This window comes from Cinclus cinclus, chromosome 3 (genome assembly GCF_963662255.1).
Source record: "Cinclus cinclus chromosome 3, bCinCin1.1, whole genome shotgun sequence".
Taxonomy (NCBI): Eukaryota; Metazoa; Chordata; class Aves; order Passeriformes; family Cinclidae; genus Cinclus; species Cinclus cinclus.
The window spans coordinates 83,921,438-83,993,526 of NC_085048.1; positions in this window are offsets into that span (position 1 = coordinate 83,921,438).

The window sequence follows — 72,089 nt, forward strand, 5'->3', positions numbered from 1 at the left end:
ACTACAAGGATACAACAGACAAGAAGAATTACATAAGTGACAACTTATCTGAACCTAAACCTCTAGGCTGAAGTGATGTCTGGTTTGGGAAAGGCAAAATTTATCTTGCATTGTCTTCAGCCAGAAGAAAGAAAAATAAAGAAGCAGATGCAAATACAGAAGAACTGTGAGAAGGGAGAAATAGTGGAAGTTGCAGTAATTTGATCTAACTGTTTTAACAAAGTGCTGGAAAAATTAGCTGGAAAACATCCCTTGTTCAAATACTGTAAGGAACAGTGGTCCTGTATTCTCCTGCAGTAGTGGGCAGAGTGAAGGCCAGAACCATTTTCTCTGCAAAATCCATATTGAAGATGTTTTCTCTGTGCTATGTGGCACCTCACTATTTATTTCAGGTTGCTGATGCCAACCATGTGTGCTGGTCTCAACGGAGTGGTGTAGGCTAAGAATCCCTCTGAGTGATGATCCTGTTTTTTTCTGGTGACTAAATCCATGACAAACCATCTGCATGCCATAGGGCTCTTTTTCCCCACCTGTGAAAAATTAGAAAACTCTTTCATTTGTCAAATTGTCAGTGTGAAAATCAGTCAACAGGAGACAGAGCAGAAAACCTTAGTCCCAAAACGAATAGTTTTTCACCTAGCTAATCTGTCCAATTTCTCTGGAATTAGATGTTCAATTATTAACTAAGACTGTAATATTTACACATTATTTTGGAAGACATCTTAATGACACCGTCTCGTAAGACTCAACACTGATTTTTTTTTTTCCTAAGTATGACTTTTATGAACCAGAAGACAGATAATAGTTAATCATGATCCTATAAGGGATTTTGCATCCCTATTCAAAAGAAAATGTGAAGATGGAAGAGAGTGCTGCCATTTGAGGTTTTGCCTGACAAGGTTTGAAAATAGAGTTCAATTCTGAGATGACAGTCTGGTACACTGTATGTTGTCTTAGAACCCAAATATTGCAGAGAAGACAAAACGTTAAAAGTATTTACAGAATTAAAATAGAAGCAGTCATAATAACTAGAAATACTGAAACACAAGCAAACTTGATCATCTAGAAATTCTGGTCCTTTGATATCTTTAAAGATTAATCTGAAATGTCTTTTTACAAGTTACCTCAAACCTGATTTTCCATCATTTAAAAAAGAGACAAAGCACTAACTGCTGAGATAACTTCTACAGTTCTTTTTTCGCTTGACTGTGAGTGCCATAAATGGCTGAGGTAGCAATTCAATTAGGAATCCAGAAGGCATTGTTTCATTACTATAATTGCTCTTATTGTGGCTCAACTTAAAATCTCCCAGGAAGATCAAGATGTCAGTGCTAGGGTCCATCCAAATATCTAATACACACCTCAACAGATGCTTCTAATCTAAGTAGGCAAAATACTCGTAGGAAAACAGAAATATTAACCCCCATTTTGAATGTGAAGAGAATGAAGCATGAAGGGGTAACAACATGCCAAGACTACTCAAGAACTCAGTGACTGAGTTGGGGATCAGATTTTGAGTCTCTGAGAGCATATTCAATGTGAAAACACTCTTGGCCTCTGGAGAGTTATGACATGAAGAAGTTATTCTGTGTGATCAGAAAGGGAAAACAGAGACTGTCTGTATGCTACTCCAGATCCAGGATTAGTTTCTTACAGTAATGAGATGGCTAAGTAATTCCACAGGATTTCACCAAGGTAATCAAGTCCAGACACTGCATCTTACAGCCTTAAGACAGTGATGGAGCCAAAGCCTTTGCTGTTATCAATGCACATAGACAAATAGCAAGAAAGTAATTTGAAAAGTACCTTCTGCTTAGAGCTGCCACAATTTTTTTCCTGAAGCATGCCCTGGCCTGAAGCATTTCAGCCAGCAGGGGTATTAAAATCTTTCCTGGTAGGAAGTTGCCAATGATGCTGGTGTGTATATGCCCTTGGAGTGCCCAAGCTGTCAGCTGCACCAGCTGCTGCTTCATTCATTATACATGAGGAGTCACAGGCAGCGTGAAGCACTGAAATTAATCCTGACAGAGTCATGAATAAAATGTAAATATATCTTGAGAAGGAAACATTTACAAGGGAATTTAAAAAAAAATGAAAAAAGGAAGAAAAGAGAAAGAAAGAGAGAGAGAAAAGAAAGAAGAACAAAAGAACAAAATAAAAAGAAAAGAAAAAAAAAGAAAAGGAAAAAGAAGAAGGGAAAAAGGGAAATGATCAATTGTAGGAATGTAGAAGAATGAAGCAATACAGTCTGCAGGGTGAACACCTGGGTCTTGCCTCATTTCATGCCAAGAGGAAGCCGGCTCCAGGACTGCTAACACGCACCACAATGTGGCAGCTGCCTGGGAATATAAACATAGCAGCTCAAAACCCAAACCAATCCAAACCAAACCAAACCAAACCACAACCAAAAAAGCCTCCAAACCAAACAGTGTCCACCCTCCCCAACCCACTTGCTGCCCCCTCCCCCCCCACCCCCCCTGTGACCAAATAAAACAAAACAAACCGGCTGTGACTAGGGAGTTTTAAACCCAAATGATTTGTAGAATTTCCTTGAGGGCCACAGAATTATGCTTGCTCTGTGTGTGGATTTGGCAGAAGAGGGAAAAGCTGGTATCCACTTGGCTTTTAGCCATGCCTTCTTATTGTCTCAGTGCCTAGCTAAAAAGTGTTGCCAGCTTGGTTTGGTGTCTTAAGACAAGCTATCCCCTGTCTGTCTCTGGCTGCTACCTCCTTCAACAGGCAGTGACTGCATGAGCTCCCCTAGGTTGTTGGCCCAGTAAAACAGACCAATTAAATCACCTTTGGTAGAACCATGTAGTCCATGTGAGAGGCTGCTAGCTTCCTGAAAAGCCCAGGCTACACTGCAAGCATTCACATGACTGTTCACACTGCCTGGTAGGCATCAAGTTTCTTCATCCCACCTGGTCCCAGATTATCTGGTCTCCCAACCCATCAAATTACATTAATCTGCTGCATTGGGGAATGAAGAAGAATTATATTATTCTGGATACTTGACCAAAATATTATTCTCTAGATGCAAAGTCTGACTATAGCACTGATTTTTAACAGGGTCTTTTATCCCCTGTGGTTTGAAAACCACAGGTCAGATACTGCTGTCATCTACACCCAGGCAATTCCAACCAACTTCAGTCACAGGCAGAACAAAAGTCTGCATATGCAGGGCTCATTCTAACATCATCACAATTTGTATATGTATGTACACGGAGGGCACGGGGGTGGCACACAACAGCCACTTGCTGGCAGCAATAGTACCTACCCAGCAGGGTGCAGGAGGGAGAAATGAAGGATCATTTTCCCAGTGGAGACAACAGTGATAATTTTAAGCAGGGAGAATGTAATTACCTGGAATGAAATCATACATTATACCCATCACACCATTCCACATGAAAATTTAAAGCATGATTTGCAACTGAAGAAGCTGAGGTGAATTTCTGAGTTTTATTAATTTGGTTCCTCCTTTTTAGCTCAGTGCTGCTGATGAGAGGCAGATTCACCTTCTGTGTGTTCTTACCTGGAGGAAGAAACTGGGAGTCGTGTTGTGCCTTTTTCTGAAAGGACCTCAGCTACAGATCTTCCATCATAGTCTTTGTACTGCTTTCACCCCACACAGCTATTTTATCTATACCTTAATGGATGCATATATGTAACTAAACTACAGTCCCTAGCTCCACGTGGTGCTGGATACCGCAAAATCCCTAAGGCTCTTATCCTTTCAATTAATCCCTCCTGAGACATAGTGACAAGTTTAAAGCCAAGATCTGAGGTTCAGAAAAATCTCAGAGTAGGATTCATCTCATCTAACTTGAGAAATCTGAAATGCAGGTGTGTTGTAATGCACCTGTGTGTGCACCTAAGCAAGGAAACAAAGTTGTGCTGTAAGAGACATCAGACAAAAAAGAGGCTGAACTGCTCTCAGTGTCTGGGTTTAGGTGGGAATTGATCATTCCCTGGAAATGCCTTCTTGCTTTCTTTGTCTATAAAGGAAGATTAGATAAAAGCCCTGTTATTTATATCTATACAGTCTAAAAAGAAATTGATAGTGGAACAGGGAATTGAAAGAACATCTCCTAACTCATACACAGATTTCTTGAGTGGAGAACCAAGACTGTATTCCTGAAACAACGATAACAAAATTTTCAGAAATATAGTCTTGCAAGTAAAATTGCCTTCAGATCTTTGCAGATGTTGTCTCCCATGAGTGAATGGATAATTCTGTGGCATCTCCCACCACATTTTCAAAGAAACAGTGAGATTTACAGTGTGCTACTGAGGCAGAGGAACATTGCCTCCCAGGCTTCAGCCAACAAAGTTTGCATATGAAAAAGATAAGACTGAATCACAGAGAACTTCCATCTGATTAAACATGGGAACTGAGCTAGATTGATGAATGCCTAAGGACTTCTGGTTCACTCTGGCAGTGCTTAACCTCATATGGCAGAGGGTTAATAACCTCATATGTTATTGTGTTGGTTTATTTCATAATTAGATATGCATTACAAATAAAATAATTTGTAATGCATATCTAATTATGAACAAACCGACACAATAACATAACAATAGCCAAAACCTTGGCATTATTTGACTGGGGCACCAATAGCTAATGGCCTACACACATCTTCACTATTGTCCTGGTTTGAGACAATTTAAAGAAGAATACTCAGCAATATTTTGGGAAACAAACATGGAGAAGGAAAACTTACGGGGACGTAACCTAATACATACAACAAAGTAACTGAGAAGACCACACCAAGCTCTTTATTGAGGAGTAGGTTGAGACAACAAAAAAAGAAGTTTGCCATAAATAAATCAGGAGAGGCTCAAGTCGGATACAAGAGAAAAGTTTTTTGCAATGAGGACAGTCAAGCATTGAAGCTGTGTCTGTCTGCGGAATTTTTCAAGACCCGACTAGATAAAGCACTGCTTAAGCTAATGCAACCTCACAGCTGACTCCATTTTTAGCAGGAGGTTGTTCTAAAGACCTCCTGAATTCCAGCTTCCCTTCCAAAGCATACTATTCTGTGATAAAATACTGTTCATGGACTGCTTCCCATCCACTAAGAAAGCATGCAATGAGCAAATAAATGTAGTTCTTTTGAAACTTCATGTGGAGTAGAGTGGCCTGCTCAGTTCTCTGTGTAATGTGTGAAAGGACAATGGAGAGTAGAAAATCAAATTATGTTTAACAGTTTCTAGATCCTGAAGCAGTCCAAAAGTTTGTTCAGCCAGTGTAATGAAAATTAGTTTGAGAAATCTAGGCAGCACATGAGAGAACAAAGAGGTGACTGCTGTGATGATGAGGGTAGAGGCTGTGACATTTTGTCCCCAGTGACCCAAGCTGCAGACAGTACAGTTTTTAACAGAGGGATCTTGTCCTAACTTTCCATACAGTAAACTAGCAGTGTACTATGAAATAGCTTAGTCACCCTTACAAAGTGTTTTCAATAAAAGCACTGTACTTTCCCTCTATGGAGCAATGCCTTATATTGTAGTAAATCCTAAAAAAGCCACTAAAATAAAACAGTAATTAATTCCCTGAACATCCAGAATTTTAATTATTTTGCACCTACACTAATATTGTGTGCTCTAAAAGTCACCCAAAGTTTCCTTTTGGTGACTTGGACACAGTCACCTGAAGGAAAGGAAGTAATCTTTAATTTTTCTCTTATGTGAATCACTTCACTGTCATGGGAAATTACAGGAATCATTTGGCTGAAAAAGTGAAACAAGCTATGTCAGCATTTGAAAAGGAGTTGGATTCCTCAACCACAGCATTGCTGAGCCTGAGTCCATGGGGTTTTTCACTCATGCCAAGCCAAACAAGCCCTACATTGTACCTGCAAAACGAAAAACAAAAGCTACTACAAACCTTTAAATCCTTTGCTCTTTAGAGATGTCTTTGCATTCCTACTCCTTCCAGTTTCATTAAGCCTTTTACATTAAGGCTTTAATCACTTGACAGGCCACCAGGACTTATGCAGGAAGTACAGAAGGCCCACTCACATATCTTAGGGCTTTTATTTTTACCTGCTGTAATTGGGGAAAAAAAAAACAAAACAAAAAAAACCAAAACAAACTATGTTGCACTCTTACTCAAGTTGTAACTCTCTGCTTTTGAAAGGAGGAAAATTCTTCTAGCAGAAAAAATTCGGCAAATCTGAAGGACAAGTCATAAAGCCATTGAAATGGAAAATTAGAAAGCAGTATAAACAGCCTGTTTGGAAGAAAATAGGTCTTCCCTGCTATACTGAGCATGAATAAACAATAAATGATCATGTCAATAAGGAAAACACTGGCTAGAGAAGGTCTTCCCTTTCCAATTGCAAAACTTCCATTCAGAGGCAGTGTTGCACAGGCAGAGAATTAACCTTGCTAGGTTCTTTGGATGTGTCAATCTCCTATGAGCTATATTGCTACCTTCTTTCCATCCCTAAAATTATGGTTAAGGTATCTTGTCTAATGATAAATATTTTATCCTGACAGGTACAGTAGTGGGAAAAGGTGATTTACTTTTTCAAGACCACATAAAAGAGACTTGGAAGAGCAGGAACTCTGTCTTGACACCTTCTTAAGATGCAGGGTGTCAACCAAGTTTGAAAACATGTCATCTCTTCAAACCACATTTCTTAGGAGCACCTGAAATTCTTAAATTACTAAACTTTGGGTAAGTGATCTGCCCATCTTAGAAGAGGTTTGAGAGTTCATATTCAGGCAATGCCCAAATGAACCAGATCAGCAGAAAAAAGAAATAGGTTTAGCCTCTGTCACACTTCTTCATATTCCGAAATAGGAGTGCCCTAAACCAGGACAAATACAAACTGGCAGAATTACTCTGGCGTTATGCTTGTTACACTTGAAATTACTCCAACTTTCAGCTTTTGAGAAGAAAACTTAAATTTTAATATTTTTCTTCCTTTATTTTTTATATCAATAATGAAGAATGTTTTTAGAAAAAAAAATGCACAGGAAATAAATCACTTTATTGCCTAAAAGGATTGCATTTTGAATATCCTTTTTATGACAAAAAAAAAGAGGGAAAATTGAAACATTTGAAAACTCAGTGAATACTATCAATACAAGGGAATATTGTGAACAAATATCTCCAACATAAAACTAGGACTAAATTTCATAAAAAGAACCAAGCTGCGACATGAAGAACCTGGAAACTTATGAGGAGAGACTGGGAAGAAAAGAATGAAGAAATAAGATTCAAGAAAGCCTATGGATGGTGATGAGGTGAGCCAATAATATAACACCATATAAAATCTTAATTATTTGTTTTAGAAACTCTTGAAACCCAGCCAAATGTACAGCAGCATCCTCATCAATGTGGGCCACACATACACAGGAAAACAAACAAACAAGAACCCCACATCCTGGGAAACATCAGCCCAAAAATAAGACTCTGGACTATGACTGATAAGCAACTCAAGATTTGATCTTCTAAAATGATGCATGCTGTTGAAGAATTGTGGGTAGTGCTGTTTGACCCCCATTTGTTAAAGGAAAATGAGGGAATTTAGAAATTTTTAAAAAGTAGATGTTTTTCTCCTCATTCAGGCTCATTTCAGACTGTATTTCTGGACAATTAGATATTCTTGATCTCTTTACCGGGATATGGCATTATGTCATTAATTTTTTAGCTACATCAATGAGTTGCATTTTTCAAAATGGCCCTGCTTTTAGTGAAGTCTAATGCTATACACAGGAATGATTCTATTTAACTTTGTGAAAAAGTATAAATACTTTTTGGCACTTTTCCCCCTCAGCTTCTACCACCTCAGTAAAACACCGAGAGAATTAGATACAATGCCCTTGCCAAGATTTGAGCTTAATGCTAAACAATTGTTGCTGATTAATACAAGATTGACATTCTCTCTTTATGGCATCTGCAATCTATGCTAGGATAGACTCCTACTTTCTTTATAGATTCATAGAATCTCTTTTCTATTCTATTCTATTCTATTCTATTCTATTCTATTCTATTCTATTCTATTCTATTCTATTCTATTCTATTCTATTCTATTCCATTCCATTCCATTCCATTCCATTCCAATCCAATCCAATCCAATCCAATCCAATCCATTCCATTCCATTCCATTCCATTCCATTTTGGGGTTCATGTATCTGACAATTCCACTTGAGCAATGATAGATACAACTTACTCAGTCTGAAATATCATCAGCTGAGGGTGAAAAGTGTTAATTAACCATACTTTCTGGGAAATAAACCCTTTTGGATTCTTTGGAAGACTTGAGTGGATAGCCACAGGTTAGCTCCCATAAAACAGAGTTCCTCATCACCGTCATCACCATCATTGTCTGAATTTCTTCAAAAGGAAAAATAAATACATGGAATATAAGATATTTCTGAGGATAATAATGAAAAATACACTTGTGAGACAGAGCATGAGGTCAGGCTTAAGGCTGTAATGAAAAGAGGCAATTTTCTCTACTCATTACATGTCTTTCATAAAAAGGGGCTTTAATCTCCATTCCCATTTCTCTATTTATTTTTTCTCTCCACTTAGAATGATTCTTAGTATGGAAAGTGAAAATGCAAAACTTGATAATCCACAGGATTTTTTGGATCAGTGCTATGACCTTTGCCACTGAAATTTTTTAGGGCTGAAATAGCCTGACTAGTCGCCTAGCTATTAACTCCCTCCCCACCCATAGAGGTTTGCTGGGACCTCAGATCTCCACTCATCTCCTTCTACTCTGTTCTTAGAAAGAAAACTTTCCTCAGAGAACTTAACTATTTTACTGCAATGCCTCATCTGTCTTCTAACATTTCAGGAGACCAGCTCAGTAATCAGAAAAAATTAAGTACCATGCAATTAAATAAGGCTGTAACTACTCTATAGCTCAAAGAGATATGGCTGTTTTAATGCCATTATATAAACTGGGTTTAATTGAGCCAGACTGATTTATAGTGTCAGAAAGAATGGGAAAAGGGTGTCCAGTTTACTTTCCACCCCACGATCACTGTCTGGAGTAGCTGGGACACTTGTCTGACTGAAAAAAGAAGGATATGAGCTTTTATGTGGTTGTAGGTCTGACAAAGCTTATGTACACCACTAAATTCTGGACTAACACTGACTGTATACTCAGGTTGATCAGGAAAGTCATCATAACAGATGTACAGCTCCTAAAGTCTAAAAGAAATCTCATACTTGGATGATTTCTGTCATTATAGCACCCTCATGCATTTTGAAGAAATGAATAATTGATGAGCTGGACATTGTTTTCAGCCACGAAAAATGAGTCTTACTGCTATGATGAGTGACCTACATCCTACCCTAGGATGTAGGTTTACTCATCGTGGCAGTAAGAAGATAATTATTTGGGGTAAACTTTTGAATTTAAGCACTTATTCTTCTACTCTATTCGGGATCAGATGTAAGAGCTTGTTACACTTGAAGTATTAACTTGGGTAACATACACCCATTCCTAAACACAGCAGCTTGGATCATAAACAACATTATAAACTTGACATGGACAGCGAAATATTGCACTTTTCTGCTTTGCAGAAGATGGTGGGAATTTGAAGGCAGAAGAATTACTTTAGTGGTTACATATCATTCCTTAATTTCTCTGTGTAAGGAGAGAGAACTGCTTGTTAAATCTGTATATTTATTTATTAATAAAGCAACTTACACTAGCTTGAAATTGCTTCAGAGAAGTAGAGCTTAACGGATACATTATTTTCTTTGATGTAATCAGAATTTTGCTTTACATATTTATCAGAGACACTTCACTGGAGCTGAAGTTCAATATCTTTTGCTTCCTTCACTGCAACCCAGTATGTGACACAACAACCCCAACTATAACTGAGACACATCTAGGGCAGCATCTTTCCTGCACTAAAACATACTTATTACTAAATATTCAAAGATAAGGGACAGAAATGATGGGTTGGGAGTGTTTTCTCTCATTAAGTGGGTTAGTTGCCTCAGCCTCCACACAATCTGTCCCCTTGAAGGGCCAAGCACATGAACTTGTCTTCTTGCCTTTGTGAGGGCTTGGACATAACTGTCAGGGGGAGAGCTGTGCAGTATCAAGGATGCCTGTCTCATGCTCCAAGGCTTCCAAGTGGGAGTGATAATTAAGGGAGATTCAGAGCTCAAAGTCCTTCCCCTGCATGGAGTTTGTGGGGAGTGGAGCTGTGAGAGAGGGGAGTGTGAGTGTGGAGGTAAAACACAGATCCTTGACCCAGCCTGGGCTGTTCTTAGCAAGACAGCTGTCAGCAGGCCCATGTCTCTGGTACAAGGTGGGTTACTGGCCTGAGGTACTGCTGAGGGCTACTGCTCCTTGCTATTAGTGCATATAACCCTGTCAGGTCAACCCCCAGGGGGAGGCTGTGTGGATTTTCAGCTGAATCAAGAACTGTGCTCAAACGCGCAGCATGTGGGGTAGTGATAGGCTGGTCCCTCAAGACAGAAAGCCATTGGGCTCTGCTGATCAGCTTCACATTATTCACAAGGGAAGCATAAAAAGCAGGGTTTAAAAGTCCCTAAATAATTTGGCTTGTTGCAAGACATGGTATTCTCATTACCACAGATGCTTTGAAACCCTCCTTTCAAAGTTTAGAATAGCTCCTGCCTTAAGTCCAGCAGAGCTGGATGAAGGCATCCATAGTACTGATTTCATGATGTACCTTAACTTGAAGGAAATGGGAGAAAAACTGGAAATAAATCCTAATCTACATTGTTTCTCCCTGGTTTCAGGTTTTATAGAACACTTGCTTGTTGCCGCCTCTCAGTATGTGGATCCATGCGCATTTACTCAGAGAGCACAGAAACTCTGCCTGTTTTGAGTACTAATCTTTAACTAATAGTTTATCATTAAGGAGTTCTCTGTGCAATGAGAGCACAGATGAGATGTTGCTGGCAGTTACACTGCTGTCACATTTATACACCAATTAATGTATATCTGTAACTTAGCTCAGGATGTAGCTCATTGTATTCAAAGACACAAATAGAGATGTGCATGCACAAATTAGTAAGTGATCCAGGCATTCCTTGGGGAATTTAATCTAAGTCTTACACATCATATAACTGAGATGTGAAGCAGATGCCTAATAATATATCTGTATTCTAATACCATCTGCTCAGACCAAATCCCCATAACAAACTGTGTATGTCCGCATGTCATGAATTTCTGCAGTTTCAGCCTTTCCGAGGCTCCTTCTCCAGGTTGAAAGAATAAATCCCTGTCATGTACACCCAAATCAAAGCATTAGGCCATTGGACATCTGTTGTTTATTTGTGAGGTTATCATTTCTGCTGAGCCTCAGCATTCTGGCAGACAGTGTAAACTCAACCACATACCACTTCTCTCTCTCTCCTCATAGCAAGACGTTAAAGACATCCTGTTAAATCATTTCGGCTAAAATATCTAAACAATGAAGGGAAATCTCAATAGCGCTCTTACAATACCAAGTCAACAAGACATTTTATTTTACTCAGACTAAAACAATTGATTATTTAAAAAATATCCTTACTGAGGTATGACTGTGAAAGGAGATATCCCCTCAGTCCTTAAAACAGCAGACAGGTTCTTTTATATCCTGCACAAACAGTTCTGCAAACTGTTTAGATATGTGTTTTCCTTTCTCCTGCTAATAAGAAGGTTTGATGACAGAGGGTTTGATCACCTTGCCTATTTGGGAAAGGGTAAGCAGCTGTACAGATCAAGGGGTTGTGGGGGTCTGTAGGTATTCATAACGTACACTGGAGAGTAAATACTCTTGAGAACTGGCTCTGAACAGCACATTGTACCTGCCTCCCACAACTGGTCAGCTAAGCTCAACCATTAACACCATCCTCTGTACAGTGATAAAGTTGATGGCTGCACCTTTGGATTAGAAAATGATGCACCACAGGCATTCAAGCTGGTCCATCTGTTAGCTGGAGCAGGTAGGATGCTCCTTGGTTTCTATGGAATCATTTGATGGCAAGAATCCCAAAAAGCCCTAGTTTAGTTTGCTGATCAGCAACTAGGAAGCAACTGAGGTTAATAGGTATCAGGATTTAGAAGATCGTCTTCTACATGATCACTGCAGGGGTTAAAAATGTTTATACTAGAAGCAATTTTTTTTCTTTTAATGCCCACAGATCAAAACACCTCTCTTGTTTCTTTCTACTTCTCATGCACCTAAATAAGCAGTACCACTGTAACCACTATTAATAAAGCACTAGAAAATTTTCAGTGACAAGAACTCAAAGTGGATGCTAAGGCCTGGCCCTCACATTATTTCTCCTGAGCGTTTATTTGCTGACACTGCTGTTTGTGGAAGGGACTCCTCTGTGCTGTACACAGACCAGTCAACCCCATAGAAATCAGTACCGTAGGGCTGATTTAAAGCACTGCAGACTTAGAGCATCTCCATTTCCTCTGCTTTCCTCTTTTCCCCTGCCCCCATGTTAGTACATTTGAAGTATGTGGATGTGGAGGGTGCAAGCATGAGGGCAGCTGTGCTGAGCAGCACTACTACAGCCCCAGGGTAAGCAGCTAATGACAGAAACTCCTGCTTTGAGTACCCAAGCAAAATCATCACTGCTTAAAAGAGTTTTCCCCACCAAATGGCTTCTGCTGCTACAAAATGCCAACCACCCATCAGGAAATCACTTCAACTGCTCTCCACAGCCCTCCGTGCAAGGTCTAACTTGTCAGGCATAGAACTGCTCTCTGCCAAGATTGCATATCTGTATCCAGTCTTTCCATGCCAACCCTTCAAGGGATGCATCCCTTTCTTGGGCCCACTGCAAAACGATCCACATCCCTCTCTTTGAATCCACTGGCTAAAATGAAAGGCACCATTTTCAAACACTTTTGACTCCAGATTTACTTACACTTTACATGTGTCTGACTATCTAGAGTGAAGGTTTCATTGATGATTGGCAGATAATTCACAGACATATCTGTGGCCTCTGGCTGTTACTCTTAACTTAGGTGAGATTGTTTTGCAGTGCTAACCTGGTAAACTAATACTAGCCTCATGTTAGCAGAAGAATGGAGCTGCCTTATCAGGAGAAAAGTCTGTATGTTTAGTCAAAAAAAAAGAAAAGCAGAAGTGAAGTCTGGGAACAGGAAAGGAGCTCACATCCATTCTTTACCTGGAGCCTTTAATGGGTTCTAAAGCTAGCAGCTCCCTTAGCAATATGTGGCTATGAAATGGAAGTCCATGGTTAACCCACAAATAATTCATGGCACTCTCCATAACCCTGGAGCTTGGTTCTTGCTGCTCAGAAGCTCAGTGGATTGCTCCCCCTTCCTCTGTTAGTTGCAGAGCTGTCATTCCCAGATACTGAATGTGGATTTTGACCATATTATCAATATCCAGTAACTACTACCCAAAAAGTAAATTGTTCATCATGAAAGTTAAGCCCTAGAAAGAGTACTGCTTTGGGCATCGTAAATAAGAGTCGAAAATCGTCCATTGACACAAGAAATTTTTCTCAAAAACCTGCAGAAAATCTATCTCACCCTCTTGCCTTTTACCACCTGTCTTCTAATGGTGTTAGATAATGAGAACTGAAGGTTTGTGTAACTTTTGCAGCAGGGAAGAAGGCAAGTCAGGAGCAGTTCTGACATGTTGCCATGAGTGGCTGCATGGCATAATCTTTGCTTGGGAGCACCACATTTGCATCTTGTGATGTGATACCAGTGTCACAATGCTGTGACACTGCAAATTGCGCTGCTCTCCTCACACACATTTTTATTATAGAGATGCTTTCACCTTTGCTGCCTGGTAAAAGTGGATAGGAATCACTCAAGTTGCTGAGAAAATGAAGGAAAAGAAGGAAAAAGTGCTTCACTGAAGTTGGAGAAACTACATAGAAATGAATAAGTGCAAGAAACCCTGACATGGGTAAAATGTCACTTCTGTAGAAGACTACTGAGCATTTAGCATAGGGACTGTATAAAGTTGATTACAGGAGTTATATCACAGTAAACATAAAACAATATACTCTAAGTCAAGGCATTATTTTAATTTTCTGTCCAGGTGACAATTTTTTTAACTTATTTGTATTTAGATTTTATCTGATAAAGGTCAATTAAAAAAAAAAACAGCAACAAAAGCATCTGGGAAGATTTGGTAGACAAGCAGCAATAAAGAAAAGTGTATTTTTAAGACCTAATATTATTGTTTTACATCCAGGAACCGAATAGAGTAAATCTGGTTTGTGCTGAAACAAAGCAGAAACAAAAGCTATGAAAAGAGAAATCATCTCTAACTGAATGCATCTCATTTCAGCTCTTTGTCTGTGTAAAGCACAAAACTTTTCTCATTCACAAATATCATAGCAATTTTATTTTGCAACTGCACTGAATTTATTTTTTTTTTTAAGAAAACCATCTGACTTCTAAGGATGATATTAGATTCAATAATACAACAGGAATATACCTACTTTCTTTGAAAATTTACTAAAATACCTTTTTGTTGGGATAATGCCATTTCCTCTCTGTTTTTCTTTTTCTCTGGCAGGAGCAAACCACTTATATAATAAATACAAAGAAGATCATTTTGGAGCACACTGAATACCCATGCCCTAATTCTGAGTGTGTGCTATACTTCTCACCCATATTGTCTCCTTAGTTATCTGTATGCATACTAGACTTTTAGAGTTTTTCTATTTTTACAGGATTGGGGTAGGTATGAAGAATTATAGTAGTACTTGCCTAAATTTGAGACTGGAGCTTTGGTGTTAAAATGCTGGTTAAAATGTTTTGAAAAATTCAACATAATTAAATCACACTGATGTGAAATGCTAGCTGGATTTGCAGGATTAAATTCTCAGTGAACTTCAGAAACAGGTTAGCAATACTTTATATTAAGATGCCAGAACATTCTCCTAGCAGTTAGCACATCGATGTGAGATTTGTGGCATGTTAACTGAGCTTCTACAATGGGTTATCACATGAGTTAAAAATTAAGGCAACTGTCCATTACTATTCTGACTGTAGATGAAAAAGACAAGATAGGTGATCTGGTAAGAAAACATTTTAGAATGGAAGGAACTTGGGAAAGCAAAAACAGGTGTAAAACTTCAGTCAAGATGCATGGTCACTTTGTGTAACAGACTGCCATTCTCTTTTAAAACCTTCAAAGAGCTGTCAATCACCTGTACCACAAACATTTTTAGAAGAATTTGTGAGTGCAGTTGAAACATCCTGCCATTCATCAAATAAAACACTGCTGACCATAAACTGTCATTTGAGTTAATAATAATGCTAATAAGACTGAACAGCTTCTTTCAATTTCCAGCCTTTTGATCTTATCAAATGCATGAACCTTGTAAACTGCTTCAGCCTCCTGGGAGTAAATGAATGAAAAGCCATTTTCTGCTGTAAACTGTACCACAGATGCAGCCCCAGGTCTTCAGTAACAAAGCCAAGAGGCTGGAGCTAAGTGAACCATTCTGCCACCACTCTGTTCAACACAACCTCCGGTAATTGTTACAGCACACAGCTACTAGGGAGAGTATCTTGGCACAAATTACTGGTAAATGGAAGTTTTATCGAAACAGATGTCGAGTGTATTTACAAGGCACGGGTCCCTGCGTGTGCTACTCATCCTTTGAAAGGATATCTGAGTAAACGTGCAGGAAGACAATCCCAGTTCATTCAGAGAGACTGCCTACCTTGGATAACTTTGAAGCAGGTATGGGGAAAACAGGAAATTTCCTCAGTGCACACACAGCCATATAAGCCTCAAAACCAGCACTTCATGCTTTTGGGGATTGATTTCTTTTCCTCTAATTGCAAGGAGTTGTTTGTGGGTTTTTTCCCTAAAATTCAAATATTGTCTTAAATAATATTTTTCTTGGGCTCCCTGTCATTCAAAATGTATAAAAATAAATAAAAGACACCTCCAAAAATTTTACACTATGGAATATGCCGCCAAAAAAAAAAAAATTAATTGGACAAAAAAAAAAATCTTGTAATTATGTTGTTATGTAATAATCTTGCCAGTAACACAACCATCCACATAGCATAATACCCGTTGTCAACTGAATAAACCAGAAAGCAACAAACAAAAACCTAGATGCACTATTCATTCATCAGTACTGCATGTCAGGTCTGTTGTTTGCAGCAACTTGTTCATTATTCACAGAGTTTTCTCCTTTCTCATGAAAGTTTCCCCAATGTTAACAGCAGCTAAGTATTTGTTAAAGGCTAATCTCTCACTATGTCCCTGTTTCAAGTGATCAAAAGAGGAAATCAGGTGACCATTTGCACAAATAAACCCTTGCAAACACCTAGAAGGACCTTAGATAAAAGAGAAGATGAAAGTTGCTCCTTGACATTTTTTCAAGGAACACTTCTGGGGAGCAGACATCTTAAAAGACTGTCAGGATTTTATGATTAATGTGCCAGTGATGAAGTTTGGGCTGTGAATGAGTACACAGCAAGAGGATACTCTCTCTGCCATGTTAAAACACAAAATTCTGCTGTCCTTATGTAACCCACTTCATTTAGCCCACTTCAGGGGTAAACATAACTAAATTAATTTTAAAAAGCCTATATTTACAGCAAATATGGCTCAGAATATGTATATAAACAAAATGGTGGATGATAATATTATTTTGGGGAAATCTTCCATATCTTACTAACAGATTGTGAATGACTAAAAATCTAGCTTTGCACATCTGTCTTCTACACAGTTCAGCGTTATAACATTGAAAGTGCAGATCTGTGCTGGTCTTTTGCAATCCTATGCAGCAGAGAAGGGTGCTATGCTCTGTATGAGTTATTTATATTGAGCCAATAAAGCTCCCCTTTGATTTCATATTCTGGGCTCAATCAAAATATCCCTTAACAAAATACGGCTGGGACATTCGCATTTTTAATAAGAAAATTTAAAAAGTCAAATCAGTGGTCAGAGTGAAAATAGCACCCTAATTGATTTCCCTCATTGATTTCCCTCTGTTAGTTTGGTACCATATCTCTCAAAAGTCAGATAGAAACCTTCATGGATTTCTTAGTGCCACAAAGAAGCCCATTAGGCATAAACAAAATGTATGTACTTATCTATCCATAATCATGTTAAGAGATGTCTCTTTACGCTTGACAAAATCACTAGTGAAAGAAATGTGATTTGCCTTTAAATCCATACCTGTCTGCTTAACAGAAAGGTGTCATCATCTTTCAGAGCTCAGAATAGAAAATGTTTATTCTAGCAGGAGAAAACAATATGAGCAAGTGGGGAAGGACAGGAAAATAAATTAGTTGAATTAATAATTTTCAAAAGTAGTATTTGATATAGTGAAAAATATATCAGACACAGTCCTGACCAGTGGTTGTTGTATTTGGATTTCTTGGTTTGTTTTTTTTGTTTGTCTTTTTTTTTTTTTACATCAAATAAGACCAACAGGGGTCAAGAGGGCTTTGGAAAAGGGCTTCTTCTACACAATCAAAGCATTAGAAATACAAAACTCCCTCACAGATTCTTGCTCAACACAGTTCCTCCTCCCACCCCATCTTTGCACTCTGTTTGCCTTCCTCAGCCTTTCTTTTGAGCTCTGAGCATGTTTCCCAGCCTGTTTCTGTCAATCACCATTGTCAGAACAGCAGCTGCACGGAAGTGTCCACAGAATTATCTTATGCTGAAAAACCACCACTTAATGTATCCGAAATCTGCAGGAGCATTACTGGCAAGGAAATGTTGCCCAATTGCCTGCCTGCCTGCTGTCCCATCTCCTAAGGCAGGTGGTTAGGTGGGACACTGCTGAGCTTGCTACCTGACTGCTGGTAGAGCGAGAGCCAGCAGACCCAGAAGTCTTCCCCTCAGTTGAAATGAAACTCCTTTTAGTTTGGGTTTATTATTTGGGGTATTTATATTTTGGCATGGCATTTGACCTGCAAGTATGTTCGTTGTCTAGTCTATTTTTCTGGTTAAGGAAATGATGAAGAATGAAGTAATAGTAGGACTAAAAGGAGGGAAAGAGTGCTTTACAGTGTTGGGACACCTGCCAACTGAGCCTGCTCTGTGAGCTCAAGGCACTGCTGGGAGATGCTTTCTCCAAACAACATTCCTGGTCAGGGAAGTTCTCCCTCTGTCTGTGCACCTGTGATCCACCTTATTGTGACTCTCCCTGTGAAACTGGAGTGTCCCATAGGAAACATTATTAGAGAAGGAGAAGGGAACAGGAAACATCCCTTGCTTGGAGAGTTTAACTGCAATCAGAGTCAGGGACTATACTGAGGAGCAGAGCTGATGAAGGGAAGAACTAATGATCACATAAGGCTTTAGTTACAGGTAAAATGGAGCATAATCTTTCCTAAATTATTTTTGGCTGCAGACTCCCGTCAGCAGTACTTTTGCTGGAGCAACTCCTTATATAACTTTTACACTAGAAAAAACCCAAACCCACAAACAGGGAATTGATATCTCAAACTTGACATCTTTAGCCATGTCGTCAAAGCATTCAAAAATTTGTAACAGAAAGTCACAGCTGTCCACCTCAGATCTCCTTTCACCTTTTAGTGACACATTACAGGGATAGAGATTTCCTCCTTCAGTGTTGTGTCATCAGAAAAATGTAAGTGTCCTGGGCAATTTTGAGTCTTCCATCCTAGACAGCTTCAGGGGAAATACCAAGCCTTTCAACAATACTGATGAGGTTGAACACGAGCCCAAAGGTCTAATTCTTGTTTACATACTGAAACAGATCAACTCAAGCCAAAAGTACAATATGAGGTTTGAGAAACAGTGCTCAAGACTGACCATTGGCAAGTAAAAGGTCCAAGTCTGGGAGAAAAAATAATCAGTCTTTGAAAAACAACAGGGATTAATGCTTCCTATTCTGAACTAGAATCAAGTTAACTTAAATAAGCCTTGATTGCTTATAGGATTTTGTTGTTCTTTATATTTTTTTAATATTGACAAAGATCATGAATGGATTTGACTGCTGGACAAGAAATGGGCCATAAGATGCATCTCATTTCTGAGAAAATCTGGTTGACTGGACATTTGGACGCATTTCTTTACTGAGAGGATATTCAAATCCTGGAACAGGCACCCTAGAGAGGTGATTGATGCCCCAAGCCTGTCAATGGTTAAGAGGCATTTGAACCATGTCCTTAACAAAGTTTAGTTTTTGGTCAGCCCTGAATTGGTCAGGGCAGTTGTACCAGAAAATCGTTATAAATCCTTTTCAAATGAAACAGTCTAGTCTGTTCTAACTTTCCTACTATCAGAGTAGGAAACATCTGAATAGGAAACATCAACTGCAGTGGATTTTTCCCACTTCTGATTTCTCAAATGAGCAATAAAAAAAAAAAAAAACCAAAAAAACAAAAACAAAAAAAAAACCACCAAAATCATTCTGAACAGTTAGCTGAGAAAGAAGAGATGTGATTTAACCTCACAAAATGGCACCACATGTGTAACTACTAACCATAAGAGTGCTGATCACTGGCATTAGAATTCATGTTGCTCTTTTCTTAAATAGACATTTACAGGCATTGTGCTAGCAGCTGAAGGGCAATCATTAGCAGCTCCTGCGACATGATTCACAGTCTTTTAAGCTTTCTCTTTTTGCACTTTTTTTTTTTCTTGGCAGCTTGCTGAGAAACACATGAGTGTCAGAGCCAGAATACAGATATCTGTAAAATGAGAGCACAGGTCATGGTCTACCTTGCCCACAGCCTGGCACAAAGCCCTGCACACAGTAATGGAGTCCTATTATTCTTACTGATATCATCTTATACAGCCCAAAGTAAAAGAATAATCTCCATCTCAAATCATTCACAAGTTCTTGGTACTGGTCCATATCAATTCATGGAATTTCCAGCCATCAGCAGCAGGTACTGAAAAAACAACCCAATGACATAAATATCTGGAGAAATTAAATACAGTCACTTTGCCTAAGAATGAACAAGTGGAAGTTTTTCTACTGCTTTTCCTTTCTGCCTGCTTTTGGACAGAAGGCAGCACAAATTCACCAAATCCACCTCTGTTTCTACAAGCACACTCACACTGCAGCAGAAGTCTGTAGCATTACTAACTTCATTTTAGTGGTCCAAATCAAACCCACTTAAGCAGTTCTAGAAATGAATAAATATTTCCAGTGAATTTGCATGAGGATGCAAATAGATGTTCAAATAGAAGAGACCATTAGTAGTAGTAGTAGTAGTACACAACTTTATTTACAAGCGGAAAAGGGGACTATTCACACAGGAGAAACTGAAGGTAAAGAGTAATCCTTTCACCTCCAGATCCCCTTTGAAGGTTCCTCAAGAGAGAAAGGGTCATCCTGATGGTGGATCTGTCTGTTTCTACTTCTCAGTTCCCAGGGGCATGAAACTTTCCTGGGTTCTGCTTGTTGCTTCAGACATCCTGAGTGTAAGAGAATTACTGGGCAATGCTGAGAAATGCCTGAGATCAGGAGAAAGCTGCTACCCACATGGACACTCTCACCTCTGCTGACTTTCTTGATGGATTCTCCTTAAATGCTCAAGTTCAACAATTTCCATCTCCTTCTGGATTCTACCAAAAGCCCAACAATCAAATGTGAGAGACACACTGAAACCACTTATTGAAAAGAAATAAATAAACAAATTATTTTGCAGAATTTCTACCCACCTTCCCCTCTGATACCCTGTCTACTCCTCCTAGCTGCTTTCTGCAGTTGTTCTTAGTATCAGTGTCAGGATACCTTTGATTCTGTAAAGAGCTGAAATATCCTTATCTGAAATGCTTCTGTCCCTGGTAATTAAAATATTGGGAAATTCATGTGTACGTAACACTGGAGTACCACATTAACTATCAATGTTAAAAACAGGCAGAGATAAACACATACTCTTTTACTAAAACACTGAAGTTATGGATTAATTTCAGGGTCTGCTTTTTGAGATGCTTTAGGGAAGTCAAGCCAGAAAGATTTCACACTGTGGGGCAATCAGAGAACATGATACCATCCCAGTACAAAAGCTTCCACAAGTTTTTCAGAAGCCAATACCATTAAAATATCATTTATCTGGTCAGGGAAATTCCTATTCCTGAAGTTTTGTTACCTGCCAAGACTTTGAAGTGAATAATTTATTTTTTGGAAACTTTTATGACCTGAAAGTTGAAAAGTTATAGGAAACTTTAACAAGGTACAACTACAATGATTAAACTACTAAAGTACAATATGTTCTCATTCAAAAGTTATTACTCTGAATTATTAATTATGCAGTAACTTCTAAAACAATGGTTTAATGAGACCAAAAAAGAAAGAGTATTTCAACTGCAGTCATAGCTAGGTAGAATGATGTAGAGGAAGCAGGAGTGTCCTGATGATGGACCAGATGGTGGGGCACTTTCTGGGTGTAAGAATTGCAAACTTGAGACACAAGGACATTGACCTGGGCAATACAGCATACATTTTAGAATTTAGGAAATTTCTAAATAAGTCTAAGACTACTGAGTTTCCAAAATAGAACACTCTAGAAGTCAAAAACAAACAAACAAACAAACAAACAAAAATAAATAAAGGTGTAAAGGTTAGGACTTTTTTTCCCCATCAGAAATTTGCCAGCTCTCCTATCAAATAAGGACAATGTCTTACAGATTCAAATAATCAGGGTAGATCCTCATGTATTCAAAAAGATGGTACCACCTGACAATTCTGATACGATTTGCAGTGTAGTTCTCTACATGACACACCTGCCAATTTGATTTCTCCAGTTAAGGGACGGGAGGAATTCCTTAGAAGCATCTGACCTTTCTGATATTTATCTAAATTGAAAATCAAAATGCTTGAAGATTCACAAGCTGCTCACCCTAATCAGTTTTTCCTCTGCCAAGCCATTAACCACATGAAACAGCCCATGAGCCAGAAGGAGAGAGCACACAGACACACCACAGTGTTCTTAGGATTTGAACAAATCCTCCTCTGTGGTTTGGCCACAGAGATGTTTTTTTCCATCTCTATGGATAGAAGTGAAAACTCGCTGAAATAGCATTTTAGGAGCCAAAGTCAGGATTCCTGGCTTCTTTCCTTGGATTGGCCAGGCCACATGACCTATAACAAAACAAAGGCATCACTTTTACCCAAGATTTTTGTTTGGACGTGGATGTTGATCTTGACACTTATTAGAGTGTTTAAGTTCAAAGAAATGCTGAGGTTTTGTAACCTGAAAACACAGATCCTTTCTAACTTATCTGAACTTTACAAAAATAAAGTTACTGAAATTCCTCATTTTTTAAAATAAATATACTTTTGCCTTTATGGAATTACAACTTATTTGTCTCATGAGCAAAAATCAGTAAATTCTCCTTTCTCTGCTCACTGTGTTGTGAGCTGGCTCATATTCCAGAATCAGTGCACAGATGGAAGAAGCTAGAGGACATTCAAGGCTTCTTCATGGCTTTTTTTTTGCTTTTCGAAGAACCAAGGGTCCACCAGAGCCCTGCCTCTGGCACCATGCGGTTCCTGCTGTCTGGATCCAGAAAGAAGCTGCTGAAAGCCTCTCTGCAAAGTGAGAAAGCTGTTTTTATACTGACACTGGATTAGCCTGAGATGCACCACTGAGGACGGGACAGCAATGGGATAAAGCTCTTACGTCTGTGACTCTGGATTAGGTCTGGTAAGATAGTGCAAACCAGGGAAAGGAGAGGGACATGGATCACAAAAGGTGAGCATAAAGCCCTGTGCCTCGTGTAGAGCACTCTGTCACCCCTGCAGCCAAATGCCAGCATTTGGTGACACTGCAGGTGCTGCGTGGCTGGATGAACAGTTGCTTTGTGTGCAGGTAGGGTAGCAAAACGAGCAGCAATAAGGCATTTTCAAAAATCACAACCTGATACTGAGGAAAAAAAAAAATCTAATGGGTTATCCCATCCAGACTTTATTAGTGGCATGACTTTGTCCATGGTACACATGGAATGGTGCCACTGCTACTGGCTGGCCTCATTTAATCCCTTCCCCGCTCCTAAACACAAATACAGGTACGGATTTTTAGCCTGAAGTCTGCTTAGAAACTGAATGCCATCTGCTCCTGAGTCCTTGTTGCCATTCCTTTTGTTCTTAGAGACAACTCAGTTTATTTACCTGTGAGTAATGCAATCATTCCAAGCCCAGGCTGGCAAATCCTTACTATCCTATCTGTAGCTTACAGAAGCCTCTGATACACAGGTCAATGTATAGATTTATAGGATTATGGCAATCTAGTTTGCTCTGCTTTATAAATTGACTCTGTAGGTCTGAATGTACCTATTTCAGCTCAGGAAACCTTCATGTATTACACTGTGCATGTGTGAAGACATAAGCGTGTGAAAGCACACACAGAGACCTGCTGTGATGCTGCATAGTGCTGGGGTGTGAAGAATCCTTGAAAAAAGAATGGAGACAGAGAGGAAATTAAATGAAAAGACAAAACATCTGTGTTCAGATGGCACACTAACATCTACCTTAAGATAAGACTCCATTATTCTGACAAGAGTTCGGGCTCTTCAACAAAGTAGCAGCTCCTGATGTCATTCACCTTCACTCAGTGCTATAATGTCAGCGTTTCAGTCATAAACTATTTTCTGTGTTAACTTTCCTGTGTTTCTGACTTGTTTGCAATCTTTTACTCTCCCTTTTTTCAATCGGTTCCACCAATGCACCTTCAAGGTACAAAGAAACAAAGGCAATAAAAAACTATCCGTGGGAATGGTATCGATATTTTCACGTTTGCATCCCATCTGCTGCACACAGCTAGAACAGAAGTAGCAGCTGTATTTGCTCACACATGTGTGGAAAAGTGATGCATGCATTCCATCACAGGCAGAGGATGAAGTGAATATTTTAACAGACAGCCAGGGGATTTTAATAGCAACTGGGAGCTTCTTAGGGTGTATTCATGACTGGTATCTCAGTGTACATGATGAGAAATAAGAAACTGGTCTCTCTGAAGAAGGTGAGAGCTCCCAAAACAAAGGCATCCAGACCTCTAATCATGTCCAAGATTCTTGGTCAGCAGGCCAATATACATTTGGTCAACACTTGGAATGTTTCAGAAATTGGCACGTAGTATGGTGTTTGGGGGGAGGGGTGTTCTTTGAGGAGTAAAGTTGTTTATTGGGGAAATTTTTAATATATTTTGTTGTTGTTTTGTATTTTATGTTGATTTGGGGTTTGGTTTTGTTTTATTTGTCTTTTTCTTTCTTTTTCTTCTTTTTTTTCCCTCCAAAATACCCCAATTAGATATGACTTGCAAGGATTGTGAGGCTGGTTCTGTATACAGTGGTCTCTCATTCCCAGGCCTTCCTAAACAAAAGAGCAGAAAGAACAAGTGTCTACCTTTTCAGAGGGTGTTGTCTCTGAGAACATCCCTGACTGGCTTACCTTCTTGCACATCCAGATGTTTCTGTCTCCCCCACTATTAAGGGACTAGACATATATTAATGTTAGGCAATGTTTTCAAATTATATCCCCTTTGAAGGGATGATTTAAGTGCCAGCATTCCCTACATGGATCCATCTATCGCTGCAGAGAGCTGTGAAAGTTTAGACCTTTAGTTTTTGGGATGGTATCAATTCTTCTGTCCAACCCCACTGACCCAATGAAAATAGTGAGTAATCCCACCTTTCAGTTCCTGCTCCCTGATAATGGAGAGCCACCACTGCCTAAATACTTTCAGGGTGTATTTCATCCATATCTCCAGCTGGAGGTGTTAGCTGCTGTAAGGAGCATGATACCAGCTTTAATGAGAGATTGACCTGATATAATCCATTACATAATTTTAAAAAAATTATGTTCTTCATAATATTAAATGTCTTAATATAAATATAAATAACAATAACAAAAAGAATTATATGATTTATATTTAATATATAACATTAAGTATAGAATAATTTAAAATATAAAAATGCCCTATAGTTAGATATAATGAAGTACAATATATTGACATATAGTATGTAAATTATTATATAAATTTTGTTCATTTTTAAAGATTAATAAGTTAATAATTTTCTGCCATATATGCAGCCACTTTCTCCATATTATTTTACTTAGTTATCTGCTTTGAATGACAAGGCCCAATCTAGAATCACTCTTCTGGACACAAATATTTATTTGTGCTGGAGTTTTCATTGAGTTTTTGTTTTCATTCTGTGTTACTTTATAATTATAACAGCTTCATAATTGATACTAGTTATAATTGCTTAAAAATTCTGTGTTCCTCATTTTTCTGAGGAGTCTGCAGAAAATCCACCATTCATGCCAATTGTAAAAGCTGCATATTAGTGTTGTCAGAGGGAAATAAAACCAGAGCCTCTCAGAGAAAAATTGTGTCCACATCTTATGCACCAGTCTACCCAAAACACAGCTGCATTGTATAAACAGCAATCCATTCACACTCCTGGGAAAATCGGATCACAAATAAAACTAACACAACAGACCAAAATCTACATCTGAATGACATACTTCCCAGTGAAACAAACAATAACAATCATCATCACCATTATTATTAATAGGCATTGCCTGGAAAATTCTGTGCAAACCGAGGCGAATGTTTCTCTATTAGCTCGCTCCTGAAAATGGTCCTGGCAAAAATCCCCTTGACAATCCTAATGTGCCTAAGACATTGATGGAAAATATTGAGTTATGAGCTCTTGCATGCTGAACCAGCTGTCTGGAAAATGTATCTTGGGGACAGTAACAATTTGAAATGCACTGTGAGATCCTTTATCATAAATTGCCTGCCTGCAGAATCATTCCACATGTCCAAGAAGGACATAAAAGTGAAGAACAGGGATGGACAACACAATGGTCAGCAGCTGAGCCAAAGAAAGAACAGCAATTCCTTTAGCCTCACCTTGGGGATCAGTGGGAAAAAAAAGGCAAGCTAGTTCCTTGTAGCCCAAATACTCTTCTGATCAAGGGTAATGGGGGTAAATGCTTTTATTTTGGAACAGTAGACATTTTCTTCACAAGGATCTAGAAAATTCTTATCTTCAGATGGGATAACTAAGTGCAAAACAGGGCAGGTCCATGTATTAAATTTGAACCAAGTACAAACTAAGAACAGAGAGAAGGAAAAATCCACAGCAAACCACTGTGTTTGGCATAAAGCATGGTTAGTAGTCAGGATCTGGAAGCAGGGATGGAAAATCCAGTTTGAAAGTTAAGCTGGAAAGAGGGCCAAAAAGCCAGAAGTATGGGAATCCCAGTAAAAGTGAGGGAAATAAATTCTGAAGAGCTGCAACAAGGCCAGTACATGATTTCAGAAACAAAAAGCCGTGCAGGGATTTGTAGACAAGGACCAGAATTAAAGTTGTGCAGTAGGGGGTGGACACTATGAACAGGCAAAGGGCAACCACGAATATGGATAATATGACTATGCTATAAAAACTGTGCCACGGTAAAGCACTCAGAGAGGGAGTCTGGGCTAGAAGGTAGCAAATAAGATCTGTGTCAGAGGCTGTACAGCAAAAGACATCATTTGAGGCTCCCCTCCCTACTGCTCAGACCCAGGGGTCAGCCCTGCCACAGGACTGACTGCAGGCACAGCCTCCCAGGAGACTGACTGCAGCCAAGGCATTCACAAACACTTGATTGCCAAGGTAGAGTTGTATTAAAATAAAGGCAATCAAATCGTGACTTTCCAAATTATTAAGCCTGGTAATATCATGGTGACACTTCATCATGCAAATAAAAAAAATGAAGGTTTGGATAATCAGCGTTCAGGCCATCTGTAATTCGATGAGACTGTGAGTAGAAATGTCTCTAAAAGGTGGGGGTGCTCTGTTCATGAAAGCAGGCAAATCTGAGATTTCTTTTCTCCCAAAATCTTCAAAATACAAAATGCAAATCAGAATCCTGCAAAACCAGAAAAGGCTTCTTAATGTTTTGAACTTTTCTTATTTTTACCTATGCTGTGAAAGTTATAAAGGCTTTTTTTTTGTGTGTGTGTGGTTTTTTTTTTTTTTTGTCCTAATATGTCATCAGAATTCAGACAGGCAAAGAAAGGGACAGAGACTTAAAAAAAAAATCACATCAAGTAAACATGTCAATAAAATACCTGAGTCCAGATTTAAATTACCTAGAAGTTCACGAGTGCTTCTGTCTGGGTCCCTGCCTTATACAACTCTCTAAATTTCAGAGGAATTGCATGGCAGGGATTTAACTCAAGGAACTCTAATTTGAATGAATCTAGTGCACAATAGGTTTTGGATGCTTTCCACATTACCTTTCAACATTTATAATGCTATTATAAACTTATATTAAGGCAGAAGAGACGAGACACTACACTGGTTCCCAAAAACTGAAAAACTTTGTAAAGGAGTCTAAAACCACTCTGGTGGGGCATGAAATCTGAAGTTGTATTTGTGGCCAGAGAAACACAGCCTTCCCTCTGCTACCTCCTCTGTCAGCAGCTTACAGCACAATTGTTTTTTCACTGAACACTGTGAAACCTGTGACTGAAGGGAAGTGGAAATCCAATGGGTCAGACAGTCATGTGGATTTATCCTTTTTAAGCAGTGTTTTAATTTCAAGTAAGGTTTAACATGTTTTGCGTTTAAAACAGATGTATCAGGAGCCTCTTCAATGACTCTCTGAAGTTTGCTCTTTAAGTGTTCATGCTGGATGTCATGGTGAAAAGCACTGGACAGAAAGGGCTCCCATAGTGAGCTGTAACAGGTGAATGGTCTCAGTCACTGCTCAGGACACAACTGGTGACTGCAATCCCAACATTCTTGACCAAAGGTTATCAGGTTCACTGGTGCCTTTTCTCCTACAATCCATTTCTTTTGGAGAGAAAGAGAAATAGGGTCTTTAATCAAGGAGAATGTGTTTGGGGATTTTTTGTTTTTTTTCTTCTCCAAAGTATCTTTTCCTTGTGACTTCTTTTATTGAGAACAAGAGCCCAGTGCTTGTTTTTGTTAAAGTTATGAATAGTAAACACCTTTCCTCTCTCATTTTTCACTTGTAAGTATCTCCATGTCTTTTCAGGCAATAGAAGTCCTCCCTTATGAGCTGCATTCACCACCTGGCTCCTTTGCCCTTTGCCAAGGACATCAGTGATGAACTATGACATGTCTGCAAGACAAGGACTTGAAGCTGGAAGGTGAGTTTGACAAAGGGTGTTAGGAGTGCAGAGCAGATTGGCAACATAAACAATCTAAACATCTCTGTAGAGACTCAAAAGAATTCAAAACTTAAATGTCTGGGTTTTAGATAAAGGTTTATGGCAAAAACTTGTTTACCTTTTGAGCTCAGAAGGATTTTGTACTTTCCAAAAAGAGAAAACTCTGACTTCTTTTTTTCTGACAAGATCTCACAATTACCTTCTGCTTGCTCTGGGAAAACTTAGGCAAGTATAATACTGTGCCTACTGGCACATTACCCTGATTCAGTGTCAGCATAGAAAGGGAATTAGTGAGCCTGACTGCCAGTGAAGCACTACAATAAAAGCCCTAGTGCAGATACAGTCTGAAAAATATAAGGTGATTTACGGGTGTGTAAATTATTTCTCCTGCTGAAATGTAATAAGATATACTAATATAAGCACTTTTCTTCTAGCAATGACTGTACTCACACTACAGGGGTTTTTCCAATTTAATGATATCAGCATGGCTAAAAAGCAAAACTTCCCCCTGTCAATGACACATAGTCCACATATATAAGGTAATGTTTTCTACAGAAAATGGCAGAAAAAAAAATTAAAAAAATGCAATTCTTTCTTGTGTAAAATCTCAGTAATTGATACAGATAGTTCACTCACTCTTTCTGTTCCATTGCTGCAATGACTTTATTCCTGGACTACAAGTTCAAGTAGCATCACACTAAACTTTTACTGACAATACTTAAGCTAAATCTAATATTATAAAATTTACTTAGACTGTGTGTGCTGTTTTATATGAAGTAATTAACAATTAATGTATGTGCTTGAAATGTTCTTGAAATTCCACTCTTTGGCTTTTGCTTCTTAACATGACTATCACTTGAAAATTGAGATAGTTTGGCAAAAATTTATACACACATAACAAATTAGTTTTGCAGGTAGCATCATGACAATGGAGTTGTACAGTGCCCAATATACTGGTCACCTCTACACAAGGAGAGACAACAAATTGGATCATCTTCCAAGCAAGGAAGGACAACACTCCTTTCACCAAGATATGATTTTCCCTGTGCCAGGGGATTCATGTGAATATTTGTCATGGTATCTATTATGTCAGATTGATACTGCATTTGAGAATGAGGTTTTTCCAGGGCTTTTGAAGGACTTGTGAACACTATGCTTCCACTATGTTTCCAGGACTTCCAATGCTATGTTCCTTGTGACAGGTCACAAGACAGATTGGACTTTTACAACGGAGCCTGAGCACACTGAAGTTCTGTAGGTTAGAGAGACTCAAGAAGACTGCAGAGTACAAGGACTATTTTGGGTCATAACCCCTTTTTATACATATTCTAGATTTACCCTTATCCTGCTCCAAACAGATCCCAAACCTTCTAGTAAATCTCTGTTCTGCTTTAGACTGAAGACCTTCTACAGTCTCTGACCTGTAGGAGGTCATGCTTCATAAAAACATCCCGAGTTGGTTTGGGGGGATTTGTTTGGTTAGTTGGTTACCTCCTTCAATAAATTTGATAAGCTTCCATGAGTTTAATGAGATGGAATATTTTATTTTTTTTTTGGTCATAACACTTACTGTACCTTTTCCTTGTTTCATCTCTAACCCAGTATGAGCTGATGAGAAGAAAGTTCATGGCAAGCTGAAATATTTCAGCATTATTGCAAAAGGCCAAAAATAGAACAGGCATATGTGAGCTCCTGAGCAGTCCAGGGCTCAGCGACAGAGAATCATTCCTCATAATATACCTGTTCTCACGTTTACCAGGCTTTTATAAGAGAAAGTCTTTCATTTGTATCAGGATGACATTGAACCACTAGGATCTGGTGTTGTGAAGCACTGAGGACACATTGATTTGCCGTGGAACTTCAAAATAGCTGCCAAAGTCTGAGTGCTGAATGACAATTACTGTGTGGAGGTACAACGCTATTGGCAGCATAATGTTTTAGAGGCAACAGTAATTCAAAATTCACAGTGTCTGCTCTTGTGGAACATACTGGTCCCAAGGTACTACTGCATAACCATGGTGCCTTGGCTAACAGCCCCCTTGCCACTAAAACAGCTTTTATACATCCCCTGTATATATACATGAACCGCTGTAGAGTACATTAGAGCACTTACTTTTGCCTGCACAGTCCCTGCAGGATTCTGCTTTCTCCTACCCTGCTTCAAAGCAAAAGCAGTCTCAGAGAAAATGGTAGAGACACACTAGAGAAAATCTTGGCATATGCTACAACAAGGTGAGCCTTCATCCTGTCCTTCCCTGGGATGGAACCTGCTGATCTGAAAAGGGCTCTGGGGAGTCCTTTCTGACAGAAGATTGTGGGGTAAAAACCTAATCTATTTCTTTCTATAATTTAGCTTATTAAATTATCCTCTTCCAAATGCCAAGGGTGTTCTTCTTGAAACACATACTCCTGCACAGCAACTTAAATACAGTAAAAAAATTGTAAAACTTAAGAAAGCTGTAGCAATTTAGGCTCAAACCTTAGGTGCTGCATGAAGGATAAAACAGCTTTTGTGGTGCTTGTTGGTTTCTATTGATGAAAAACTAGTGCTACCAGTTTCAAACTCCTTCTTTCATCAGAAGTCATGTAAGGCTTCTCATTTAGATTTTTAATGCAGAGTTCTTCTCAGTGCCATATTCAGTTGGCATGTTTATTGCAGTGCTAGAAATACTGATTTACCTGGCTTAAGTGCCTTTGGATACTTGGCAGGTCAAGTGCAAATGGTGGGCAACAAAGGGGAAAACAAAGCATCTGTTTAAATCAAGGAAGAATCTTCCAGCTGCATGCTGCAGTAAAGTCAAATAATTTATAACTCTAAAGGCTCCCAGAGCCCTTCTCTCCTTTTGGTGGTCTATATTTACTGGCCTCTTTTATGTAGTTTAGGTTCAAAAACATTCCACAAAGCTTGTCTTGGCTGATAAATCTCCTTGAGAGAAACCAAATATCTTTAACTGAGTAATTTAAACTATATTATCAGGGTTATTCACTGCGCTGATGCAGGACTGTGAGCTTTGTATAGTGCTATTTTTCTGCATTTTCTGCAGCAATCAGCTTCTGTTATAGCTTGGACACAGATATTTTCCCCCATATAATTTTATTTGGGGAATACCAAGCATCAAGTTTATGTGAACACTGACTTGTTAAAATAAGTCCGTCACATTGCAGATACGACACATCTGAACTAGAAAAATAGTTGGATGCTGCTGTCATGAACAGTGGTTTTTTTCAGCTTGCTTATCATATCACATAAGTATAAATCTTGGATAATGTTTGGAGAACTCTTTCCAGACAGAGTTATAAACAAACCAAACTCCTAAATTTGAGGCTTAGCAACAGCCAGTCATCCCTCTCCCCTGGAAAACATTAATTCATCATCACTGCAGACAGTCTGCCCATGAAGTGATCTATAATAAATATCACCCGTTGCTGTTTCCATCACATTAATAAAGGTCCCACTCTGCTACACATTGTATAAAGGATGACACCAGCAGTATCCCTATTTTCAGGCACATGTTGATCTACTCACACAGCTAAATTCCCCTAGGAGTCACACTGCTAGCTCAGCAGCCCTCTCATCAAGTCTTTTCACTGAAGTTTGATAAAGACAGAAAGCCTGGAGAAATCCAGCATCAAGCCTTTGTCCTTAGGCAAAGCTACCAAGGCTGGCCCAATACAACATTTTTTTCATTAATTTTAGGAAATCCTAGGGACTGCATTAACGACTCCACTACAATAGGAGTGGAAAACCCTAAGGCAGATGACCCTCAGTATCTGTAATGCCAGCTTTATGCTCCTTCTCCCTTTGCAGTGTTGGCATGCTCAAAGTGCTTGCCACCAGCTTTTGAGCAGAAGAGACCTCAAGAAGATTTTACATACATGCAAGAATGCATTTGTTATATCCACAATAGTGGCCCTGGTACTGCTAAAGAAATTCTCAAATGATTCAATTTGGACATATGAAAGAAAGAAAGGCCATTTTTTTAAAGCTAAGTAGCTCCCTGAGTGATATGAATGTATCTGTGCTGGGACAATCCATGTGATAAAAAGTTTAATCACAGAGGCCAGGCATTCACAGTTGGATTTCAATTAAAGTGTGTGTTATTTATACCTTTTAATTCCTTGCCTCCAGCTATATGCACTGACTACTTGATCACTGATGTAATAAAAGAAGGTGCACATGAAAAGGGATATGGATGAGAACAAGCTAGTTATTACCCAAAGTGTTATTCATTGCTTAGTGTCACAATAGTCTCCATTAACTCAAGGTCATTCCTCCCTCTTCACCCAGTCCATTCCACTTCACTTCTGTAAGCACCTGACAACTTAATAACACCTCATTTGTGAACACTGACAAGCATATGGTGTTAAGACTTCACTAAGCTTGAGAAACATGTGTTTTATGGCTGTTATTGCATGTATGAAGTTGGCACCTGGGGCTTGCAGCCAGGCACTAGGACCTGCTCTGTGATGGCAGGAATGAAGGTGCCTCCTCCAGCTGCCAGGTGAGCCACCCGTGGGGAAGGGTTTTGGTCAGAGAGGAATCAGACAAAAAGAAGAATTAGGAGCTCCTGAGAATGCTGGAGAAGCCAAAACCAGCATTCACCTGATATTAGGTTAGCACAGCTTGGATGCTTGTGCTGGTTATGCTTCTGATCATCATTAATATATTAGCATTTCCTTGCTTCAAAGAAGATTTGAGTAGTTGAAGGATAAAATAGCTTTAATCTTTAGTGGTCAGAAGGTAACTACCCTGTGGGTCCATATATGCTGCTACATTCAGATACTCATGTCCTCACTCAGAGACAAAACTTGCATCATATTTCGTTTAGGAGAAATTAATTTAATTTCTGCCCAAAGTGGTGGTGCAGTGTTGGGACTATAATTTTAACAAAAGGTCTCCTAAATTTTCCCTCAAACAAAAACCTCTGAAAGTTGTGGAATTTTATTTCAGGAAGTCTAAAATAGGGTTTTCAGGGGCTTGAATGTCAAAACCACATGCCCACAGAATAATGAATTGAGCCAACAAAAAACCAGAAAATGGTTATTATGCCAAGATGCTTTATTATTTCCTTTTTGGATTCTTTTTTTTTTGTTGTTGTTGTTTTGTTTGTTTTTTGGTTTTGTTTCGTTGTTTGTTTTTTTGTGGTTTTGTTTGTTTGATCTTGGTTTTGGTTTTGTTTGGGGCTACGGAGAATGGAAACAAATCCCTAAGCATTCACTCAAAATTATAAAGGCTCAAATTAATTTCTTTTGTGCCAAATTAGATTTGTAACATAGTCTATTTTTGGTTTTTTTTGCTGGGTCTGGGAGAAGACTAAGTAGTTTTATATCTATTTGTAAGAATGGAATACAGTCCTGAAAGAGTTCAGGTTTTAGCTGGAAGCATGCCAGCAAATAGGCTGATCAGACAACACTAAAAATTAATAGATGCGGGTTGTGGTGGGGTTCAGCACACCTGCTTTCAGCTGCAGCAGGTGCTTACAAGGATTGCAATACATATGTGCAAAGCAGTGTGTGTTAAAAGGGTAAAACAGGAAGAATATGACAATACTAAGCTGATAATCACAGTTTTGAAAGTAGCAATTAAGACACTGTTCTCAAGATCATCTTTTCTTGATGTATCACCACATGAGAAACAGTGAGCATGCTCAGGTCAAGAGATTATCCACAGAAACACAGAATCTTAAACAGATTCCCTAGTCAATTCAGTGATTTTTCAGCTAAACCCATGTCTACATAACATGGAAGATTTTCGGTCACCACAGCTCAGAACTCCAAGGAAGATTTGGACTCACATGTGTAAAGCCAAGTACAAGATAATAAAGTGTCTTTAGGTCTTTCTACATGGAACTGCAGGTATGCAATAAATCATGTTAAGACTTGAGGTCAAACTGATTTTGGGAAAAAAACACAAAAGCATATACTTTCATCATTCCAAGCAGGGAACGAACTTTATGCATCCTCAGAGCTGAGGGTTTATTTCATTACAAAAGTCCCTCATTTGAAATCTAAAAGGAAAACTTCTGTGGAAATGGAATGTTTTCCCTCTTCTGAATTTTGCAAGCAAAGCACAAATCTAATTTGGTATTTGGTTTTCAAATTAGATAAACATTTTATTTAAATTGAGACCTCCACTGGAAACCAGGATATTGTGAAAAGTCTTAAGGATTGGTCCAGCTGTTCTAATATTTGATATTCTGTTTGAAAGCTGTTTCTCCCAGGAGTTGTAATATATGCTATATATAATAAATATATAATAAATATATTCTAAAGCTCTTGGACAAGGAGGCCATGCTATACCCCTCCCCAAAGCTTTATTACTGTCCTAGTCTGTCCTGCAAAGTATGATTGAATATTCCTGAGGAAACATGAGTCTGGTGGCCTCTGACTAGATATTTCTATTCTTTGTATTTCACCAATTTCTTGGTGAAATTGCTTCTATTTGCACCTCAGAGTGTGGAATGATCCTTGTCCTTGAAGAGGTTTATGTAACCTGGGAAGTGAGACAGTGATCCACAGTGCAAACACAACTTGGGATTTAAAATCAAGTCACTCCCATGTGGCAGCAGGACACATATTCCTGTCTGACAGTTTTCTGAAGAGACACTGATGTTTTGGGTTCTGGTTCTCCTTTTCTTGACACCATCAGTGCTAATTAATGCAAAAGGGCTGTTGCCAAATCAACATAATAGCATTTTAAATTCTGATTTGCAGATTGATAAATGATGAAAGGTAAAATAGTAGAGAATTAAAGCCTGCTCCCATAGAGAGAAATATGCAAGTGTTTACTGACTTCTAACCTGACCATACATACACGTATATATAGATGCAATTACTTTCTTTTTTCTATGTAAATGTATTCAATTGGCTTAGACATGTTTTCCTTTCTCTAACACACCATTAAAAACATGCAGTGAGAAACTCTCGTGAACGTTTGAAGACTTCAAATAATAAAAAATTAAAGAATACATATTTGTCTTCATTTCAAGAAGTTTAATGATACCCCACAGATAGTGTTTCTTAGCACTCATTACAATATAGATCTACTTTCCACTTAAAAAGTTCCAATTTAAGCTCAAAAAATTCTGCTTTTGTTTGTCTAATAGTCAAACACTCTTTTTGATGCCTTTCTTCAAACTCTTCAAATTAGCAATTATGTTCTTTACCCTTTAATACTATACACATTTATTTTGTCATGAATCCTTATTGAGGTGTCTTTAACTAAAATGGTAAGACAGGAACACAAAAAATATGCAGTCTATTTTTCCATTTTCTCTTCATATTCATCCCCAAGTAATGAAAATGAGAACCCAAAATTCAATAAAGATAACCCTAAACCTCAGGAAGTAATAGGACCATCTGCATTCAAGAAAAGATCTGGGGCTTTGCATCATCATCTGATGCTCAATTTGTTTTCCAAGGCAGCACATCACACCACTCACGGCAAAAGCAATCCTACAGGAGACCCCTCAGTTGCCAGCTCTTGGCTGCCCTAACAATGTCCATGGTGTAACTACAATGTGACTGCAGGCTGGTTTTGTTCACTATATGAAAAAGTGCGTGCTGCTATTACACCATACTTTTCATGCAGCTTGCCCTATCCACAACTGCAGTTTTAGTCCCAAGCATGCCTCTGTTTTCCACAATCCACCCATTGTCTCAGGTCAGTGTCCAGGTTCTTGACAGAAAATTCTAAGCAGGCTTTGTAACACTTATAGCCTGTAGCAAAAGATCATATTTTGGCTCTTGAGAAAGGATATTCCTTTTATTCAGGATTAATGTATTCCTTTTAGTCCCATGATTTATCCTATGTTAGGACACTAGAATAGATTAGTAAGAATATGCAAAGTAGTCTACTACTTGCTTATCTCAGAAAGACCATTCTTTACCAGAATACACACCATAAACAAGTATATCTAATAGGAGGGAGTCTAACACAGTGTTTTATGTCAGCTTGGTCATACTGGTTATCAATTGCCCTGAACGGGTTGTTTCTATTTAGGGCAGATCAGGAAAGTATGGAGATGTGCTAAACCCACTTTGCCTAAGAGCAGTGATAGTCTAAATGGATTTGTCTCTCTGCAGTTTTTAGGAGCACACAGGTAGAGAAAATTTTAATTTAAACTTCTGTGTCACACTCCTGGAGTTTTCTCTAAGGTGACTTCCAAGAAGAATGCAACATGCAGAAGTGTTCCCCAAGACTCCCATTCTCTTCTCACACAGTAAAAGAGAGCTGATACCACATTCCATCTACCTGTTGTGCTCATTTCCCACATATTCATGGACTATGCCTCTGCCAGAGGGGAAGAGAAACAAAAAACACTTACTTAAATTCTAGTTTCCTATGATGGCATCATGTTAACCTCAGATCAGTCGTCTCTCTTTTTTCCTAATGAGGTTCCTGATTGCTATAGACTTCAAGCTGGTCAGAAAACCAGCGGAAGTGAGGAATGACATTTCCTTGCCCCGTTCTTGCATAAAGAGGTTTCTGCTTCCCTCCTCTCACCTAGCCCAGCCCCCACTCAAAAAAGACAAAAATCACCCATATTTCCCTTATTCAAAAACGAGCTCATTACCACCCATGCCAGCCTGAGTAAGGGAGCACTTGAGGTAAGGGAATGCCATATACACCATATGGTACACATCTTGTTGCAGCAGTTTCCAAGTGTACAGTACAGATTGTACAATCATCTTCATAAAGCTTAGCCAGAAAAGCACATTTCTTTTTATTTAACAGCCAATGCTATTTCCGCCAAGAAGAAACTGTTTCCTTGGCTTCGGAAACTAAAAACATTCCTGAAATCATTATGAGGTGAGATGAAAACAGGATTAAAGGAAAATAAGTGGCACATACTTCCAGGAGCAATTTCCAATAAAATTTGTACCAACTGCCCTAGGAAGGAGATGGCTGGGGACAGAAATTGTGTTCTCTTCACATCTGCCTTACACATTGATTTAGAAACTTCTGTGAGCAGAAACTGGGCAAACCTTGCTGAATGTGTGGAGGTAAAACTGCTAACTAGATCTTAATGTCAGAAGGAAAAGTCCATGGATTTATGGATCTTTTGAAAAACAAGCATGAAGGAACAGTCCTGTGAAAAGATGGACTTTGTTGCTCACTGAACAGCATTCAATTAATTGCCTGAGGAGGAGAGAGAAATACAATCATCCCTAACTATCCTTTTAGGATGTTTGTGCATTGCATAATTAGAGTGGTGTGCTTGGCACCTCTCCTAAAAAAAATCTGTGACCTTTACTGTCAACAGTGGGCATGAGAATATGTTGTTTTGTGTAGGGTTAGTTGATCTAGTATCATGCTCCTCTATCAAAAAACTGGAAGTTACTGGATTGTTATGGACTGAAACCTTTGATACTTTTTTACAAGTACTGAATTATCACAGTCACTAACACCTCTCAGTACCACTGATAACAGTGCCAATTGCCCCAAAACAGATTAAATTATGCCTTATATTCTCTGTTCCTGAAAATAAACTTGGGGGGGGGGGGGGGGGGGAAATAAATGTCTCTTACAGATTGACAAAACTACCAGGTCTTTACCAAGTACTCACACATCATGCAAAAAGAATTTTGCTGTTAATGTACAGCCTCATGAACACTTGAACTATGCAGTGGCCCAAAGCTGAATGTTCAGTCTGAAAACCAAACAGATGCCCTTGTCCTGCCCCTCACTGAAGCAGCCAGAGATTAACTTTTATTCCATTTCTGCTGATGATTTACATTTCAGAACTTCAAAAAATGAACTACAATCTGTAGTGGAGGGCTGGGTCTTAGATTACAGAGATAAAAGACAGAAGAAACCATCTTTTTGACAAGTGCAAATAAAGTGTCCTAATAGAAGATTAGTCAGATACTAAGCTGCTCTCACTTCACATCAGTCAAAACACCCCATTACTAAAGTTAACACTTTACAAAAAAAAGCAAGAATTTTATGGTTATTAAGTAGTCAGCACATCCACTGTTTTCACATAAAATTGGGACTGATCAGTGTTTTCTGAATTCAAGTCTCAGGTATATAATTTTTGTCTTTTACTTTTTGTGTATTCCTGCTTTGGCTTTCCTTCCTCTACAGGTTGTTTACTTTTTGTTTATAAATACATTTACATAATGTTTTTAAGTAGATCATAGTCATCTGAGCTAACAGCAAGTAGGAAGGTTATTAAATGATAAAGCTCCAATTTCTGTAACTTTCAATTACTGAAACAAGATTATGTGAGTGCCACAGGAAAAACATAATGCAACATTTAAGAAATGCAGTGTGGAACATCTCTGGGAAACACATCAACTTCCTCCTGATATTCCAGAGCCCTGAAAACCTTCTTTTACCTTAGAAATGGACATTCTGAGGTTATTTCAGAGGACACTTTCCCAGGAAACAGAAGGCAGGTCTTAATGGGACATGTCAGGTTTACACTAAGCTATACTAACGAATTTAAAATTAGAAACACAGTGGGGACATGGAGAATCAACTAGAGGAGAATATTTACTTTCAAGAATTTGTGACCTAATGGAATCCACAGGAGGCGGCTACCAAAAGAGGGAAGTCCAACATGATACTGCAATGTCAGTGGGATGTGCAGTACAAGTTCTAGGAGGATGGGAAGAGAGCTGTTGGGATTGGGGATCAGGACTGGGCTACATCAGGCCTATATTCAGCCACAACTATCATCAAAGGACCAAAGCATGCACTAGAAAGATGACAGTAAAAGAGGACAGGCTTTACTGTCAGACCTGTTTTCTCTCCCAGTCCACTTAGGTATTTATGTTGGGCATCTTAGTGTTTTTCCACCAGATACTCATATTCTGAAAATTCCTTCACTAGGAGAAACCAAATCAAACACAATCCTTTTCAGTCCCTGCATTCAGCCTGCTACCCTCCCTGCTGACAGCAACAATAGTTTTTGATGTGGGAACTTTTGAAACATTCCCTCCCAGTAGCCAGGATATGCCAGCCCCTGACATTAGCTGCCTCATTGCCACACATATCAGCAGACTCTCAAGGAACTTCTCTTCCCTTGAGTTTTCAATGGCTCTACTGATGCATCTAATTTGCAACAAAATTCTATTATTTAAGAACAGGTTAAAAAACAAACCAAAAACCACACACAAACACACACACACACACACACACACACAGAGGCAAGAAAACCACTAAACCACTCCCCCCAAATGCCAAACAAAAAATACCCAACCAAAAGTCAACAAAACTCTACACAGTAAACAGAAAATTATCCTTGTTCATTGTAAAGAGGTGGTCTAGCATGTTTCAAAGAAAGCAGTTTATGGAGCCATACTCTGGAAACCAAGAGAGCTGCTGCTAGTAAGGACAGATAAATAACACAGTAAGTGTTTATTAAATTCCAAGTGGCCATAGCAATATCACTGTTTCTTATTTTTATTCAATGAACATTATAAAGAAAAAAAAAAAGGAGAATTAAGCATTAACACAGCTAGCTATCATTAATATGAATGCCTGCTAAAAGGAATCTTGTCACATTTCAATGTAATCTCTCTCAAGAAGAGTGGCACCTGTCACCACTAGGCAGAAAACTGAACAAACAGAACTCAACTGAAAAAAAAATCGAATGGGCACAGCCTCAATCTGTTTTGTGGTATGGACAGATCTTTTCCATAGTGAAAGCATCAGTGACTACCCCCAAATAATACATAGGAAAGACATAATGACATTAGCATGGGGAGGAGTGGGGTATACCCATGGGGAATAAAAGGAAAATAATAATATAAAGAAAGCAACATTCCTGATTATGTTAAGGTGATGAACAAGGGATGCTTTGTCTTTTCTTACAGCTTCTTTTGATATTCTGCAGGTTATAAACTAATAGAAGCCCTTTCCTCTGTTTGTATTCATCACGTGTCTGGGCTGACACTCTCTCTGCAGCCCCCAGGATCATGACAGCAGAGGCCTCCAGGAGCAGCAAGGGATCACACTGCCCATTGATCCATTCCTGGGCCTGAAGCAAAAGTCACATCAATGCCAAGAGCTGTCAGGGAGCCTGGGTTCTTGATGTTAACATTACAATGTTGCTCTGTACAACAGCTGCATTGAATAAAAAGGAAGAGAACTCAACATCCAAGAAGCGCCTTACACACCTATATCCATGTGCAAAATCATTGGTGTCCACACCCAGAGTGAAGGCTTAATGACTTTTCTGGACTGATCTCCCTGCATCTGGGTCAGTCCCTGGCATTCTGATGCACTGCACTTCCAGGTTGGTTTTTGTTGGTGACAATCTCTTGTTTCCTAACACTTCAGGGGTTCCATCATGTCTCCCTATCCCATTCCTAAAGGTTTGCCATATCATTCTGTGTCATTTCTTTCTTTCTCTTTCATCACCTACTCTGTCTTGGAAGAAATTGTGTAAAGGTGAAGAGGGACAAGAGCTGTGATGATAAAATCACAGAGCAGTTGAGGGTGGAAGGGAACCGTGGAGGTCATCTTGTCCATCCCCCTGCTCAGGCAGGACCACCCAAAGCCAGCTGCTTAGGATCACATGCAGGTGGGTTTTGAACACCTGAAAGGATGGAGACACCACATCCTCTCTGGGTAGCCTGTTTCTATACTTGGTTAGATTCAGAGTAAAAAAAGTGTTTCCAGATGGTCTGATACAGCCTCTTCTGTTTCTGTCTGTTACCTCTTGCCCTGACCCTGGCACCACTGGAAAGAGCCTGGTCTTGCTTTAAAGGAAGCCAGAACCAGGTGTAATTATGCTGGTGTTCAATTGATAAACAATTAGAAGCATGATTGAAGTTGAGATCATACTAAACAGAGGTATGAGATCATATTCCCTGCCCTTTTCTTGTTTTGTTTGCTTTTTAAATTCAGGAGGGTTCTACTGCATGGTACAGTCTTAGCAGGATGGGAGTATTCACGAGCTTGGATGATTAATGCAAAGAAAAACTGTCCAGTTTTAAACAGAACCCTTGTAAATAAACTACAGCCTTTGTGGACTACCAGCCGGAACTCAGGAAAGAAATCTGAGCTAGTAAATTGTTTCAGTCCATTTAAACTTCTAAGGAAACTACCACCAGTAATGTTTATGGTCACCACTATTTTGGATAAAACAGTTGCACACACAGCAGCAGTAACTATGAGTGAAGGATGCTGTCACACTCCTGGGACTTGCTTCTCTGCAATTTACTTATGGCTTTTTTGCCAGAAATGAAAAAAAAGGAAAAAAAAATATTCCACCAACACAAAACTCAAGAGTTTAATAAATAAATGAATAAATAAATAAAAGTGGGTCATTGAAATTTCTCTGGAAGATATGCCGGAAGAACTCAATGTTGGAGACCAAAAGGTAGCTTCAGAGAATACCTAAGGAAAGACACTTGACCTCTCCCCTCATGCTGAGCTGGAGGGAGAAAAGCCTGGAGAAAAGCCAGTCTAGCAGGTGTGGGGAAAGTCTGCGTGTTATAGCAATCAGCTTGTTTGGGACCTAGCACATCCCACTCCTTTAACAAATGCTAATGGTCACACACTGTACAACTCATTTTGGGTGTATTAACAGCACTTAAAAGAGGGAGACGAATTAGCCAGAGATATTCACATTGAGCTGTTTTGAAGAGATTCTCCTCTGATATCATAGAAGAGATACCAGTCAGAAGCATGGCAGGATGCAAAACTAACATACCCCGCAACGAGAAGGAAAACCACCCACTGAAATCCATCCCCAGCAGCCAGGGCTCACTCAGCCAGCATGTGGGTGGCAGGCAGCCAGGCTGGCCTGAGAGCTGGCTGGCTCAGCAGCTGCACGTCACCCACAGGATCCACGCCACTTTCTTTGGCAGCAGACAGAGAACCAACAAAACTATCACGTGTGTCACTTACAGATGTCTGTTAAGAGCCACAGCATTGAATGGAGAAAGCTGGCCAAACTTTTTTCAAGTTTTCCATGGGACTTGTACTTCCTCTGATTGGCCTACTGCTTTTTGGACACTGTGAAAAAGCTGCTGTGCTCTAGAATAGAGGTGCTCCCACAGCACTCCAAAGAGAGTCCTTGTGCAGGGACTTGACTGCTGTCATCATTCCTTTCAGGCTGCTCAGGCATGCTGTGCTCCTGCCAAGGGGGAGTTGTAGTATGCAGTCACCAGTGTGTATTTCTGCACTCCATCTAACACAGTGTTAGGTCCTCCCTCATTCTTTTTTGGGATGAGAAAGCTCCACTGTGTGTGCCATTGGCAGTGTTCATGCTGTATGTGTAAAACCCATGTCTTCCCCATATGCAGATCTCTCTGTGCTGCCCATTTAGAAAGGGGACAGAGAGAAGAAAGTTGAGGTAGAGCAAGGTAAAGACACCACCAGTCTTTGGATGTTTTGGGATCATAGAAATATGGATGCTTTCACAGGGGCTGAATTCTATATGAGGAAAAAACCCACTCATTCTTCTGCGAAGGGATGTGGGAAACCAAATAATTTTCTACAGTGCACCCGTAACTCTCAGAAACTGCAGAGCTATGTAAGTAGGGTAGACAAGATGACAGTGACAGATGAGGCCACCTCAAAGCTTTTGAGAAATGCAGTGAGAATTTAGCTTTTCGAAGTATGAAAACTCAAGCTTCTAACAGGGATACATAACTCCAGCTATGGAAAGAAAGAAGATAAAGATAACAGAAAAAGAGAAGAGATCAAGAGAGTCAAAATTGCTCTTTACAAGGGAGAAAGATGATTGCTGTATTTCTGTAGCATAAGCCCGTTCTGAGACTCAGTTTTCCAGGCTCCTAGGCACAGTCAAAGCAGCACAGAGAATCACAAGCTGGTCTTTTGCCCCACAGTTGCTTTGCTGGAAAATGCTCACTTTGCCTAAGTCTATAGTCAGCCTTTAGAATTTTGTTGGCTAGCACCACCAAAACCCACAGCACAAAATAATAGCACGTGGGCATAAACAGGTGCCACATTACTAAGAAGAGGAACAATGTCCAGAAACCTGGGGTTAGTCTCAGTTCTTTGCAAGAAAAGCAAATTAAATTCTGGCTAAGCAGGTGTCAGTGAGAAGTAGGAGGGACCCATTAAGAACCAAGGCTGGAACTCAACCATCATGTGGCCTCACACTGTGTGTCTCTAGGAAGATGCTAGGAGCAAGGAGCTCCTGTCTTGCTAAGATACTTCCTGTAGAAACTAGTAAGTTCACAGGGCCCAGAAAGCAATTCTATGCTTCAATCAAGTCATAAAAAATATGCTAACTCCAGCTGCAACATTAGTGTTTGTAAGCATATTCCTATCGACAGGTAGTCTGCATTGAAATGTGCCAACATATTCCTTGTGCTCAGCCAGAAGTGACAAGATGCAGATAATCAAGGCACATCAGGACCTTTAAAAACAAGCACATCCATCTGTCAAATAACAATAAAAGTTGTAGTAGCTAGAAGTTTTCACAGTGTTTGCTTTACTTAGTAGCAAAATGGTTTTCCACAACATGAACAGAATAAGATAGCATTTTTGGTGGGTTGGTTTTTTTGTTTGTTTGTTTGGAATTTTTTTCTTCTTTCTCCCTACCACCAAGAGATGGTCTAAGTAGTCAAAATTTATTACCTCCCCCATTCACACCTTCATTTCCACAAACATACATACATCTTCAGGCTAATTAGACAAAGTTGTTTGCTTTGAGTTGAAAAAAAAAAAATCAAATACATTTCCTCATCCATCTCCCTCTGATCATGAGACAGGAGATGTGAACATAGAAATTTTATACTGTTATATAAGTTGGCTAAACAAACTCAGATATGTCTTGAAAAAGCTTCTAATGTTAAAGAAACAGAACCTATGAAGAAGACTCCAAAATAAATTCTTACTGTTTGTGGTGAACAAAACCTAATGCCACATTTTTTTTTTGTTTGTTCCAAATAGTACTGTAATGTTACAGAAAGCCCCAATGATATGGTTATTCTCCTAAATAAACATTTCCCTTTTATAAGGCCATATCATAAGGCCAGATCTTGTTTACAGTCCTCTTCTTCAAAGGAACTTCAATTGCCAAATACAGAACTTCTCATAGCATCCGTTTCAGTTTTAGTTATGGAAAGAAAAGACTCGATCTTCCTATACAGACATGGAAATGACAGTCAATCATCTGAAGTGTGATTACACAGCTACAGATGTGTAAATAATAGGTTCTTGCTAGTTAATTTTGTTCTCCCCAAAGTATTTCTGATTTGGAATGAGATTTTTCAAGCTGAAATAGGTTTTTTGGGTTCAGGGATTTAAAAAAAAAAAGGCAGCTTTGAATATACCATTAAGTGCAATATGATTTTTTTTTCTTTAGAATATATGGAATTAAACGTCTTTCCAAACATTCCAGTTTTTAAAGGGATAGGTGTCACTTCAAGTAGAATATACTGCGACCTTCTCTAACATTTCAATGTGACAGCTTCCAGCCAGTTTCATGCCATCTAGATAAGGTAAATTCCCCATCCACAACTGGACAGACTGTTTGTTCCTTTTGGAAGAAGCTAGTGATAAAACCGAGCAGCAAATCTCTCCACTTATTCTGTTGAAAGCACAGAGAGGGGAACAAAAAGCCAGCCCAGAACTCTTTGTTTACCTGCCACTTTAGACTGACATTTACCCAAGGCAGGAGACCTGGGCTCTGCTCTTCCTAACTCAGACACATCACTTGAAAAGCAGCTCTTGCTGGTCATGCCCACTCACTTGCTCTCACTAGCCTGGACATCTGGCTGTTTTTAATGGTGCATGTGCAGGGAAAACAACCATAAGCAAACTTCAGAGCAGCCAGGAGATGACAGTGATTTGCGTGAAGATGGGAAACAGGATTCCATGTTCCTGCTCTACATCGAGGGGAGCAAAGCTTTCTATAACGTTCCATCTGAACACCCAAGTTCGGTTATCTCACCTCTTCTCATGGGAGCAAAGAGGAAGATTTCTGAAACCACAAAATTGCTCTCCAGGGCAAGAAGGTATTAAGCCCAGTAATAGTACTGCTGCCTTTTTTCCTTAACTCCGAGGGCCCCCTTCAAAGTTAATACTGTTTCTCCTTTCTGACAGAAGTCACTCTTCGACCTGCAGTGAAATCACACCGGAGAGGTTTATCTAGCAGAAAACTCCCTTTCCATGGACTCTGGCTCGCTTCTGTAATCAGTGTTCACAACCTCAGGGATACACATATATCAGAAACACCTCAGAAAACACTTATCACCTCCTCGCCTTCTGAACGCGAGATGAGGGGACAATGTATGATTTAGCTCAAATTATCTGCTCTAGTGAGATTCGGGAATTGCTGTCAGCAAGTGGATACCTGCTGGGACTTGGGGAAAGGAAAGACTTATTCAACCATTGCTGAGCCACAACTGAAGGTTTAGGTTTACTTGAATTAAGTTTAACAGGAGACTTAGGACATTTTATCTGTCCTCTAAGCCTGTACTCCTTTCCTTGTTCCTTTGTCAATGAAATCAAACCAATCTGTAACATGATTTTGCAAGCTAAAAAAAAACGAATGTTTCACTACCAAATTAGGAGAGAATGAATTATCTTCCTCAAAGCAGAAACTGGAGGAGGAACAATTTACCCAAAAAACCCAAACCCATAACCAAAAATACACAGACATTTCTCTGCAAGTCTCTTGCTTTATCACAATTGCCCAATTCTAGTGAAAGTCTCTGTTTATAAATAAATACTATAAAAGCATGACATGCAGCACTACTGCCATAAGACTGACTCTTTTTGTCTCCACGGTCTTTCTCACAAAACATTAATCCAGGTGGAAAAAACAGATGCAGAATTTAACTGTCTTTGTCACGGTTATTTCTGGTTACAAATAACGCAGCTCCAACCACTGCAAGAAATATTTTGTGGCACATTGTACAGAGTTTAAATCCCTTCTCAGCCACAAAAATAGGACAGTGTTTCTTGTGTCTGCCTTTTGCTTGTCATGTAGTCACTTATAAAGGATTTACTCTTTGCTTACCATGGTATAGGCAGGGCAGCATAAGACAGTGTAAAGGAAATACATGGTACAGGAACCAAAGGCACCTGCTGGAATGCAGTGCATGAAGGAAGACTCAGGTCCCAACAAACTGCAGACAACTGACAGAGCAAGGCACCCATTGCAAGGGAGGCATGTTGCATTGGTGAGGGCACCTCCCCAGGGCCTTCCTGCCCCTGGGACAGTGGTTACAATGGTCATCCATGCTCATGGTCCTGAGGAGCTGAGTGAGGGAGAAATCCTGGCCGTGTGCTCAGCTCACTTCCCTTCTCTCCTGTGGTTGTGGAGCCACAGACCTCCTGCAATGAGAGAGCTTTTTTCCTAACTTGGTACTTAGGGAAAGCCCTGTTTCCCTGGCTCTGCAGCCAGTAACTGAGAATGGCTTGAATCTTTCCCGGATTCAATGGTCCCACAGGTAATAAGCTTTTCTTTTAACTGACTTGTGAACTAACTTTTAACTGCAGGTTTCTTGTTTAACAGAAAGTCAGAAATGTAAAAATTACCTGTAATCTCGGGGGAAACATGACTCTTGATTCTTTGCACTACAGTTTGCAACAATGCCATGCAGATCTGCTATTCAGTGTATGGATCTCAGCTCAGTTTCAAAGTCATGGTGACTTTCTGTGCCATGATTCTGTAAACAAACTGCAGTTGCCTATTCATCTGGCTTTGCAGTTTCATAATATAGCAGTGAAAACTCTACATGGTCACCTTGTCTCTTTTGGTTAGAGAAAATCAGACCTAGAGTCTGTAGTCTGTGAAAGAAAGGTCCACGTTTCTAAATTTCCATTGCATACAGAAAAAAAAAAAAAAAACAAACCCACAAAAAAACAAACCAAAACAACAACAAAAACCCTCAAAACAAAACAAGGGTTCTGATACTCCAAATTTTCTGCAACTGCTTTGCATGGCCAGACTTCCTGCTACCCACATTAGCAAAAAGGGTAGCCCCCCTACAAACACTTCACAGAAGTGGTAGGAAATTACTTTTTCACATTTTCATCAGGAGCAGGAACAGATTTCAAACTTGAAAATTATCTTGCTGGTTAAGTATCCCATGTCCCTAGTGATGTGTGGGAAACTATCCAATTCACTTGGTTGGCTTACAAGGAATCTTCATCCTTTCCTCCAAATGTTACGGTCTCAGCTGGATTTCCGAATTATTTATCTTAGTAACTTTGTTGAACTGAATGAGATTTCCTTCAAATAGTAGAAAATACTGACAGAAATAGGGGCAGAAAACTAGGTAAAATACCACAAAAAAAAAAAACTTGCCACAACAAAAGAAGTTGACTAAAATGCTACCAGAGTACAGGGCTTCTTTCAGAAAATATAAATCAAGACTCATAAGTGGAAGTGATTACTTTTTCAGTACGGCTTAGAAGACTGCCTAGCACAATAATTTAAGAATTTTTACTGCTAGTTTGGTTCACTGCTTGGCTATAAATCCTGTTTAAACAATCCTAGAAGGATTGCTGCAGACCTCATAGGCACAAGAATTTCCAAAGCAAGACACTTTCAAATACAGGAAGGTTGTAAGCCTCAGTGCCTGCCTCCCCTGGAAGCTTAATCCACAAGGGACATTTCTGAAAGGTTCTTTATGTCTTAACCTATTAGTTTCCTAGAGGTTTATTGAAAGGTGCAAGGTCAATTGCTGCCTAAATATCTATTAATTACCAATGTTGAATTTACTGAATTTCAGGAGCTCTCTGGCATGTAAGTCTGGCATGTGTCATTATTGAAATTCAGTTGAGGTCTAGGTTGAAATCTAAACCAAGAGAGTTAAATGCACAAATTGAAAAATCAATCAATCTCTGCTGGATAATTTACAACAGATGGTTTACACTGATCTTTTGCTACAGGTGGCATTCTCAACATATGCTCTAAAAAATGTAGGAGGTTAAAAGAGGTGGAGACAAACCATACAGATTTGTATTAGCTTGTAATAAGTCAAGGAATTATATATTCCTTTACTATAACAATACCAGAAATCAGTGATGTGCTAAAATTTAGTCTCTTTTATCCTAAGTTCACCTGTTAAAAATAAAAGTATTTTCATACATTGTGAAAAAAAAAAAAAATCCAAATACCTCCTTATGGTCATTGTCTCTATAAATAATAGTGATAACAACAACACAAAAACTTAAGAAATGCCAAGAAAATAATTTCTTAAATTAGCATTTAGAGAGTTCAAGGAACATAATCAAATAAAGAAGGGTATTGTCATAGCACAGATGGATACAATGTGAAATACATGATGTCTCAGAGAGTTTATGAGTTAGTCACTGGTGCATTTCTGTGCCTGTGGTACAAAAACAGTCCCAGGGACAAGTTGTTTCACCATGAAAAAAGCAGGTGGGATAAAGGGAAATGACCATAGTGTAGAGCTATACAGTGTATGAGCTGTAGCTAAAGGTTTCAGAGGGAATTGATATGGAATTTTTCTCAAGTGAAACCAGTAGGACAAAAAAAGAAGTAAGGATGCAAAGTTAAAACAGAGATGAAGAGCTTTTGCATTCTGAATGACCCCTGTGTTTTTCATCCACAATGACAACTGTGGATAGCATCTACTCTAGCTGAGCACAGCTGCATCATGAAAGTGTATTTCTCCTCAACAATCCCAAAAGATTGTATATGGAAAACCCCTATACAGCTATCTAATCCCAAGATGTTTTTTTAGGTTTAAGAAAAAGCCACAATTAGTACATGTGTTGGCAGGTGAGAGTCACTGGGCACCACGTGTGCCTGATGCTCCCACAACACAGGAGCAAAGAGCTGGGACCTGTGCTGAGGCACTGGCTTACTGCTCTGTGAGCTCAGGTTAAGTTTATTCCTAAACATATACCTATGGACAAAGGGTAAAGAAGACAAGCAGGACTGAAAATCCACATCAGATAACATCAAGTGAAGATAAATTATTTTCACTGATTTCAGTGAGAGCAGAATTTGGCAGTTGGGAAAATGCCTGAAAATTCCACAGCCAAAGTACTTTTTCCAAAATGAAAAAAAGACTGTTAAGAACCAGCTATTGCATACCTGAGCATTTAAATAGCAGCTGAATTTTTAAAGTTATTTTTATGGGCATAAATCATTATTGTGGGACCATTAAAGGGAAAAAAAAAAACAACAACAAAAAACAACCCACAAAACAACAGAGCACTTAGCACCCCATCTGCATTCAGTAAGCTGAGCACATTTGAAAAATCTGACCTTAACGTATACTCTCTAATAGGCTTAAAATGTATTTTCTGAAGGAAATGTGCTTGATGATATTTTAGCGACAAAAAAAAAAAGAAAAAAAAAGAAAAAACAGGAGAAAAGTGTAATCACAGTCATTTGAAACTGGGTATCTAGTATGCCAAAGTACACCTAATTATTCTTCTCTCTTATTCACCCCTTTGTCTGAAGTTGTGCTTGTGCCAGAGACAGGCATCAAAACTGTGATTTTTTTTTTTTTGATAGAATTTCAGTAATAGAGAGAGAACAGAACTTTAAAAAAAATTGTTAAAACACACATGACATTCCTCATGCAGGGCTATGAAAGACCTTAGAGCCTCAAATTAGCAGGGAAGGATGGAAGAAGAAAAAAATATTTTTAAATTTGAATTTATGTACAGGTTAGAAAGATGCGACTTTGGTGGTTCAGAAAAATCGGTTCAGGTATGTATTTGAAATTGTGAAGAGCACAATTTAAATAAAATTATCTTCAAAATTTTCTCTTATATTCCTTACATGAATCTTTTTGTTTAGGCAAAAAAATGAAAGTATTTTAATTTGTGTTTCTACCTGTTATGTTGCTGGGTTTTATTTCATCTTTCTGGTCTTGATTGGCAGGATTAGGCAAACCCCCTCTCTCTGCAGGAATCCATTCCGTTTTATGGCTTTCCTGAATAAACAGGTAAACTGATGCTCAAGTCTGGCTCTCAAAATACTTAAGCAGCAACTTTTAAAAGTATGTTTTAAATACTACAGTGAAAAAACCCAAACAACAAAACACCCCACAAAAGCCAAGAGCTTAAAAACCCAAACAACAAACTCCACAAAATCCTTCACAGCCTTATTTTGAAAAACTGTTTTGATTCAGTTTGAAATGCACAAGGAGTAAATAATATCAAATGGTCCTTTATCCAGCTGCACAGGGACCATGGACACATGAACACACAGGAGCAGAAGACTACTAGAATCAGGTGGTTAGGAAAGATTTTTTTTTTTAAGATGGTATTCAATAGTTTAGAATCTGGAGAAGGGAGCCTAAAGATAGGCAGTGCTGCAAAATATAAATTATGCCACACTCAGCTCTCTCATCTGATGTTCAGAGTGATTATTTCTGAATGCTTAGGGTAAACAAGACTTGCTATTACCTACTGTTTCTTCACAGCCACCTTCAAGACCTCTTAGCTCTACAAAAGAGAAGTGGTTTTATTTGAAACCTTTCCCCATTGAGACGTACAAGCAAGAGCAGAGAATTCATTTGTGTTTTCCAAAAGAGGGGAAACAGAGCCCATCTGCCACAAAGCTTTACTGATGTGTCTTTCTGGCATCAGTGCTGCCCTGCCAGAAGGGACCACAGAGCCCACTGCAACTTATTACCATGCCAGGATTTGCAAAATTTACTACCAGGAAAAGTTAAAGTCCTTCTTTTTTGTCTACCAATAAGCAAATCTCTCTTCCATGTACATCTATTTACAGGTAAAAGACATATATATATATAGTTATTTGTATATAATTATTTGTGTGTGTATATATATACATACATTTGTAAAATCTTTTCTGGGAAGTGTCAGCACAAAGGCTGATATGGCACAATTGCCCTTCTTTCAGTCTCATGGTTATGCATAATGGACAGATAAGGTGAATAACAGCCAAAAAAATAGAATTGAGATAAATTAAAGTACATGGATTCGGGTGATACAAAATCAGCCTGTTAATGGTATCCCTCTGAAGGAAGCTATCACAGGAAGGAGAGGTCCTGCTTGGCCATGGATATCATTATCTTGTCAAATGGGGTGAATGATTTTGCTTAAAGAGAAAGGAGGGTAGATACTTTTAAAATTGCAGCAGTAATTTTAAAGCTGAATGGCAGTCTAAGGCTTTGTCCTCACTTGCAGCAAATAATTGAGGCACTATCATTACCTCATTACCCAAGCACACTGCTGTAAGCTTTGAAAATGGCCTCTAAGGGGCCACTGATATCACTTGAAGAGTTTTGAGAAAACATTATATTTAGGGACAAATACAATTATTCACCACATATTTTCTTACTCAGATGAAAGGGCCACATTGCAAGCCACAGGCAACAGACAGCAAGAGCAACCTGAAGGAAAGTGCACAAATTGAGAGCCGTGATAACACCATGAAAATTTGGTCCTGGTTGTTAAATGATGCAGTTATTCACTCCCCAGGACCATGTCCCAAGCAGAACCAAGAGATAGTATCACATACCTGTGCTGCACTAACCCTAACCCTATTCCAGGCTTTGGGTCTCACTTGATAGCATAGGTTATATCATCTCTTCCTCATCTCCAATACTGTTCATGCCATTTTTGGGGGTTTGGTCAGCTCTTGCAGTTTTCCACAGTCTGTGGTGTCAAAACTCATACAAAATTGAAGACAGGAACCATAGCAGTCTGAGGAAGACCACACAGCTCTTGCACTGATCCTGGAAGCACATGTACAGTTTTGTGTGCTCTTCTCAGTGCCACTCCAGAACAGGTTGTAAATGAGCAGGTTTACAACAACTTGCAACTGCCTGTTGAAGAGACAGCCTCCTCCCCTTCCTCTTCTAGGTGTCTCCTGATTCCCATGCTGTCCATCTGGAATATCTCCTCCTGGCCAGGTGCAGTCACAAAATGATGCTTATCAGCCCACTTAATTGTCCTCAAGTGACAGATGGGATTTGACTATAGCTGGTAAGCCATAAGTACATGAAGCAGATGAGCAGTTAATTAGTAATGCTAGTGTTTCTGTGCAAATATCTATAGAAACTACACATCAAAAGATGGTCTTATCAAGCCAGTTAGTCCATCTTCTCTCTTCTAACACATTTCTTATCTCATGCAGTACATTAAAAGGTTTGAGTTCCCCTGTGCCCAATAAGCTTCTTTTAAAATCTCAAAGTTTCTATCAAATTTCCTTAGCAGACTATTTCAGTCTAATGAATCTTGCTGTCAATAAATCTTTTCTTTCTGTTCAGCCTAAAGATAGTTCTTAAAATATTGAGCACGAAAGGAGAAGAAAAAAAAAGGGAAAAAATCTGATAACTCTGTAAAACAATTTCTAAAAATGGTACTGTATCTTCATGTTTCCTAGGACACATTAGCACTTCTGTAAATGGTTGTATTGGAAAAAGAATCAGTGCAGTTTTCTCTTGGGGGTAATTTTCATTTAATCCTGCCACATTACACAAATCTAGATATTCTGGTGAGATATACTGAAAAAAAAAAAAGTACAGGTTAGAATTGAATGAGGTGATCCAAGGAAGAAAGGCAATGCAGTCATAATTTCATATATTGCAGGTCAAAACCAATGGCCAATGCCTATGAGTCTATCTAAGAACAGAGTAACACAAATCCTTTTATTTATTGTTCAAAACAGACAGAAGAGACTGGAGAATTTTATTTTGGCTAATCAATCCCCTCCTGAGAACCAACTATTTCATAAAATAACTCAGGATTTCTTTAGGTTTACAGAGTACCTTGGCAACACCTGAATAAATGTTTTAAAAATTTAATATATTTCTTCTGTATTCCAGCCTCCTGATGCTCTGATGTGCTGAGTCTTGAGAATTATATTTGCAGTTTATCAGTAAAGAAATTTAACAAAATAAGACACACTGGCCTAGAAAGAAATGAGCTCTTCTGTCAACAGTTATCTTGTTGATAGCTCTTTATTCTCCCCACCCGCATCCAATTTTGTCTTGGTTTTGAGGCTTCCCTCTATTCTTGTCTGTCTGAAAACTCTCCCCTGAAGGATTCTCCACCAGCACAAGCAAAAAAATTCCTTGGTAATGCAAGGCAGGTGCCAGTGAATAATTCCACCCATATGAAACTCATGCCAGACAGATACTAAATGCACACCAAAAATCCTAAATAAAATCACTAAAAGTTAAAGAAACCATATCTGTTTGTCAGTCAGTCATATGTTAACTTGAAAGAGTTCCCCCTATTTGCCATACCTCTAATTTGTTATAGGGATTGGGTGCTATATACAAAAGCTCAGACTCCTGCTCCTACAGAAGCTTGCTCTTGGAAGGTAAGAGCAACATTACTCTTGCCTTCCAAGAGATCTATTGTCTATACACTTAGATGCTATCATTATTAAACTTCTAGAAGAACAATTTCACAAGAGAGAAAGAATAATACTCCTTTTCCTTTTTCCAGCTGAAGAGGCCCATAATGCCTATTAAAATTTTTATCAATGAGTAGATGAATGCCTACTTGTTCTAGCTGCCAGAGCTCAGCAGCAACTTCCTCATGTCCACACCAACACAGCCAGCCACTGAAGTAGCCCAAAGTGAAGAGAGAACAATTTTCACCTAACTAGGAGTGAAACACTATAAAAGCTATCTGAAATTTTTGAGCCAGAGACCATGATTATATCAGCATAGTTTCAGAATCCGGGTTGCTAATAACTTAGTCAATTCAGCAGTGAAGCTTTATCTCTATATCCTGGTAGAAGATCACTGTTCCTGCCTACATGTGCAAGCTCTGAGTAATTTGCACCTCTTTGCACCCTGCTGTTGCACAGCTGTGGACTCACCCAAACGTGGCATCCTTCTGTGCCATGAACAACATAGGAATCAGTATCTTGAGTCAAATCAATCTGAACAAACGTGAATCATGTCACACGTCTGGTATATCCAGCCCACTATCATGCCTCTGCTAGTAGCTAATAGGGAAAACAATCATAAAACTTAAAAGCAATGCAAGCCTTTGGTGATAATTTCCCAGAATACTCTCTCGGCTTCTTAGCTGCTTGTGGTGCAGCTAACATTGTTAGCTGGAGATAATGTCTTTGCATGTAAAAAACCCATGATTTGCTCTTTTTTAGTTCTCCAAATGGTCTATATATAAAAGTAAACAATTAGAAATCCCTGAATCCTGCAGAAAAAGGGTTTCACAGCTTCTCATTATCTCTAGATGAGAAATGCTTCATTATTTTTTTTCTTGTCACTTGCCAGTTTATTCTGTTGTCCTCTAAGACTTGTACTGGAAGAGGCAAGGAGCAAAAATATTTTTCATAGTCTTAGATAACTTTATCATATCAGGTTAGAGTAAATCCCTTCCAAAATGCAGTATCCAATAATTTATTGTTTAAAAGTTTGTCCGTCCATCCATCCATCCATCCATCCATCCATCCATCCATCCATCCATCCATCCATCCATCCATCCATCCTCTCACTGTATTTTATTTTCAGTTCCTCTTCTAGGACCATAACTGTGCAGCACCATTGATGAGAGCACCAAAGCCTCTTAGCAGTTGAAGTTGCACCCAAATGGGCTCTTGTAGACAGAGAATCGACCTGGTGGCATCTCTGGTAGCATCTGTTTTTCACCAAAGGCAACAGCCAAGTTACTGTCACTGGATAACCATCTGCAGTACCTACAGAGCAGTACCACTCTGTACCAAACACAAAAACTCACACAGCACTTTACAGGAATGCCCAGTAATTTTACAGGGCCTAGATCCCTAAACATTAATTTCTTGAGCTAGAAAGTACAGGAAGACCTCTCACCAAATAAGGAGATGTTCGTGGCATCAGCTGAAATCTCTTCCTTCTGCTATTCTGCTTCATTATACAGTAAAATAAATAAAATCATGAATGAATCATCGCCTAAAAAGTCTCAGGAAATCACAAATCACATGTTTATTGATGACACAGTGAGTAAACCATCTATATTTAATAACTACGGCTCTTCTTACTTCTCTTATGGATTATGTGTGCTAATCACACTGGTGGTTTTTGAATATTTATTGTTGTTTTTGTCTCTGATGTAGTCATATTTTAGAAGCTTTCACATCAAGAAGAGCAAGTAAACATGCTGCTGCAGAATGTATTATGGGGAGAATTAGAGTGGAACATTAAAATGAAGTTTTTAACAGGCAGTGCATTTTCATTCAACTGAATGTCCGGAGAGATGAAGCATGTCCAAGTAATGATGGGAATTATCAGTGCAGCTAACAGACACAGAGGACCATCATTCTGTTTTGGGTAACTGAGGTTTGGACAGCTGAGTCTGGATTGTAGTCTGTAGTAGGAGGGACTAGTTGCAATCCAGGTAATGGCACCAGGTGTGAAATGGCTGATCAACAGCTGCAGTGCAGAACTCTATTGGGTTTGATGGCTTTTATTTTTTGTTTGTTTGTTGCTGTAGGCTTAAAGGTTGTCCTGTAAAAGCGGTAAGAAAAGCTTTGAACAAGGACTTGGGATGTTTTTTTTTGAGTTTATATAACTAACTATAAATCTTCTAAAGTATAAATTCTACTTTTTATTTTTATTTTTATTTGTAATTTTTATTTTTATTTTTTTATTTTTATTTTTATTTTTATTTATTATATCTCTCTCTCTATATATATATATATATGAACCATTTATGAGCAGTTTGATTATTTCCTCTATGAATAACTAGATCAATTATCTAATGATCTTATGTCACCTGAGCTTTCTGATTTTGCTAGATTGACCATTTTCACTACCAAAGACTGAGGTTATGTTTACCTGCACAATGAGGAGAGATAGGTAAGTTCTTGGTCTCTTAATCCAAAAACTAAAAGAATAGGTCAGCCATGAACTGAAGTAAATTACATCCTTTAGAACTTCAGCTGAAATAAGGAGCCCTGAAAATTAAGAGGACAAACAAATCTTAGGTATAGCATAATAAAAGCAGAAAAATTGTGTATGTAATATGAATAAAAGGTTTCACTCCATCACTGGAGTAAAATAATTATATCATTTGAATTTCTCCTAGTGTGAATTTCATCAGTAATTCAGTATGCCAAGTCATGATAATAAGTAAAATATACATGTGGAAGAGTGGGTTTGCCTAGATGTATGCTTGGATTATTTCTAGCATCTCAAACAAGACGGAAATCTTAGTATAGTTATTTCTGCTTTTTTTTTGTTGTTGTTGTTGGTTGGTTGATTTTTAGTTTTGTTTTGTTTTGTTACGGTGTTTTTTTTTTTTTAATTCCATCTGCTGGTATATCCATATCCCTCCCAAATGACTACTAAATAAACACAGAAAAAATAAGCAGGAAGATAATGCACATGATGACTATTTTCTTCAACTCTATTAGAGCATGTAAAAATTGTGCAAAAGGGTTCAGTGGCTCCTACTTTAGCTAAGGCTTGCTGTTTGAGTACTGTTTTCATAATAGTCTTGCTGAAATGCAAAGCCTAATGAAGCTCTCCTGTGGGCTTACTCGTGTAGGCGCAGCTCACTCTGTTGCTGTTGCAGCACAACTCTGGGATTTGATCCATTTCCTCTGGAATGGAAAACCATTCTACGTCACCATTACCTCAGCAGGATGACAAAAGCCAGTCTGATGGCTGACCTGACCAACAGCTCTGCTGTGGACACTGCACATGGCCACAAAACAGTTTAAACCAAAACACAGTTGCCAATTTTCTCAATTAAGAAACAGTGCCACTACCACAATTTACATGGAAAACGCCAAGGATCAATTCATTTGCTCAGAGTCCTGAGTGGAAGATGTGCTAAAAGCAAAGGGAGTGTTTATTGCAGCATCAGGGTGCCAACATTGAGTCTCCAAGAGCTCTGCACTCTAGGAAGATTTTGATATAAACTTTCTCCTTCCCCTTTGCCTTGGCTAAGAAAGATGACTCATATGTTAATGATGGCCCCTAACACATTGAAAAGTGGAGTAGCTGCAGGTTCATCTTACAAGTAAGAGAACATGAACCACAGACCACCCAACAGCATTTTTAGTATGAAGGGTATTGAGCTGCTGCAGGTGGCTCCTCTAACACAGGAAACTTTCTTACATTTCTCAGCTGCTTCTTTTACTTTTCAGCTCTCACAGAACATTGACAGGGAACTCCTTCTTAATTCATTGATGATCACTTGTGTCCCCTCTCAGCCCCATTGTTTCTGCAGATAATACTTCAGAGGTTAATTTGGAATTCTGATGGTCTTCTTTGCCTTGATACAAGCCTCCCACTCAAGTACCACATATTCCTTTGCCATTTTTCCTTCATATTACCTGTCCTGTGAACCTTAAAGTAAATTCAGCATTTTTACAGCCTGTTTTAATTGGAGAGGCCTTTGAATTCTCTGTTCCCTTTGTGCATAACCATTCACAAAGAACAGAACTACCAGGACAAGAAAACAAAAAAATGAGAAAGGAAAAAAGAAAGAAAAAAAAAATTACAAAAAGAAGTTATGTTACTGCTGTATGGTTATCAGTTAATTTTAAGAATTATTGCTTAGAAATTGTTTAGAATTACTGTTCAGAAGAATTATGTTAAGAAAGCATAATTTTATCAGAAATTGAGAGAAAATTTTGACTTATTTAGATTAGACTGTCTCATTAAAATTTGAAGAATATCTGCTTTCCATAAAATATAAGAAGTTATTTTCTGTAAAAATAGTACAAAATGCCACATTAAAGCTTTAAACATGATATAAAGATCAATTTCATTTAGAAACAAAACTCATAAACATTCCAGCCAAAAATATTTTAGAAGACAGAACATGTGAAGATATTGTTGAATAATGACACACCCCACACCCAACATACTCAGAAAATTTGGACAAAATCTATTCTGTAATGATAAAAGTACACAGAATCATAGGATGGTTTAGGTTGGAAGGGACCTTAGAAATCAGCTATCTCCAAGCCCCTTGCCATGGACAGAGAGAGTTCCATTAGACCAGGTTGTTCAAAGCCCCATCCAAACTGGTCTTGAACTATTCCAGGGATGGGGTATCCACTGCTCTGGACAACTTGTTCCAGTGCTTCACCATGCTCACAGGGAAGATTTTTTTCCTACTATCTAAGCCTAACCAATCCCCTCCCGGTTGAAAGCCACTCTCCCTTCTTCTGTCACTACCTGGCCTTGTAAAAATTCCCTCTCCATCTTTCTTGTAGATTCCCTTCAGGCACTGAAAGACCACAGCAGTGTCATCCTGAAACCTTCTCTTTTCCAGACTGAACAATCCCAGTTCTCTCAGCCTTTCCTCACAGGAGAGGTGTTCCATCCCTCTAAATCCCTCTTGGTGACCTCCTCTGGACTCTCTCCAACAGGTCCCTGTCCCTCCTGTGCTGGGCCCCCAGAGCTGGGTGCTGTGTTCCAGGTGGGTCTCACCTGAGCAGAGCAGAGGGGCAGAATCCCCTCCCTCCCCTGCTGCCCACGCTGCTTTGGATGAAGCCCAGGACACATTTGGCTTTCTGGGCTGGCAGTGCCCATGGCTGGGTCTTATCCAACCTCTCACCCATCAGCACGCCCAAATCCTTCTCCCCAGGGCTGCTGTTGATCCATTCAACTCTCCCAGCCCTTGTTCTTACCAGGGTTGCTCCATCCAGGTGCAACATCAGCACCTGGTCCTGTTAAACCTCATGAGATTCCTGTGGTCCCACTTCTCAAGCTTGTCCACATCCCAGGCTGACTGGAAATTCTTCACCAGCTCTCATTAGCTTGTGTGTCTCCTTTTGTTGACACAGCTACTCCCCTGAGTGGATCCTTTGTCCTCACTAGTCTGTAAACACTCCATAATCATCAGTACTGCTAGGCCTAAGTCAGGTCTCTGACATACGTGCCATTTTCTCCCATTACAAAGGCAGAAGTGAAAAGCAGTTTATACCTATGGCCAAGAATGCATCTAATCATATGTACACGTGCACATGTTATACACATGTGTTTAATTATTTCAAAAATGGAATTAAAAGGGATCAAAAAGAATAAAAAATACATTATTAGTTGAATTGACCTTTTTTATTTAAACAGGAAAAAGATCCTTTGTTTCAGTTGGACTCATTTCACCTTTCTAAAAACATTTAGTGAATCTGAAGTAGAAATATAATTACCCAAGCATTTAATTTCAAATTAACATTTCCATTTTAGAAGTGACATAATGTACAAAAAGGGAAAACCTTTCCGAAATTAAGAAAATTGAAAGTTGTTTTCCCTTTTTTCTTTGCAGTCAGCTGTGGGCTTTTGCAAACCTTAGTAAGTCCTGAACAGCCTATTTCTTGCAGGCCTACTTTGTCTTCAAGACCAAAGCCTTATTTGAAAGGTTATGCTTCCCTCCTCAGTTTTTTCCTGCAAATAAATGAAAATATTTTAATACGCATATATGTCAAAGGGGCTGGTACTGCCATTCCTTTCACCTCTGAGATGTCAGGATTTACTGGATATCAAGTTTAAAATGCACTTACTATGATACAGTCAACATTTTATTTCTATTAATTTTTAATGGTGGTTAGAAGTATCAATTTCAAAAAAAATTGTTATGATTTAATTATTACTTTATTTTTCATCTCATCTCATCTCATCTCATCTCATCTCATCTCATCTCAGGGTACTGCTGCTTCTCTGACTAAAACACCTGAAAGCATGGATATTTGAATATTACACTAGTCAAACCATCTCAGAAAAAATAATGGAAATTGCAGTGACCAATATAACTTAATCTCACTGAAAACTTAGCATTTATCAAAAGAATTATAAGGAATCAACTTTCGCCTGAGTATCAATTTACAAAGGCATACCTACTGTGTGTTGGCAAGGTAAATGCTTTTTTCAAGTTCCTGGTAAGACCACAGAAATAAAAAAAAAAAAAAACTCCAAATTTTTTCAAGAAAAGGATGCAACAATAGAAGGAGCACAAAATAGGTTACAAAATAATTTTATAGCTACGGGAGAGATTGTTTTGAAACAGAGTGGAAATTATTCTGAGAAGACAATCTAAAACCCTATATTCTTTCCAAACAGCTCTCAGATAATGCTTTGTTTAAATGTTGAAAAGGCTTTGAAAATTTAATCAGGAGTGGAAGGAATGGAAGCAAAGGTCCAAAACTGTGTTCTTTTGTTCTTAAATGCTTTTGTCACCCTATGACTAAAGTCTCTGCAAACATGGTATAATCAGTTTGGGGCAGGAACACACCCTGGCTTCCCATACTGTCACTGAAGAAGCATCCTTCTGGAAACAGACCTGATTTGCTGCAGAGATGAAGTCTCAAAGTGCTATTTGCCTTTTACCAGAGCTAGCAAGACAAGACATATTTAGGAAGAACAGCTGGCTGCAGAGTTCATTTTTGCTCTTCATGTACTTGTCAATATAAAGAAAAGAGAGAAATGATTGTGAGAAATGTGAGGAATGATTGTGAAAAAATTACATCATGTACTAGGGTTTTTATTTAGGATTACCTAAAAGATACTTGATTTCTATAACAGGACTTTTCTGGAATACTGTAGTTTTAACATATGTATTAAGCTCATTACCATTTCATGATAAAACAACACCTGCTATTAAAATTAGAAAAAAAAAAGTTGAAAACAATTCCTTAAAGTGAACATGATCAGACTTATATAAAATAAGTAAAAAACCTCAGTAAGAAACAGAATGAGCAAGCACAGCCTAACAAAGAGTGTTCTCAGGTCTTTCTCCACTGTGTGGTGAGAGGGTGGCATAAGGACTGGTATACCTGCATGCAAAGTCTACCCCAACTAGGTCTCTGTTTCAGTTAGGTCACTGCATGATCTCTCTGTGATTTAATGCTAACTCCAGCACCATGGGAGTAGCAGGATATGTCAAATGAGAGGACAAGATCAATGAGCTGTGCTGGAAAGAGCTGCAGCAGCTGTTACTTGGCCCGAGGGCATTATTTATTTTTAAATGCAAATCCTATAGTTGAGATAGAATGTGGCATAATTTTGATTTTTCCATTCTGCAGTAGGACACTGACACGGGATAGAAGTCATCAGTGCACAGAAATTCACCATGTCCTATCTCAGCCTTTCTACAGGAGGATGGATTTCTTCCCTTTTTGGGGCACAATCCGAAATATAGTGAGGTTTTGTGAGACACAGACCCACAAGGTCATCACAGACCTTTGTTTTGCTGCTCATAGCATTAAACAAATGAAAAAGTTTTAAAAGAGCTAAATAAAAACACTAAGATGATCATGAAATGCAGCCATTAGACTTCCAGCACAGAAAAGAAAGATCTCAGCTCATCAGTTGTACTCTCTCTGGTAAAGATATCATAAGAGGAGGGACCTGGTATATTTTAAAGGGTCTCTCACACTAACCTGAAAGCTTGTTGCTAGACTCTACTAGGAACAGAGTGATTATAGGTATTAGCTGATGATAAGAAACTCTTTGTGTTCAGTCCTGGGAAAATATATAAAAAAAAAGCCTGCTTCACTCAACTCACTCATCCAGGGAGGTTAAAAAAGTGTGACAACAGAAACAAATGCACAAAGGGCTTGAATACATTTTCTCATGTTCACCAAAAGGCTAAAACATCTATCTAGATGTTAAAAAGTAAAACAACCTCGAGTGGCTGAGAGAGGTACCAGTTATGCACAGTGTGACCCAAGACCCTCATCATAGTTCTGCCTTTAGCCCAGCCTGGTACTCTGGCTCAGTGGCAAAAAGGGTCACACAAATAACTGAAGAGACAGAAACATCTTCTTAGCTTTACCACAGCTGATTTTGCTTTCTGTCTTCTCCCTCAACCTACCCAAATTACTGCAAATTTTTCTCCTAATGTTGCTCTCTTTGCTCTCAGGGTATTTTCTCTCATGAATATCCATCAAGCTGTGTTTCAGCTTCTCTGCCCTGACTATCTGTTAGTGACCATTTCTCTCCAGTTCACATGAAACTACTGTCACCCACCCCTGGATCTGACAGAAAACATTATCAATTAATGCCCCTGAAACTTCTCCCATGATCCAGAGGTCCCTTGGGCCCAGTCAGGGTAGGGTGATGGGAGACCATGGGCAGGGGAAAGTTCATTCACTGTGAGATTCCTGGCCACACAGTGTAACTGTGGAGTACATGAACAACCTTCCCCCTCATCTCAAGAAGGTTTCACTGTCAAAATGCATCTGTGGAGCTGGGAACGGAAGATGTATCTGTACTAATAAGGAAAGGTCACACTGCCCTTCCAAAGTGGGTGTCAGCTGAAGCATTCATGGCTCAGTGGGCGACTTGGTCACGTGAAATGAGATTAGTAAATACTAAAATATCTCACAGAGTCATTTGTCAATTTTCAGGGATAACTGCAAGATATTTTGATTATAGGCAGCTTTAAAAAAAAAAAAAAAACAGAAAAAAAACAACAAAAAATAAAAAAAAAACACCTTGATCCTCTTCTCCATGAGAGTTTCTGGGAACAAACACATTTTCCCATTTTTCTACTGAACATTTCCAGAGGAGATAAGTTATCTGACCTGACAACAGGGAGAAAGTGCAGTCAATAGTTTGGAGAGCAAGTAATCAATGTTGTACCCTTATTTAAAAAACAATATCCAGTAAATATCTGCCAGCAGCAGTGATAACATTCACTTACACTGAAGATAACTCATACAAAATGCCAACTACTCCTCAAGTTAGGAAACCAACAAAGTGGTCTCAGTCCAGATAATTTATTTTCTACCACTACAGTCTGGCCTTTTTCTTTCTTAGTTTAATGTACTTGTTTCACACCCAAACCATGCAGAGCTTTCTGAGTATCACATGTGTTTACCAATTCACAGGAATATTCACAAAGGGAAGGAGACCAAATGTCAACTGAAATGATTGGGAAGGTTTGATATTTATCTCTAAGGAGACAGACATTTGTTGTTGGCTACTTTTAAGCCAGACAGGGAATGCTGAACAAGCCATGACAGGCACTTTTTTTCTCTCGGCTTTTCCTTTTGCCATTTGACTGCTCATTGTTTTCATTCTGTACTGAAAGACACACAGATTTTTAAAAGTCCTTTAACTGAGGGATCTAATATTAATCCTGGTACATCCAGTTCTTCATTTCCAGCACCCATACAGGTGCTGCTCTCTTGCTGATATCACAGTCTATCCATCCTGCCACTGCAACAGAGGATGTGGCATGTTTAAGACATCCTCTTTTCTTTTCCCATTCTTAGTTTTTATCTTTAGACTGTAACAAAAGGAGGATTACTCATTCTGACAGACATGTATACTGAAGCTTTTCTGAGGAGCTTAGACATGACAAAAGAATGGCTAAGGGCTCTTGGTAACTGGTGCCATTTTGAGCCCACTTACTCCTCAGCCTGTTAAACCAAATTGCTCCTCTAAAGGCAGAAGAGGAAAAATTCCTTACTTCTCCACCAATGCATGTATTTCCCTCAACCTCAATCGTGCCTGGTCACCACAATCCATGTGACTTGATTAGATTTAGGTTTTTCATAGTCTTTCCTTCTCCTAACCAAGTCAGCTCAAACACTACAGTCCCAACTGGACAACTGCAGCAATTTGTCTGAGTCCTGCCCATAAAGATCTATGCCTTACCTCTTGTGGCTTCAGGAAGAGTCACACTGGTGATTTTCTGCACCAGTGCCACACACGTGTTTTCCAAGATTTTCAGTGCAACATTTGCTCTATTAAAATAGACAAGATGCTTTCATACATTGTGTACTTTCTGTTGATTTTATCCTTAATCCAGCTTCTGTTGTGCTCAGAACTTGTCTTGCTATGCACTGGGATGCACCAGCCCTACATCTCACCTTCTGACCAACCATTGTCCAGGACCATGGATTTATTGCTATTCCAGGACCCTCTCCTTATCTCACCTCTTTCCATAACCCACAGTGGCAGCAGATCTGCCAGAGGATTAGAAACCTGTTCCTTCCTGACGTGTGATTAGCAGAAGCCTGCTAAATGCTCCATTATATTATAACGCTGCTTATATTATTCCTGCAGCTATCCCCTCCTACCTGTTGTTTTGCAGCTGCCATATCCTCTCAATGCATAAGTTTCCCATAGCTGGAGAAATTATTTCAAGAGCAACCTCTCAGAGGCCTTGATACCTCACAGCGCTTGTTGCCAAGATATCCCTAGAATAATCCCTTTTGGTGAAATAAATTGGTTTCCAAGTAAGGCTTGGCAGGCAAAAATTTTCTGGTCCCTTGAGTCAGGATGACAATGTCTACAGTTTCCTTGTCCCAAACTGAAGATATGCAAGCCTTCTAATGAGCCAGAAATGTTTAGTTCCAGTTCAACTCACAGATTTTCTTGTCCTTTAACAAAATGGGATTTTATGATCAAGTTTCATGTGAATTATTTTCAGTTTTCATACAAAATGCATGAAGTGGAAGGAAATAATAAAATTTGTCTTCTAGGAAGAATGTAAGATAAGGTATTCTAGAAATTTTGTCCCTACAGATTTTAGTCAGGAAATTCATAAGACTGACCATTTTCCCAATCGTGTTTCTGTCTGTTAAAAATATTTTTTCCTGCAAAAAAAACCGAAAACACTTATACTGGAAAACTCCCACTCAGTTCTTCCTTCTATGTAGGTCAATGGTGATTCTGCATGGGGGCAGACCCTGACAGCACATCTTTTCCTTTCTCCCATGTTTTCAGATGAGTATTTTTTTTTAACTGAAAAGGTGTTTCCTGACTTTTACTGCTGTTGCTCATTTTATATGCTGAAGTTGGTATCCTGGATTTGCCACCAATGTTTTTCCATGAAGATGAGGGTATCATCAGAGACCCATATCGTGGGTAAGACAAAGAAAATGACAGGAAGAGAGAAAAATCAGCAACAATGTCATACAAATATTCTGAAGTAAGGTGACAATTGCTGATCCAAGGGATGCAGAAATACTTCTAAATGACACAATCTTTCCCGTTTTCCATGTCACAGTACTGTGGTTTATCATTGACCCATGCAGGAGGTAGTCTGAGTTCCTAGAATAAAAAAGTGTCACTCACAGGCTTTCCTCTGTGCCTCCCGAGTGGAGCTGGGTTGGGCAGAGAGCAACTGAAGCTGTCCCTTCACTGCAGCACTGCATCACACTGATTTGTGATTTGTGGGGTTTGTTATCATTCCAGTGCACTCAGATGAAACTTCATCATTTGTCACAAGCTTCAGTTGATAACTGGGAGCTGTTCAGCCCCTTGCAAGCACATGTGGCCTCTGGACACTGACAGAGTAAATCCCAGCCCCTTGGTGAGATCCTTGGTTGCTACATTCAAATTCTACACGGTAAAAGCAAAGAGGAAAAAGGGAATACAAGCAATGGCCTATTTGGTGTTGGGCAGTAAATTCCAGAGTCATCTGGACTGGTTTGAAGGAGCCACAGATGTCTTCCTTCAAAAAGAGTGTAACTGCTTTTCAGTTCAGCACCTAGAAGATACTTAGCCTCCCCCACTAAAACAAACCCATGATAGCACACTTGGACAAACATGAAGAAAGTAAGGCTGAGTGCCCAAGCCAGAAAAAAAGAAACTGAACACACAGTTGGAACAAATTACCCCTCTTCTCCCACAGGTGATCTACCTAGGTTAAGGCAGAAATGCATTAGCAATGCAGAATGGGATTTGGGAGTGAACAGGCACTGTCATCATCCCCTCCCTCCCCTCTGTGAGGGTGGGTAGCAAATGCAGCCTCGAGGGTTTTCAGTCCACAACCCCTCAGCAGGGAGTTAAGTAACTTGAAGAATATTCCTGCCTACTACCAGTTAAACCTTGATAATCTTGAATCAACTTCCCGTTTTGCTTTTTGCCCACAAGTACAAAAAACCAACAACACAACAAAAAAATAAATGGGTGGAGTGGGCAGATCAGATGGGTCTCTAATCGTTACATTGCAAACTTGACTCAGTGGTCAGATTCCTCAGCAAAGAGGGGGAGCAGAAGCACTCTGACTAGGATTGCTGGGAGCTGTCTCAGGTCCACCTGAGCAGCAGGCAGAGTGGAGGTTAGGGGACAAGGCTACACATGCCATTTGTACTTCCCATTAGGAGAAATGGTCAGTAATGGCCCAGTTGTAAATTTAAACAAGAAGCACTGAAGTTGTGAAGTGCAGCATGGGGCAGAGAGGGCAGCAGCAAACAGGGGCTCTTGAGGCTGGATCACATTTCTCACCCTTTCTGGTGCACCAAGGAGAGCCTGCTTGCCTGCGTGCCAGTGCCCTACACAGCCACATACTGGGGCACACCTGGTCCAGAGCTACCCTAAAGAAACCAGAGCTGTGCTGGGAAGAGCAGATCAGACACCGTCTTCGATCCAAGAGGTGATGCAAATCTTTGGTGGGTTTCATGAGTTAAAATAGCTTGGTTCAGCATGAATTTTTGCTAACTGTCTCCTGGCATTGCTTATTTTTCCCATCCCGTCTCTCCCTGAGAACTGTAAGCAGTTTCAGGGAAGGTCTGGAGCTCTTGTTCGTGGTGCTGCGACGCGGCAGCTCCGAGCAGAGCGCACACGAGAAGCACTCTGTTGTGCTCAAGTGGTGATCTTGAGCAATGCAAACTCACCACTGACACACAGCAAGCTGTAAACAAGGAGACTGCAACCAGCCTGAAACACGGCAAGAGTGGAAGTGATTATTTGTCTCTCTTCTTTCTCATCACAAGCCTAGATTTGCCTTAGTACAGCCTCTGTACTCAGAAAGGTCCAATAAGAAATTGATCCCCTGCATGGGAAATGTTTCCTCTTTCTGAAGGAACAGAAAATCCCTGTGACAATTGTGTTGCATCTGCTGGATTTACCCATGCTGAACACTGTATTATAAAGTTAAGAGATGTCAATTTAATTAACTGTTACTTTATAGACCGAAGTGATGCTTACTGTTTCCTCCCTCTTCTCATCAAAACAGTTTTTCAAAGATGGAATAGATAAACCTTATTCTTCTTAATATCTCCATGGCGCTGCCCCAAAAATACTAGATCAGGCAGTCTGAAAAGAAAAAAAATATTCTCACTTTGAATCAATATTATTTGTCTCTTCTCTGTAAGTAGGAGTTAACCAGTTTAAGAACCCTTCCTCACATACACTACCTTAACTGACCATTTTACATTTTCAATTACTAATCTACCGTACTAGGACTTGTTGACTTCACTGCCAAATTCTTTTACACCTTTAGTTCTTCTTTTCTATTCAGTCATGCACTTGCTTTGTGTCCCAAAAGTGTACATATGTCCATGCAAATCAGAGAGAGACTCAGTTTCCATTTTGCTATATCTTGTACTGTGCTGCCACTTAGATGCTCCCCCCACCCCAATTCTCAGTACATTTAATCTTGCTGAGAGTATGTATGTCTGCTGACATCAGACAGACATGACATAGCAGATACCTGTTTGTGTGCCCCATCCCCCACATGCCCACCTTGCCAGTTCTGGACACCCATCAGCAGTGGCATCGCCTTACCAAGAACAACAGCCTCTGTGACAGCACACACTGAAGTGGGTGCCCATTGCCCCTCCACATCCCTCGTTCCCTTCCCTTCTCTAGCTGTTCCTATGCCTTCTGTTTCTTAAAATAACATTTGCCAAGGTTCTCACACTTTTACCCTCTGGTTTTATACACAGCAGAGTTGATCTGTCCAGCAAAGTTCTTCCTTAGCTTTGTAGGACTTACTAATTCCTCAGAAAGCTGAAATTCCTTTCACAGCGTTAGTCTATTCCTCAATTCTTCCTTTATTAGAAAATCAATAATCTTTTCTTTTAAACATCTTTCCATCACTGTTTAAGAACTATCATAAAAATTTCCTATTAACTCTTAAAAAACTGGTTTTGTGGTGCCTTTTCTTATCATGAGAGGCAGAACCCAAACTGAGATCCATTACTCTACAGGAAAAATCCTATCTAAGCTAACATGAAAATGGGAGATAAAGTAATACATTTCTCCAATGTTTTAAGATGCACGACTGAGACATTTTTTGCCATCAGAATGTTTTGGGTACATATCTATATATACGTTATAACTACATGGTATATACAGACATAGGAAATAAACCTTGCACTTACCTTTGAGAAGTAACATTTATCCCAGGTTTGGTAAAATAGTCTCAGACAGGCACTTAGACCTTCTTTCTATTCCATGCATCCTTTTTTTCAAAAGAAAATAGAATCAGAAAAATCCCAGTTGATCTCTAGCACACCAAAATGCAGACAAGATTGTTTGTCAGATGCAGCCTGATTCAGTGAAGTCCGAGCGTGTCAATCCCTGAGACTCCTTGTTCAGTAATATCCAAAGCACAATAAAAAAGGAAAGGGGGGAAAAAAAGAAAGATAAATATAATTTTAAAAAGTGAATAACTTGTTCTTTTCCTGTGTGATTTAAAAAACCCAGTCTTGGAGGACTAAGCAGCCTGCAGCCTTTTCGAGCATTCTGATCCTAGTGCATCCCAAGGTAACACATGCATTTCAGTATTGCAAGTCTTCTAGTTCACACAAGCAAGCCCAGGTTCTGTGTGTGTGTGTTGGGGTGGGGGCAGAGCCGGACTGCGGGGGGAAGAGAGGCACGGAGATACAGACACACACAGTCACGCAGAGATGGAAGAAGGAAAAACAGCAAAGTGGAGTGATCTCACAAAGTGCTCTAGATGGCAGAGCCTGCACGGCTTGTAAGACAAGCAATGTGCACACACCAGGGGAAAAAAAAAAAAAAAAAAAAAAAAAAAAAAAAAAAAAAAAAAAAAAGTGAAAAACCCGAGAGATCTAGCAGGCAGCTTCAGGAATTTCTTCTTACCTCTTCTGACGATGCAACATACAGCAAGTGCTTTGTACTGCATAGGAATCCGTGCAGGCACGACTCAGTCAGACCCCTCACCTCTGAAATAAACAAATGTGTAGCATAGGAACGGGAAGAAAACCAGAAACCAGATGAAACAAGGGCACGAAAAGAAGCTAATAAACAAGTAAGAGTGTCAGGGAGGAGCCCTAAGTGGACAGGAGGCAAATAGCTGGCATAGAAAGAGGCATCCAAACTCCTGGTCCTAACAGAGATTGGCTCTGTAATTATGTGCAAAGCACTGCCCTCTAAGCCATTGCATAATAATAGAAACCTAAGCTGTGTAGACACAGCCTGACATGCTAAATCCTCAGGAGCTACACTCAACATTTGTCAGTAGAAAGCCTGTCAGTCCTCTGGGGGCGGAGGAAGAGGAGGGAAGAGAGGAGAGAAATTTTACTGCAAAATGCATAAGCTGCTGTTGCAAAGAGCTCTCAGGTGGTGCCGATGCTTGAAACGTTATAGTGGAAGTCATATATATCTGTATCCATGTAGGAAAAGATAGATAAAAACCATATGTGGTGCTTAGGGTCACAATTTAGGGGTGGATTTGGCAGTGCAGTGTTAACAGTTGGGTTTGATGATCTTGAAAGTCTTTTCTGAAAGAAAATCATCCTATGATTCTAATAGCACTGTCAGCTCCATTCATTCTATTTAACACTGGAAACAATTTTCCCTTCCTGTGTTTTAGAAACTTAAAAGACAAAGAGAAGAACATGTACAGGGGTTGCCCACGTTAAATAGTATTATTTCTAATGCTGATGGCCAGAAAGTAATGGTAGTTCTCCCTTTGCACTGAACAGCATTGCAATGTCTAAGTAAAACTTGAACTGAGGTAAAAGAACTCATGAAGATTGATCAGCCTTTCCAATTTACCGGTGGATTCCTCTCTCCAGCCCTCCTGACACAGAGACACTAATTTTCTTCTGCCTCTCTTGGTTGAAGAGGCTCCTAGACAGAGCCAAGAAAAAGATGAGCTCTGACTATGAAAGAGGAGGAAAAAAATCCGTCTTGTTCAACTTGCTTCACACCAGTATCAATACATCAACAGAAAGAACAACTAATAATTCACATGGAAGGAATAGGAGGGAAAAAAATCAAACAAACAAACAAAACCACCAAAAACACTCACAAAAAAACCTCAAGAAAGTAGTATCACTCCACAGTGGAAATTTACCTGAAAACTGTGGCCCTGGGTCACACCTATGGTCCATTTAATCCAGTGTCCTGTCTCTGGACAGTGATCAGCACTACACACCTCTGAGGAATCTGAATGAGTTTGTGCAGCCTATGCTAGACAGCCAGGGCTAACCTGTTCATGGGCAAAGCTTTTCCTTAATCCCTGCTCTTTAAAGATTAGTTAATGCACTGAGGCATGAGCAGTGGAACAGTCTGCTTCTGCACATCCAGATTAAATATGTAAGGTCTGATTCTGAGATCCTTTGTATTTGGTGTAAAGTACACCTCTTTTAAGGCACTTGAGATCTAAAGAGTAAAGTCTTCTGATGCTTTGTAAACATCCCAGTGTGAAAAAAGGCCAAGAGTTCAGATAGAGCTGTAGTATTTCAGTCTGAAGGGAAAGAAGTATATTTTTATAGCCTCATCTAGCCTAGTTACTCTCCTCATTTGCTCCTTACTCCCGGCAGAAACATCACATGTACTTCAAGAGGCTATCCAGTGCAGGTAGAAGAACCAGGTCACCCAAATAATATGCAGGTATCAAATTTGGCCCCTAGAAAGTCAGACCAGACTGAACTGAAAAGTTTGAAGATGTTTTTGTGGAAGACTGCATAGAGGAATACATGGGGTTTTCTTGGAGGGGCAGATTCTGCTTCAAACTTTAGCTCCCTCGCAGTTACCAGTCTGGCTCTTTTGACCTGTGCCTGCTGCATTCCCAGTGACTCTCTCTCTGTATCCCTAAGGTGCAAGCTGCAGACTTAGCACACACAGGATCCAGGCTGCGGTTAAACAGATGAGGAAGGACTGCACAGAGAGCAGTTGTCTGGTTTTCAGCCTATTCAGCTCTGCTTGGCTCTACGTGGAGCGGTGCTGAAGGGTTCTTCTTGAGAGGAAGGCCAAGAGTTACTGCAGTCAGTAATCTTACTGGGCACTGAAACAAGTGGCCTGGCCAAAGGAAAACTAGAGAAGCTGAAAGCTGCCAAAATGGGTGTTAAATTATTGAGAAATTACTTCAGTTATAGATGACAGAAACATGACCTTAGAAAGCTAACTTTAAACATAACTCCTGGGAATCTTGGGCCAAGCATATTGGCTAGAAAATCAAATCAAAGCTCTAATCATGTCAGTGCCTTATAAAATAAATGTCAGTGCATGACAGACAGAGAAGACATTTCTTAATGGCATCAAGAATTAATAACAGACTCTGAGACTAGTGTTTCAGGGTCTGATTTGAAAGCAAAATATTGCTTGCAGTGAGAGAAATCGGTGTACTCTGTCAATGCACTCCAAAAATCTTCCAAAAATCTTTTACCAGCAACAGTTTTGACATTGGAAACTCCCAATGGAAAATAAAAGATGATACAACCATGGAAAAAAAAGTAAAATCACTCAAAAAAGGGTTTACATTAGGCTGTTATATTGTGGGTCCCTAATTGTGCACCCCTGGCAAGGCCAGGGTGCTTTCTGGCTTTCTGTGATGTCCTTTAGAATTTAATCAGAATTCCCTGGCATTTGCCCCTCAGCTTCCTCCCCTCTTCACTAGCTATCCCTGGTATTTATATATTGCTTTGATCCCAAGTAAGGAGCTTCTCAGTGAACCAACAGCTTTCTTTCCTGGTCCTCCTAGCAGGTTACCAATTCCACTCGCCTCTTTTGATCCGGACTCCTCTCTCTCCAGTCCTGCCCTAGTTCCCAGTCAACCAACAAGGGTGTTTGAACTACATCTGCTATTTCCACCTCCACAGAAACCCCATCAGACTCAAAGAGCCACAAGAGAAGTCTTATTCTGCCTAGGTTGTGATTATCTCACAGGTCCACAACACTCACTCCTGGGAAGAACTGTCAAGGTTCAATTTTCCATTCTTGACTTAGATCTAGAAAATACATGAGAGACCAGGATTACAGATGGCTAACTTTTGCTCCATGAATCTTGCTGAGCAGCTGAAGCTTTCAGTGATGCAGGAAATCTTGTGCCCCAACAGAATACATAATTTCTCTGTGAAAAAAAAACTCATAAAAACTCATCAAATCCTTAAAATCACATTCATACAGGTATCCTTGAACAGTGTCAATCACTGAAAAGACCCAGCTTGACACAGAAATTTTATAATGGAAACCCTCTCC